Source organism: Asterias rubens, chromosome 14 (assembly GCF_902459465.1).
Source record: "Asterias rubens chromosome 14, eAstRub1.3, whole genome shotgun sequence".
Lineage (NCBI taxonomy): Eukaryota > Metazoa > Echinodermata > Asteroidea > Forcipulatida > Asteriidae > Asterias > Asterias rubens.
In genome coordinates, this window is record NC_047075.1 from 12,160,020 (window position 1) to 12,232,108 (window position 72,089).

Sequence of the window (72,089 nt, forward strand, 5' to 3'; positions counted from 1 at the left end):
TGTCAGCAAATCTAAGATCTGTTTGTACTTCCCATTGATTCGGTGTGCTGGAGCTAGATCTTTGTGTTGATGTTGCAGTACAGTTAGTAGATGTTGCCGGAGTCTCTGAGTATGACAAATTCACCAAGCCTTGTGCTGCTTCACATCTAGCACTCGCTTCTTTTCTCCTCTTTTTGGAGTCTGTCCTCCCCAAGTAAGTTTGATGTTGTCGTTTCTGGGGAGATGTCAAACAGTTGAACACTGATGGTGTGTAGTCTGGTGACAACGGATCACTGCTTTTGGCTCCTAGAATAAGCACACAATAAAAAGAGGTTTATACAGGAAAAAGTATTGAGCGATTTTATAATGTATTCAACAATGAGCATATATTTTCATGGTATCTACACTTTTACCAAACAAATTAAAAATCCAGGTTTTAATACCTTTTTTTCCCAAAATGAAAATTGTCTGTTTTTTGTTGAACTCTCACATGAGATTGATGGGTGCAGAATATTGTATTATTTACCATTAATTATTGCTATTACGATTTTCAAAGTGCAAGTCTTCCCAGTGTTCTTCATCCATTTCCTCTCTCTTTCTTGAGCTTGCAAAAGAGTGCATACTTGTACATTTACATTGCACAGAGAACGAGCACTTTTAAATGAGCAAAGAACTGGACCAAAATCAGGCATAATGATAACCTACTGCTCTACCCTCTAGTCATGCTATAGCTACAGAGTTATTGTTAATGTTAGCTTTGAGTTTTTGTGTGTTTAACATTCAGTAGGCCTAGTACTTCACTAAGTATAATATTACTAATTAGTCATTATAATTGTAGTGTTCGTAAGAATAGGAAGGAACACAGCTTGTTCATAACCACAGGAATGTTATAGGACGTACTGGGTTTGTTATATTTTTTATAAAGAGCTGACTGAAAACTGTATTTTATTTGTTTAATGTTATTGAAATTGACTGATGAGTACCAGCATAGATAGATAGATAGAAGTTAAATTAAAACAGTGACAACAAAATTGTAATTGTTGAATAAAAGACCCGTTCGGTAATCTCTTTTGTCGTGGACTGGGTTTGTTTTCCGTTTTCATATTATATAACATCTTCACTGATAAAGATAGGCCTTTTCATAGTAACTCCTGTTGTCATGATCGCAACCAAAGGATGTCACGGATGAAATGAAAAAGGAGGAAGGATATTTTACGTGAGCTAATTAGCCTTACCTGAGATGAAATGATCACTGCATACACGACTGCCGTTTGTCGGCTGCCGCCAACCCAACGGTTTCTTAGAGCCGCAGTCCACAACCTTCTCCGTTCGGGATCGCTGGGAAAACGATAATATGACTTGGGGTTTCTCCCTTGTCTATTCTGGCAGTCAGAAACAGCACACGAAGTCAGTAGTTAAGATAGACTCTCTGGTACACTTTGACCTTTGCCCTAGAAGACAATGAGAGGTCAAATTGTACCCAAAATAGGGTAGAAATATGGAACACTTTAATTTGACCTACCTTCAGAGAGGTCAAACTGTGCCCGAAATGGGTTAAAAACAGTTAAAATTTCTCGCTGTGGTGCAATGCATAGGTAGTGTGTGTGTGTATTGGTATAGCAGTTGACAGGGTAATCCCCGAACAAAGAGTCGCGTGTGGGAATGACGTTGCAGTTTTACTGAATGGTTGAAGGAAATAAATCCTATTGATCCGCTGAAGATGACGTTGCAGTATTACTGGTCAGTGCTGGTAGGAAATATCCTCTGACAAAGAGGGCGTGTGGGAATGACGTTGCAGTTTTTTGGATTTTCTCTGCTATGTATTACAAGGTGTTGTGCAATCCTTGCCTTATAACACGGGGGTAATAAAATGAGAAATTTAGATATACATGAAAATGCATCCGAATAACTTCCTTGCTATCGAACTTCGTCACCCATGTTAAAAAGATACCGAATCAACAAGCGATGAATGAAGCGAATGAAAACATGGATATCGAAGAACAATCGGCATTTGCCCTAAAACGCCTATACAAATTAACTGTACACTATGACGTACCAAATCAGCGAGGTGGTGGAGACAATGACGAAGATGATGACGACTCAAATGACGATCCGTGGGAAACCACGGAACCTGGAACAAGAGCCGGGACAAGGCTCATCCTTCTTGGACACCTTTCGAGGATCAACCACGAAGGAAGAGATTGCGATTGGATCGAGTGGAAGGCGATGAGGAGATTATGGATACACCAGAAAGATATTACGAGATTTTAGATGTTAAAGATAAATTTGTAAAAAAATATCAGGCCACAATGTATGATTATAGAATTAAGTTTAAGAGTTTGGAAGATTTGTCATTGCGGGAGTTTTTACCTCGCTTGGGTTCCATATTTGAAAGTATTTTGAAACGACTCACGGATGGTCTTCCCGACGATGACAGAGTGAGGTTGTTTCATTCCTCGTACTTGAATTTTCCCATCGCCCTACCATTTCTACGAGTTAACGAATTGACCGTGGAGAGATTTTTGGCTCGGATTGAGCAAGTGTTGCAATCCTATCAGTCCATTCGATTAGATAACATGGTTGAAATTCATTTTTTTCACATGTGAATGCAAAAGGGTGGAAAGAGCAACAAGAAAAATCACGGCGTTGTAAAAATTCAAGACATGTTGAATGATAAAACCTCCGTCATTCGTATCAAGGATACAAAGACAGAATTATGTTGTGCAAGGGCAATAGTAACTGGAATAGCCATTAAAGAAAATCACCCAAAGTTAAAACAGATAAAAATAGGTCGAAAAGAGCAAGAATACCTTGCTAGGGATTTACGCGCAAAAGCGGGTGTAAAAGAAGGGCCTTGCGGTCTGGAAGAAATACAGAAATTTCAAGACGTCCTGACCGAGTATCGATTGGTGGTTTTATCCAGCGGTCATTTTAACGCTTCTATTTTCAGGGGGCCAGTGTAACGGCAAACGATCTATCTGTATTTTTACAATAACCATTACGATTTGATCACGTCAATGAAGGGCTTTTTAAACAGGGGATATTTTTGTGACACAGGTCAAAGGGGTTTTGATTCTCAAGACAGACACAAGCGATGCGTAGATGATTGTAGAATGTGTTTTTCTCCCGGCTGTAAATCGGGTGAGATAATCACTTGGGTACACTGTACGGAATGTAATCGTAATTTTAAGGACCAGAAGTGTTTTAATAATCATAAGACTAAGAAGATCAAAGGTAAAACAATATGTAAGTTATATTACAGATGTAAACGCTGCGATTGGTACGTAAACAATGAACTCGAGGGTAAACATGGCACGCACGACTGCACCAAAAGATACTGTACCGTATGTAAAGAGATTGGGTTTATCGATCACGAATGCTTTGTCAAGCCTATCATTGGTACGGGAAGTAAACAGATCGATACCGATGGTCGAGTTGGTAATGGGGACGGTACAGGGCCAAAGAAGGAGGACGTAGCAAAATATGTATTCTTTGACTTTGAGTGCACCCAAGATAACGGCGTTCACGAACCAAAGTTATGCGTAGCGCATGTTGTGTGTGAATTGTGTGCGGATAAATCAGAAGATGACCCGCTGTATAAATCATGTAAACATTGTTCAGAGTCTCGTCAGAAGATATTTAAAGGTGACAAATGTAAGGAAGAGTTCTGCGATTGGTTATTCAGTTCTAAAGAGACGGATAATTCTATCGCTCTGGTGCATAATTTAAAAGCGTACGATGGGTATTTTTTGCTCAGTTTCCTGTACGACAATGCTATCATACTCGATGTTATTTACACGGGGTGTAAGATACAGTCTATCACGCTACCAAAGTACAAGTGCAAAATTGTTGATTCTATCAACTTTTTACCCATGGCTTTGAGTAAACTGCCTCAAACATTCGGTTACAAAGAATTACCCAAAGGGTTTTTCCCTCACTTATGGAATACAAAACAAAACCAAGAGTACGAAGGTCCCTTTCCGGATGCCAAGTACTACCCCCCCGACAGTATGAGCCCAGAAAAGAGACAACAATTTTATGAATGGTACGAGGGAGAAAAGGGCAAACATTTTGTGTTACAAGATGAACTGTTAAAGTATTGTATCAGTGACGTACAAATTCTTCGTCGCTGTTGTTTGCAGTTTCGAACCCTATTTAAGAAAGTATCCTCCCAGGGGGAGAATGACGAAGGTATCGATCCCTTTCAGAATTGTATAACAATAGCCTCTGCGTGTAATCTGGTGTACAGGAGGAATTTCCTGAGTGCCGACACCATTGCGGTCTTGCCTCCTAATGGGTACGAGTGCAAGGAACAACAATCCAAAGTCGCTTTGCAATGGTTACATTACGTTCACTTGACGGAGGGTAAATATATCCAACACGCGAGAAACAAAGGAGAAAAACAGATTGGCAAATATAAGGTGGACGGATATGATGCTGAAAGTCAAACAATATATTCTTTCAATGGATGCTACTTTCACGGGTGCGTCAAGTGTTATCCAAATAAGATGACAATCAATAATACAATGATGACGCCCATGTCAGAGTTGTACACGCGCACCCTAGAAAGGAAAACTTTCTTGGAATCAACATGTACAAAGTTTGTCGAGATGTGGGAATGTGAGTGGAAAGCCATTGTCAAAAACTTACCCGAAGACATAAAAGTTACCCTCCAGCACAAATCAATTACTGGACCCCGCGAAACGTTAAATCCCAGGCACGGATTCTACGGCGAGCGTACGAATGCTTCTTGTTTGTTTCATAAAACAAAGGGGGATGACGTAATCAGGTATTTAGACTTTTGTTCGTTATGTCCATTCATAAATAAGTATTGTTCTTATCCACTGTACCATCCCGAAATCATAACTAAAATTTCAAAAATGTCTCGGACTACTACGATCTCATCAAATGCCAAGAAGTCACACCCCCCAAATTATTCCATCCCTTGTTACCCTATCGATCGGGGGGCAAATTGACATTTCCTTTGTGCCGAAGCTGCGTAGATACTCTGCAGCAGAGCTTGTGTACACATACCGATGATGAAAGGGCTTTGCACGTTACGTGGGTATCTATAGAACTCGAAAAGGCTATAGAATTGGGGTATAGAGTGATTGATATTGAAGTTGTGTGGCATTTTGAGCATAGTGAACAGTACGATAGACGGGTGGTTTATTCACGGAGTATATTAACACTTTTCTTAAGCTTAAAGTTGAAGCTTCTGGGTGGTCATCATGGGTCGTCAGCGAACAAGACAAGACACAATATCTAAATGACTATTTACTGATTAAACTGATGCTAAATAGTTTCTGGGGAAAATTTGGTCAGAGAATTAACATGCCAAAAGTCGAAGTGATAAGTGATCCAGCCAAACTGTATGACATACTATTGGCAGATGATAAGATTGTACATGACATAAATTTCATTAATCACGAAATTGCTGAAGTTCGATACGAAGCCAAAGAAGAGTTTGTTATTGCAGCTTTTACTACTGCCCATGCTAGACTCAAGCTCTACGAACTACTCTAACAGTACAATCCTCCAGAGGGTGATTATCTGGGCGATTTGACGAATGAGATAAACCCAAAAGATGGAAATTGTATAGAGACATTTGTGTCGGGGGGGCCCAAGAACTACTTGTATCGATTAGACACTGGAAAAACCTGCTGTAAAGTGCGGGGCTTTACCCTAAACTTTAGAAATTCACAACAGATTAATATTGATTCAGTGGTCGAGATGATAAAAGGTGTAGGCCCTCAGAAAATTATGATATCAGACCCTCATAAAATAATAAGGAACAGTAAAATTAAAGAATACTGACCAAGTCAAGCACAAAAGATTACCGCGTCGTCTATAGCAAGAGGGTTAGAGTAGATCAGTCCAACACCGTACCCTACGGTTATAAAGCTGGCACACCTACGTCAACCACTCATTGAGCTTCTAAACATCATGGATGAAACGTCAAATACAAGAACACGGGATAAAACACGTATGCTTAAACTGATTTTAATTATTGATTTGCTGATTACGAGTATTGCATCCGTTTTATTTGGAAAGACTATGGTTCGAGAAGAACATGTACACGGTTTATTGACTCTTTCTTGTGAACAGTACATTGCTCGAATAACCAATCGCAAAGCTTTTTTTTCAGTGCTATTTTTATACTCCAACGCTACCTACAGTTTGATCGAGCCAGAAAACAAGAACCCATATCAGTGAATATGAGTAATCCGAAAGGATATTATGACATGACCGAAGATGTCACCAAAACAAATACGGTAACCCCTGTAAATCAACCTTACACTGCCGCAAAAATCACCGAGGGTGTGCCCAAGACGTACAAGCGTAAAGCCCAACTATTATTAGAAAAAATTTAAAAGAATGACGCCATGAATTGGAACGATAAGGGCGAACTAAAAATTGGTGAAGATGTGGTTAAGGGATCTAACATTACGGATTTAATCAATGATGTTTTACACGCTAGAAAAAGATTTGACCCTCTTGGATGGCAACAATCAAACACGATTTATGTCTGAAGCTTATTTTGACGCCACCGAAGAGCCCTATGGCTACTTATTTGTAGACCTGAAGCCAAACACGCCGGAGAAGTACAGGCTGAGGACCAACATATTCAAGGGAGAGACGCCCTACGCCTATATACCCAAAGTATAATAGACCCGTACAAACGCCTTTGTCTTCATTTTGTCAAGATGACGCATCGACTCAGGAACAATGCCCATACTCTAAAACAACTATTGGGCAAGTCTTCACCCAAAATAAGGAAAGATATTATAAAAGGAGCCGACAAAGAACTGATATCATGTCTGTGCGAATGTCACAAGACACACCTGAGACAATTGGCTAATAAACGACTGTCACACAAGAAACGAAAACATCTACTCGTGCAAAAAGGTGGCTTTTTGGGTTCGCTCATTGCACCCATCTTAAGTACATTAGGTGGTCTGTTCCTAGGAAACTGATGCGTTACGCCAAGAAGATTGAGATGAACGCTCCCGCGGATCAAGTCATTCAAAATGTACTTTTGAAAAGAGACATTGGAGAAACAAAAGTACAATTGCTGGAACGGGACATGAAGGATACTCTGGACAGAACCGACCTGGATGACAACACCAAGGTGCTTTTGTATCAACAAGCGCTCCAAGGCTACCTACAGTTTGATCGAGCCAGAAAACAAGAACCCATATCAGTGAATATGAGTAGGATGTCATTTTGAACACACAGGAGCGTAGTCTCGGTGCTGTGGTGTTTACGATATGCTGACTGTGTCAGCTCAAGCAGGTTGTTAGATGTTAGGTAGTCATTGAGTTGACCAGCTACCACTTTCTCCACAACTTTTGAGATGAACGGCAGATTCGACACAGGTCTGTAGTTACTCAGCTTGTTCTTATCTAGCTTTGAGTTCTTTAAGATGGGGGCGACGTGCACCTTTTTGAGCTGCTGAGGCACGATTCCTGTTTCTATGGATGAGTTGACAATGTTTGTAGTTGCAGGTAGGACGAATGACAGACATGTTTTCAACAAGGAGGTGGGTACTGGATCGAGGTCACATGATTTCGAGGGTGAGCGGCGGATAAGCTTTCCAACAGTTTCTTCCGATTCCGTCTCGAAAAGTTGGAGTACCGATGTAGAATGAGTATCATATACAGAGACTGCAACTGATGATATCTGACCATCAAGCTCCGACCTGATGTGCGTAACTTTGGTTTCAAAGTGAACATTAAACCTTTCCCCGAGGTCTAATGCAGATGAACTGTCAGGAAGACACAGTGATGGTTTACTGTGTAGCGAACCATCAACAACAGCGAAAAGTTGTCTTGGATTTGTTGCATTGTCTGATATCTTTTGTTTGAAATGTGCACGTCGGGCATCTCTAATTAAACGAAGAACCAGGTTTCTTTGCTCTGTAAACATTTGGCGGTGAACAGTAAGACTAGATTTCCTCCACTGCTTTTCGTACATCCGCTTTTGCTTTTTGGCCTCCATGATGTCATGCGTATACCAAGGGCTATGGGGACGTACGGGTAGTAGTCGCCTCTGTATTGGGGCGTGTCTGTCAATTAGTTGTTTGAGAGTAGTTTCATAACACTCTTCCTGAGCAGACAGCTCAGAATCTGGTGCAACTTGTGGTAGATGGGTCATGTCCTTGGTAAACTCAGTAAGATCTATTTGGTTCAATTTACGGTAAGTATAGCTACTTTCCAAGAGCGCTTTGGTTTACCTAGTTTCAGTTCACAAACCACGCTACAGTGATCAGATATAAAGGTAGATACCTTGACCGAAGATGAAATAAGTAAATCATCACTGGCTCTCCCTATGACGTAGTCAAGAATATGGCCACTGGTATGTGTAGGTGATTCAACGCACTGAAGTAAGCCCATGCTGTCTAAAAGTTCGTCTAACTTTTTGGTGCTGCTGTCTTTCTGTGCCCAGTTGAAATTAAAGTCACCGACCACAACCAAGTTGTTTTCAAGTACCATGGACTCAAGCAACGTCGAGAACTCAGTCATGAAGTTGTTGTGAGAGGACGATGGTGGTCGGTAAAGTACAATTAAAGTTATCGCAGAGTTGTTGTTGCCCGAGGAAATGTTAATAATCATGAACTCAAATGAAGCAAAACACTGAGTTTTCAAAAGTTTCACATTGAAGCTTTTACGCAAGATGACAGCAACACCCCCACCACGCCGGCTGGTTCTAGGGATGTGTGTGAAAGTGAAGCCACTGGGACAAATTTCACCGATGTATTTTGGATCATCTTCAGTTCCAGTAAACCAGGTTTGTGTCAGTGCCAGAATATCCGATTTGGTATCTACAATGAAATCATTTATCAGTTCAGTTTTATTCCTTGCATATCGGCAGTTAAGAAGGGCTAAGTTCACATTTTCAGTATCTGGAGTTGTGGTTTGGCTTTGTATAGGGCCGATGGTGGTGGTACGCAGTGGAATTGGTGCCTATGGTTACCTCTTTTTGTCCAGTAACAATAGGTGAAGTGAGTATCATTTGTTTACGTGCACCTCCACGGCAACCCCGTCGTGAGCGAAGCGCTATCCGTGCATCGCAGGCCAATCTCCATGCTGCATGGTCAAGTAAACGACAAGAGTCAGGCCGTAGTTCAAGCAGTTTCCCAGGGGTGTAGGACAGGCCCATAGCAGTCATGGTTGGCTGATCCCCAAAGTCACCCGGAGTCAAAATCGCGATGGATGTTCCCAGAAAAATCCACCACATAGTAATCAGATTTATCACCAATATTCAGTATAACAGCCTCTGACTCATAATATGACCATCATTTAAAAAAATCAGCCACATCAGGAACAGCTACGATGAAAAATTCAAATTTTTCCCAAGAACAGAACAGCCTCACAGCGCTCTATATCACATGTCAAATATATAATTTGTTGGAATGCTAAAAAATATGCTTACATTAGATGATGAACGAAGAAAGGTCTGTATTGAAAATTATGGAAGACGTAAAGCTTGCGAGTTATGCATCTGCAATAGCTGTGGTTTTTGTTACCAGTGTCATACGAATTATGGGATCGGGGACCAGTTTACCGTAGAGTGCACTTGCACAATGTGTACATTACACTAGGAGGAAGATTACACAGCGTTGGCCGGATGTGAACAGCTTAAATTGCAAGACTCTGATCTTGATCTGCGTTCACACTTGCTTTTGGATCGCCTTTGCGGTATCTGTTTTCCTTCTGATCTCCTTTTAACCGCCCTTTCGAGATCAGATCCTCCTTTGACCCTCCTAGCAGGATCAAGTTCCTATGTTTTGCATGTCTTATAGGAGCTACAACATCCTGGATCAGAGTCGGAAATGACCAAGCTATAATCCATAATCTCTTAACAATGGCATTGAAAGCAACACTCACTGGCTTGTGCTCGGTTTTCCCTATTGAAACACTATTTCTCCGGCTGCAGCAGCCATTTTTAATGAGCAGTTGGGCCTATTTTTGACCTCTTCGTTATCAACTTGTCATGACTCTCGCTGCACCCATTAATAAGTTGTTAAGACCATAGGTTATGGTTCGAGGTCTTTCTTCCCTTACGTCCAAGTATCTAATATTTCCCTTAGAATCGTGTGTTTGAAGGCAGTGTCGATGACGATGTCCTCTGTAGTAGAGGTATTGGTCATCTTCTAGATCAGCATTTCGTGAGACCATCATCTATGGAACCAGCTGCCATCGAAAATCTGGCCTACACGTTCTGCATTGAGTTCCACTCAGCTTCGTTTGCCATCGAATTTCTCCTGTCAGGTAGTCCACAAGCACACCGGTTACTTTATTCTTTGGGCGGTCGACTCACTTACATTAAAAAGAACTGATACTTCCTTAGTAGCTGATTGTTCGTATCCAGGGGTCTGGTTCTCTTCCGCCCTTCATCATTCTTCACTTCTTCCTCTTGCTATGCTTGCCGGACAAACGCCAAAAGGTTCTAAAACGACTCCAGTGATTACCCAGTTTCCATCCAAAATGACTTTGGTTGACAAATCGGGGTGGTGTAGACATCCTAGTGTCCAAGGCTCTTTACGCAAGCATCGGCCCGCTCTGACTTCACGAAACGCATAGATACTATACCGCACGGCACACAACAGTACTTGATACCGCGGGGTCAAAGCATGGCTTTCGAGGTATCAACGAGGTTACAAAACGAGGCCGGATCGCGTATTTTTTTTTCCTGTAGGATGAACGTCGGCAATTTACATAAATTGGCGTAGTTTACTATACATTTTCCCATGCACATGCGTACTTCGACGTAATAATAGTTGTGGAAATACACTCACGCAGTGGAAATACACTCACGTATATTAAACATGTACACAAACACGCATACACGTACACATGTTACATGTACAATGTACATGTATATTTAGTACCATGTACCACGTAAAACTGCGTATTTGTACAACTCCACCCTTTGTCCATAAAATGCGTCGCGCTTGCTTTCATTGCCAAGTCTTGATTGCCCGATAAAATGTTTGGATATGGTTGGGAGGGGGAGGGAGGGCAATTATGAAAATAGACCATGGATGGTATATCTCCATGGTTGGACCATGGAGGAAGAAAAAGGAGCCAGACTGGTTCCACAACCTGTACACCATTGTGTGAAGCGATAGTAGAAGAAAGGCAGGTTGTGTGGTCCCCATTTATTTACCACAACTATTTTCTTTCCAAATACCACCACCAGTGGCCAAAGGTCCCTAGCGGTCATCACTAAAGCTCGTGCATGCGCGAGAGTGTTTTTTGGGCAAAAACACGCCCATTTTATGTTAATTGCCCACGTTCGTCCTAGGGAAAAAAAAGTATTGGTTTTAAATCTAAGGTTGTATTTTTGTTTTACTGAAGCCTTCAACTAAACAAAACAAAACGAGTGTCATTTAAGCCTTTCTCTGTAGTTTAAAAAAATATCGACATTTAAATTGAAGGCTTTCTCTGTAGTTTTCAAAACACAACATTTAAATTGAAGGCTTTATGCGAAAGTATTCTTGGCAAGCGATTGATATTACATTTTTATATACATTGTTTTGAAACATCCCTCTTAAAAAAACATTTTTGTTAGTACATAAATTTGTTCTGAATTCCTCATCACCAACTAACATCAGAGTAATGGGCCACAGTCTTTGAATGCTTGCCTGGAAATTGAAACCCGGTTAAAGTTAATGATTGCATCATGTACATTGTGCAGTTTTACTGTTATCATGCATGAAGTAAAATGTATTAGTTTCTTCCTGTTTGTAGGAGACCAAACACAATAATTTACATTAAATGGTTCGCAGATAATGCTGGTAGAAAGCAGTTCCCTTAAAACACTAATTACTACGATACAAGTAGATCCGACAGAATTCGAATAGTCATACAACTGCCCTTGGTTTGTTTCAGAAGGCCATAACACTGTTTTGTTTTGTTTTTAGAAGGTAAATCTTAAACAAAAATAAATACATTCAGACACAAACAAACTTATCAAGTGACCACTTACCTTTCGACGTCTCTACCGTACAGCTGATGATGCAGTAAAACAAAAACAATGCAGGACATTTGTGCATTATGGATATGCGGTCGTCACACGGTGCGTATCAATGTTCTGACCACTCAGAAGACGCAACGAAACGCACCCCGCCAAAATACGCGTTTGCATCAAATTGTACGGGATATACGCATTTAGAATGCGTTGTGCGCGCACACAATGGAGTAATTTGAAGTTACAAGGTGCACGTGCCGTGAGCGCGTTTTGTTACGTTGTACGTACGTTAGTTCACACCCTCGGGCCAGTGTACCTGCTGCTGCTGTGGTGTAAGTTTGTACTGTTAGAATTCTTTTCGGAATCGCCAACATGCAGCCAAATTGCTGAGACAACTTGGCTGGACGACAACATTGGAGACAGCAACTGTGACAACTGGGTTGGGGCAGAGATGATTTGCAGCTGGCTAAGCCGCAGATCGAAAACGAACTCAAGAACGACGGGAAGCATGCGTGTGCAGGGATGTGCAGCTCACCTTTTGTGCTTTAGTGTTGAGCTGAGCTGAATAGGACTAGCCCGTTGGGTTGGACTCCCAAACGGAGGAGACTAACCTTGGCTAGATCTATAATTTATAGGCATAAATTTAATTTGTCAGTCCATGTACGAGTGGTGGGGAGTTCATGAGACAAGAAAACAAATTGGCAGTAGGCCTAGCCGCAATTGATAGTGAATTTCGTTTACAATTAACTAAGTCAGTATTAACAACAAGATTTAACTTATTATCATATATGCATAGGTCTATACTTATTTGCATCGCAGAATTAAAACAAAACAATGAAACAAAAACAGCAAACCCACCATTTCATACTTCATGTGATGCCAAGCAAATTTTGATGACGCAACATGGGTTCACACTGCGTTTCAAACCGTGCTCCACAAAAATTCTCAACAAAATAAATGGCAAGTTACTATTCTGTCTGAGATGATGATCGTTATTTTAAAAGCCAAATGTTTGTTGAAAAGTGCTGGAAAAAACTTTACACCTCTCTTAAATTTTATGGCTAGGTATTTGTTTAACTTCTTCATGGTCTTGTTGATAACGTGAAAGAGATTGCAATAAAACATAGTGAATTCATAAAGTGAGCCGGAACTGGTCAAACCGAGTATTCTTTAAATATGGACATCCTTAGCCCTAGTCAGTCGCCAGAGTCTCCGTTGGTCATCCAAACTAATCAACTCCAGAGTGCTTATACAAAGTCTTACCCAAACTAAAGTCTACCACAATTTCTTAACTAATGCTCCCATGACCGTCAATTCTTGTCGACTTAAAGTTGTGTTAAAAATTTTGTTTGAATTGTGTCAGGCAACAAGACGCTCTTAGCTAAGAAACAGGATGCTTTCATTGTGACTGGCAGACTCCCCACCGTCAACAAATCCCCACTGGGCAAAGGAAGCCGCACCAAATTGCCAAACAGAAAGTACATTTCTGAGACGGCCTCAGAAGACTCGGAGGTAGGTTTACAACTATGTATATTTGCAAACAACAAGTTTGTTTTCTTTGGATGGTGGTGTTAGGGTGGTGTTTTGTGTTTTGTTTCTTGCTTTTATTTGTTTACAGTTGTGGGAAGACGTCGTTCACAGAAAATAAAGTAGACGAAACTGAATTTCCATGATGGTAATTAAAAGAAATAGAATGCTCGGATATTAAAATTTACGGTTAACTTTTCTTGCAGGACAGCTACGAGCCGGTGCCAAAAACACAAACGTCCGACTATTAGAACCACAAAGAGAAGGTACGTCGGTAGTTTACTAGGGCTGATTTGTTTTGTTTGTCAAGACAAACCTCATTGATTTATAAAACCGTGGTAGTAGATGCCGATTGTCTTTTTTAGTTGAAACATGTTTTAAACAGTATATATGCCCTTTGTATGGGCAATTTTGTCATTCTTTCAAAAGAAAAGGTCAGAGCTAGAAATGTGTCAGTGTGTTATTTTCTTGTTGTTAATATCAAAGTAAATTGATGATTTATTCACTTTTAAACTGGACAAGACACAAAAATAAAGGAATAACGAGAAAGGTGGAGAGACTCACCGACGCTTTGTCTTGTTTGGAAAGTATGTTGTATTTGGTTTGTTAGTTTAGCTTGTTGGTTTTTTTGTTTGTTTGTTTGTTTGTGTGTGTGTTTGTTTGTTTGTTTAATTGTTTGTTTTGTTTGTTTGTTTGTTTGCTTGTTTGTTAGCTGTTTGATTTGTTCAACGGCCCTTTTCCAGTAAAATATACAATAGCTAGGCCTCTTAGATCAATAATACAATACCAAGTACTTCCGATGACAAGAGTTGATTTAATCTGAATGAATGTCATGACATCTACAGATTTGCCATCGCTACTTAAAACGATGAGAGAGGTCACAACACCAAAGAAGAAGGAAGCAGTCGCGGTAGAGCCGCACAGGCCACCAGTAAAAGGAACCGTATACATGTAATTTCAAACATAAAGACTCGGCCGCGGCCAGTGCATCAGATGAGGTATGATGTTTCGGTTAATCCCTTCCTTAATGGATTTGCATGTCTAATACTTAACAATAAAGATGTTGACAAAAACATGTTCTTGTGCGTAATTGTTGTACCCCTTTGTCTCTATATGATGTTTATTTTCAGATCTCATTTACAATGTTTGGTGAACTAAAGGTACGCAAGAGTGTGAAAACCTCCCCAGACGCAGTGAACTCCCCGTTCTTGCTCGTACGATGTAGGATTTTAGCGGGGCCAGTCTAGTAATGCAAACACTTTGTACACGAAAGAATGTCTGGTACCCGTATTACTAATAGTGCATGTGATTCTGTAGTCGTGTGTCTCTTTTTGCCTCGGGCCTTTGCAGCAAAAAGACTAGATTATTTAATACTAACTAGCGAGTGGAGTTGAAAATGGACGTGTCATGACCTCCAACACCAAAACTACAGCTAGAGAATTCATGCTCTCAATTAAACATCTGCTCAGACATGTCAGAGGCGTTTACTGTGTTTACCGTAAGTATGCAATGGGAGACTTTCCATTCTCCCTAAGTCACCGAGAGAGGGCGCTCATTACCGGGTAAACTCTAGACAAAAATGGCGTCTTCATTCTTTGTTTACACTTACGTATCGACGAAGGTTTTCGACTTTGTATAACTTGCTTCTTTAATCAAATTATGCCCAATACTGGGTGTGCAGTGCCGCAGTGTGCGGGAAGAGGTGGATATGAATTTCCAAAGGAAAGAAAGAGGTGCAATGCTTGGCGAGTGGCCATAAGACGAGTGAACGATGACACAGGACGATCATGGTGGCCATTGCTTAGTGATGTCGTCTGCGCAGAACACTTCACAACATCAGACTATCAGCAGTTTGGAAAGTCCGGTAAGTTACTTAATTTTTCGAGATTTAGGCCTTGACTGGCCTCCCATACTCTGACTCAAACATTTATGCGAACGTAAGCCTTTCAAAGCTTTCTAACCTTCATAACATTTCAATTTTCATAGCATCCAAAATTGACTAGAGACTAAGTAAAGAAGAGTACTAACAAAAGTGACAATAAGTAGGCAGGCCTGTTAGTGTTACTGTTAATGTTACTTGTATAATGTACTATTTATCCCGATGCAAAATTAACATCTATTGTATAATGTAGTTGTAATTTGTCCTGGGCAGGGGTAAACATTGTACTGTAGGCCTATAGGCTATAGCTATGTAACGTTAGGCCTATGGTGGCTATAATAATGTAAAAAAAGAACCATTATTTCTACCCATTTTCTCAAAGTTTGGTCTAGTTTGGCCTTTGGGTTTGTTCCTAATCCTCGCGGCTCAGATTTGTCTGTTTTTTTCTTCAAATCTGAGTTTACTGCTAAATTTTTGAGAGCCACATTTTAAATTTGTTGATGCATGAGTATGACTTTGGTTTACATACATGTTTGAATCCTTTTTGTTACCTAGAATTTGAAATCTGCATGCAGGGGTTTTTACCCCTGTGCCTCTCGTCCACAGTGTACACATTAGCAGCCCTAAATAATGTGAGTGCACCATTCACCTCCCATCAGCACTTTTGAATGGCTATGCCAGATATTGCTGTCGTTATTATAATTATTGATTACCCTAACTGCAATATTTGTATAATTTTATGAAAATATGCAAACAGTAGAGTGAACGATGGCTGTATGATTCTCAAACTGGTAGGGGCAGTTGTGACTTGTCATTGTGATACCATTTTAATGGGTGGGGGGGGGGCATGCTTCCCTGGCTCCGCCGCTGTTGATTAGAGTTGGGTCTCGGAAGCTACATGTAAGAACCACCCATCGTGAGACTACATTTTGCACAATACTCCTCAAAAGCTTACCAAACAAATGTAAATAAACTGTCCATTTACAACTTCTTTACACTTTATTTTTTTTTTGGTCAGGTCTAAAATTGCAACGAAGGAGGCTCAAACCAGATGCTGTTCCTAGCCAGTTCTCATGGACAAAGCAACCAACTTCAGCAGATGTCTCAAGGACAAAACGCTATACAGAACGCTGTGTAAAGAGAGAGGGTACCTGTGAGGGTTCTGATGAGTTGTCTATGGATGTTGATGTTAACTGTGATCTGGACATTGCAATGGAGGTAAATGTGAACAGTGAAAATGAAAAAGTACATAACCAGGCCATCCAGACAGACCTGCAAGAGACCCTGTCAACATCAGTCTCCACACATACACAGACGGAATCTGAGACGAAGGTACAGGGATTTACTATTCATGACTTCAAGAATGACCCCAAAGGAGTACACTACTACACAGGGCTTCAAGACTATCTCAACTTTATGGATGTACTTGCTTCACTTGGACCATGTGCTTTTGAGTTAACTTATGTAAATGGTAAAAGGCCCTCCTTATCTGTGCCAGATCAACTATTTTTGACTATAATTAAATGTAGGAGATATACAGCCAATTTTGAATTAAGTCGAATGTTTAAGGTCAGTGAATCAGAGGTATACATTGTATTTGCAACATGGATTAGATTTATGCATCTGCAGTGGAGAGAGATTGATATCTGGGCAGATAGAGACATGGTCTTCTTTTATGCTCCATCTGATTTCAAGACCAAGTTTCCCAGCACTCGGAGTATCCTTGATGGCTTTGAGTTTCCAGTTAAGAAGCCCAAGGGACCTGCTGCCCAGCAGGTAACATTTTCAACATACAAAAACCGTAACACTGCTAAGGCACTGGTTGGTATAACACCAGGAGGTTTAATGTCCTATATGTCTGGTGCATATGGAGGTTCAACCAGTGACAGACAGATCATTGAGAGGAGTGGATTAATAAATAAAGTCAACAAAGGTGATTCAATAATGGCTGATAAAGGTTTTGATGTACAGGACTTGTTTGCGCCAGTGGATGTAACAGTTAACATTCCTACTTTTTTCAAGAACAAAAACAGAATGACAGGTCAATCTGTTGTAAGCGATAGAAAAATATCTAGCAAAAGAGTTCATGTTGAAAGGATAATTGGACTTGGGAAAACATATAAAATATTGACGCTGCCACTGAATCACACAGAGACAATTCTCTCCTCAGACATTGCATTTATTTGTTTTATGCTTGTTAACTTCAGGAAATGTATTGTTTCAAGATAGTCATACTATAACTAATAGGGCGAGGACAAACAAGTTACATTTTCATTACATTTTATGCAATTACCATTGCAAACTTGTCAACAGAGAGGAGTATGAAATCCAATTGGAGAACACTTAAAAGTATTGGTATATTTATCATGCAAGTTTGAACCAGAAAGTACTTCTTTGAATATGAATACATGTACATGTATATTCAATTTGTGAAACTTGGTGTCTGTTTATAAATAGGCTTCACCCGTACAGACCCTTACTGCCCTCATTCCCACAAGTTTTGATATTGCCATGTGATTTTCCCCATTAAGACTTGTCAATCACAGCCTCAGGAATGATGACTCAAAATTGTACAACAAATAAACATTTCATAAAGTCCCATGAAGGATCCTTTATGCATACCAATGACACAACTAATATTTGAACAGTGTGAACACTTGCACTACAAACATTAATATTATGACGCTGTGTTTTATAGTCATTAGGCACTGTGCATTTTTCAAACTGCACTATACAACACAGCCAGTTAGTGTGGTTCACTTGTACCCATGGCGATTTGTGATGAGGCTGCCCTAATAATAAACCATTTTATTAAATAAATAAATAAATATTTATGTCATTTTAAATTAAATTAAAAAAATAACTGTTGTAAATATTTGAATAATAATATTTTTCTTTATTATAATAAAACTTACATCATTGGTGGTTCTAAAAATAAAACAATTAAATGAAATGAAAAAGAACGGATCTCGTTCATGAATATGTATGAGGTATAATGATCTATTAATCCATTGTTTGTGTACTAGTCCATCTAACATACATTTTAGAATCAATGTGGGACTTAATATTTATACTGAAGGTTTAAAGAGGCCCTCTAAAGGTAAAAATAAGTTTTGTGATTCACTCATTTTCCAATAGATAGAGCCCTTAATAAAAATGTGAAAACATTAACAAGCCTCTAACCTTGCGTTAAGGTGGTTTCAAATGTCATTATAATTGACACCAATTTAGTGCGAAATCTTTTAACAAAGTGGCATCACACTGTAAAAAAAACATGATAAGTGAGTCTGTAGAAACAAAATATGAAGCAATAGCCCATTAAAAATACATACATGCATCAGTTGATATTAAGTCTACAGGAGAACCACAGACAACCAACCAAGTAGATCTCAGAAATGAAAGTTTATTTTCAGCATTGTTGTCATTCCTCCATTGGTTTAGAACAAAATGCATACTTGTAAGTTTCCCTGTAAAAATACTTGTCCAACACTGCTTTCCTAAAGTGATGATTGAAGAAGTACTGTAATTTTGTGGTGGCTTCTTCAATAAATGTGTTATTTCGTTGGATCCTCATTATGCTCACATCTTTAAATGTCCACACTATAAAATCACACCATTGTCTGCCGGTGCAGATCAGGTTTCCCTGAACCTGATAGTAGTAGTTATGATTCTCCTTCAGAGCCATTTCACCACGGTCATTGTACTTTAAGTATGGTACATTTGCTGGAGATATTTCAAGATCTTTACAACTGTACGGGCATTTCACCTCAATAATTCCATCTTTGCCTACCAGACCGTCGGGGGAACAACCCAAGAATGGGTGTTGTGCACATACGTATATACCACAACTTTCAACTTTGTTACCTGTTTCAGTAGAATAATCCTTCACTGCAACAAACTCGTATTTTTTTCCATGTTCAGTGTATTTACTTGTGAAAGTCTCAGTATTTGTGAGTGATTGCGCCATTTTATTTAAATCTGTTCTTGGACCTGCTTTACAAATTTTACCATAGCTGGAAGCATGAAGGCGCTTTTCTCTTTCCCTTATCCAAACTTTATTTGAACTCTGCCCTCGCGTTGCCTCTTCAGTCTGTGCTCGTTTTTGCTCACTAATGGTAATCACATCTAACTCGTCAAGAAAGTATTCTTCTGGAGTTTTCTGTAGATAATCGTGGTCATTGTTGATGGCCATGATGTTTGCTGGTGCATACATTTGCCGTATCGGTAGATCATCTGCAGAAGAGTTGAGCCAAACACTCCTGAATAAATCTGGATATCCAGGCCTGTTTCGGAACTCCACTGGCCTTGGATCAAAGTTCTTAAGTTCATGGAGGTTGTCTTTTTTGCGGAGTTTCAAGTCGCTCATCAAAACCGGTGAGCCAGTAAATTTTTTCTGATGATGAAATGTTTGCAGAACTTCAGTGCATGTATCCCTTGTTATGATGCCCTCGCTTCTTTTCGTAAGAGAAAAGAGTACTAAAGATACATGCTTGCAGTGAGCTTCCGGTCCCAGACCAACAGCGCATTCACACTGGGACTCTTCGACCACTCCATGTTTGTTTATCCTTATATCAACCTTATATGTCACCTTTGTTTTCATTTCTGCAGAAACTCTGCCAACAATGTATGTAGTTCCATCTTGGTTGCAGTAGCGTACTGACTGCAGAAATTTTCCTTGGTACAGTGCCTCTGTCTTCTCTTGCAAATCTTGCCCATGAAGTTCATGAAAGGTTTTGATGATATCTTTTGTTACTGCAGGAATCTGAAAATTAAAAAGATGACAGTTGTGTAAAACAAAAATAAAATCAGCAGACCTTAAAAAATTAAAATAAAGAGACTAGCAATTGATTTGCTATCCATACAAGAAAAACCAGTGTGAGAAATGTACCTAAATTATAAATCCGTACTAGTACTTCCAGGCATGTGGCATTGAACAATGCCAGATTCCCACGCTACAAGCTAACAGCATTGGAATGCTGTTTATAAAAATTGTAGTCTCTACCAAATACAAGTTTATACATATGCCGTAGTTGGTCTCATTGACATAAAATGACAATAATGTGCTAAAGTAAAATGCAAAAAAACACTTCGGGATTTGCATTAAAAATGGAAAAGTGAAAGCAAGATATATATGTATTGTTAGTAGAATTAAAAAATCTTTTACAGGTGTGCCTTATAATAAATAATACATACCTTACTGTCTGTGTTTATGTCCTTGTAATCTGTTGGCTTAGGTGTTGTTATCTGAAATCCGACTTCCTCTTCACGTTGTTGGATATGTCCGAAGTTAAAGTTTCTGTCATAACTTTCAAGTCTGAAATCAAAGTTAAATAAACAAGATTTGTAAAAGGCCAATTTTAGTAAGACTAGAGTAAGAGTAGGCCCTATCATGCATATAGTAGTTAGTACGTAGGTCCTACTCTAGTGTAGTATTAATAACATACTAGGCCTATGGCTAGGCCTCAGTTGAACTTTGAAGCACTTGCATGGTTTAGAAACGAAACCATTACATGACCATTCAGTTGGAATAATTATAACAATGGCATAGGCCTATGCTGCATCACTCAAGACAACACAAACAATGTAATTGTAAATGCAATGTAGATTTTGTTTTGCTTTTTAAAAAGCATTGCCATTGCTTTATTTCCTTCTTAGTTCTGCTTTGGCTGCTGCTGGCATACAACCAGGATCATGACGAGACATAGGATATGAACATTTGTAGGTGTGTCATTTATTGGAAAAAAAAACATCATCTCAGCCAACATACATAGGCCTACTACGACTGTATTTCAATAAAGCCACCAATGTAATTTGGACTCGCTTCCCTAATCTATTCTCATCTGTAACGTTATCACTTGAATTGTCGCATTCAAGTTCCATCCATACTTTTTATCCTTTATAAATTATAGTTTTACTTCTTATCTTAGTCAAGTTTTCATGGAGGGGGGGGGGGGGTCCTCTATGGTATGATGATGTATACTTTTACTATAATATACCAGTGAATGGAGCATTAACGATATCTGTCGGCAGCCCCATAAATAGTGTAATGTACGAAGCATACGCTGGACCCCCTCCGCCAAAAGCGTATGGGCACTGGGGCTAATCTGTCGGCAGCCATGCCCCATTATTACATTACATACATGCATTACATCATGGTTGGCGCACGGACGATTTGGATTATAATTTTTTTTATAAATGGATGATGTTGGAAAACCTACCTGGTGACTAGTTCATGTTTACGTCCCGACTGTTTGGCATTTCTTCTCTTTAGCTCTGCCCTCAGATATTTTAAGGTCTTTGAGCCGTAGTCGACACGAATACCGGAAGTAGTAGCCATATCCACAAAGAAAGAACCACCAGTGAAGATCATAGGAATAGTATGTTGTAGTTCACGGACGTTTTGTTTACATTTTGTATACGGTCGTCGTATTTATTATTGAACATTTCCGCGCGGAAAATTTTACCCGGTAGGTCTGCTGCCCTCTATCGACAGAGATCTCAGAAAGTCTCCCATTGCGAGTCACATATACCCCACAGTTCGATTTTAGATACAAAATTACAGGGACTTTACTTCTCTGTCCTTTCTCTATGCTGTTTGCATGTACATGTAGCATGTGTAGAGTCACAGGGCAACAGGACAGTGGTTTATATTACTAATACTATTGCATTGCCATAGGATAGATGTCACTTGTCTTATTTGCCAACATGATCCTTTCGGGGTTATACATTCATTATTTTATAAAATAATGTTTATGTCTATCATGGGGATGTAATTCCTTGACCTTGGTCTTGGACGGTACTATTTGAGGTAGCTCCTGTTTACATTGCTCAGAATCATTTGACAGCAAAATTTACTGTGTGATGCATCTGAACAGGGAGCACATACTTATACTGCAAATGGTAGTTGGCAAGGAAAGCTAAAATAAAGTAATACTCTTGTCCACAAAAATGAAGCTTCCATAGGCCCTTTTCGAAACCACGGCTTCGGCTTTGGATTCGGCTTCAGACTCCGTTCTCTTGTCTGAATCCCTACGCAAAGCACGCTCAGTATTGTCCAAACATCTGCGGGGCCAAGCTAGCCCGAGCTGAATCCAAAGCCGTGGTTTCGAAAAGGGCCATAGTCTGGAAGAACTCTTTTCAAAAATTACAAAACAAAATCAGAAACGGAAGAATTTCATTATTTTGTAACATTTTTGTATCGCTTGATTCCCAGGTCACAGTGAAAGTTGAGTGATGATGTGATTATTGAAGCCGGTATGGACAAGAAAGAGTACACTTACATCAAAGAAGTTTTCCAAGCACGGTTTGTGACAACCAGCTTCTTCGCAGGACAGGAAAACTCTGCTAATTAGGCCTGGGCGACCAGTGAAAATTACTAATCGACTAGTCGCACCTCCATCCAATAGTTGCGACTACGACACTAGTCGTGACAAATTTTTAATTATCAAGATGCACTGTGGCAATGTGTGCCGCAAGCACAATATAGTCTAATTCAAGCGGAAAAGATTGAAGATTCGTGTCACTGATGTCTGACTGTGTTTTGTAAGTAAATTATGTTGTCATGAATAGTCATGAGCGACTAAATTGGTTCACCAAACAGGTAGACGCAACTGTTTTTGACATATATAATTTTTGAAGTAGTTGTGACTATTTTTGTAGCACGTTTAACCGAATAATTGAAAACAATAGTCGCGACTCGACTAATGATTCAATAGTTGGAGTCCGACACTAGTCGCCCAGGCTTACCGCTAATGGTGCAAGGATGGCTTCTACCCGCAGCCGCCACCCCCCCCCCCCCCATACCACCACCACTACTACCAACAGAAGAACTTGTAGCAAAACACAAATCCAGATTTTCCACTTCTTAAATTTAAATGTCCTTGTAACTTTCCATATTTTGGCTACAAAATTGTCTGTACAGGTGTGCATAAGACATAAGGTCAGTGCATTATTAGCATTATTGGCAAGTTCTAGAGTTTGTATGTAATCAAAGAGAATCTTTGGCACAAATTTATAGGAGCTTTATAAACAATATGGACAATTTATTGAGACATGTTTTTACAATTCACAGCAGTACACAATGTATTTGCAAACATTAATTAAATTTGTCTTTTGTCAAAGCACACTATAGTCCCATGCAGTATCCTTAGTAATAGTTGGTGTATCTCCTCAATATTTATACATAAAATAACAAACCTGTGACAATTTGGGCTAAATTTGGCAATAAAAGCTGCAAGAAACAGTGAAATAAAACACCATTGCTGCAGTATAGAAACAAGTCCTTTGACATGCCTCTCATCATGTAGACTTGATCAAGTGAGTTTTATGATCACAAATTAGTAATTACCAATATCTAAGGTATAAAGTCCCTTTCGCCAAAAAAAAAATGCCTTAGATCGAGTGATTTGGTTGTAAAATGCATATGGCTAGAACGGATGTTTTAAAAGTAGAATAGAATGATCAACACAAGAATGACTTGAAATTGGGTGGTGTTCCTTTAAAACTGTTACTTATTTGAACTAACATGGTCTGCTAGTCAACAATATGACTAGTTCTAAAACATCATTCTGACCATGCATTTCATAACACGCATGTGGTTTGAAATCAAAATATACTTGCAAGGGTTAAGGTTAAAAAATTGAAATGGCACCGTGTTTATCAAGCTTGTTGCATCTATGATCTATGTCTCTTTATGAATACTTAGATATTTCAGATAAATTTATTTGAATACAGATTGTTTATGTTTTTGCATTTTGTTGTTCCAGTGTGTTTTTTGTTACAAAATTTTGAAATCTCAAATAAATAATACAATAAATATGATGTTTGTATAAACAATTGGCCATGTACTTCAAATTAAACTTAATCATATGTCGTTGTGATGAAAACAAACTCTGCTCACATCACATTCAATGATTTGTTGACATAAGTAATGTGCAACAAAAATAATAATAATAAGTTTAAATATTGACATTATGTGTTAATTTAGGAATAAGAATCTACTTTTTGACAACAGGAAATATTGCCATTTGTTAAACCTGTTTTGCATAAATCATGTGTACATGAAAGTTGAAACAATCTGGAAATATATCCCTGATTTTACAAACACAGTAACCAGGTAGTGTTACTCTATTTCCAGTACCATTCTGACACAACACATGTTGTCTGTGAAGGCTGGCTGGGTGGCAAAGTCATTTGTTGTGTACATCATGCTCCCCTGGTGTACATGTCATTCCGGTGATGTTGTGCCAACTCAATGGTGGTCCACAACAAGGTGCCTCAAGATCTTTTCAAGTATAAACACAAACATTTTTGAAACAATTAACAAAATACAAATTGGTTATTTGTACATGTATGTGGAATATAAAACCCATGCACTTGATGTTGATTCATTAAAGTGACATTTTTGCAAATATTACCTCCCTGCAGCCGATTTCACGAAACTTTACGCAACTGCGTGAGTCCACTTGCGCAATGTTAATGGCACAAGTTGGTCCATAAACGTTGCACAAGTGGACTTACGCAGTTGCGTAAAGTTTTGTGAAATCGGCTGCTGGTCAAAAAATGATGTTATTAAAATTTGGGATGTGGTTGTTCAGTGTGAAGTTTTTTGGTAATGCAACGTTGGCGAAGGAGGCTGTTTACAAGAAACTACAATGAATGAAAGCTTAAATTTGTGTGACCAGGCACTTTAAGTGACTTCCCCATCTTAAGTTAACTAATTGTTGACTTAGCAGCAGCCCACCTGCTGAGGGTCTTGTTTCCCAGGGCCTGGTCAGTGTGGTCAGCCCCAGGTATAGTGTAGCTATTGTGCAACTAAGTCATTCCATTGCAAGTTATCATCGTGTGTGCAAGTCATTTTTCCAAGAGTCTCAGAGCTATTCCAGTTTCACAGTTATTCCCATCCATGTTATGTAAGTACCAAATCTTCCTTTGTTTCTTATTACTGCTAGACTACAATCCATATTTGTGTTTATTATTATTGCCGTTTCTGAGGAGATTCCTTGTATTTTAAGTGGGTTTGAATAAGTTTCCTTTGTCTATACAATTGTAGTTCTTTGCATTTGTTGTTACTTTTGTTTTAGTTTGGAAGCACTAATTAAGCCAGTGTTTTGCCCAAACTTGTCCTTTTTGGATTGGCTTTACTCTGTTATATTTGAAACAGTTGAGGATAATGTTTCCTTGGATTAATTTACCTTGCTATATGGAGGAAGAAAAGAGTTCATTTACAAGTTTCCTTAAGAAATAGTTTGGTTTATTATAATTTACTTTACATGTCATTGAAGATGGAGTGTATAGTTATTTGTTGTTTTAGACTCTTCCATGTCCATACTTTAAGTGTGCATGTCACAGAGAAGTTTAAATGAGTTGTATGGATTTCATTTCGTTATTGGTTTTTCTTGTTATTTGATTTACCTAGTTCATTGCAAAGTTCTTGCTAGGATAACTTTGATTGAGTCACTTTCGATAATTGTTATTATTCCTTATTTTGCTCTTTTTGCCATTCAGGTCTTTCAGTTATGTTTAAGTTATTGTTTCTTTTGTACATTCGATTTCTGTGTTTCTATTCCATGAAATTTCAGAGATTTACAGGTTCTTGTGTAAGGTTCTAGCATAGACCCCACATGAGATTCCTAGTGCTGTATGCTATGGGTTGTTTATTACAGAGATGTAGAGATAAGTAATTAAGTACACCAGCTGTGGAATGTCTTAGGAACTTTCAAGGTTCATGGCTGTGTGTTTGGTTTATTGACATAGGGTTAGCTACATCACACAACTCTGTGTTGACCAGTATCAATACTGTACTGTGTGTGTGAGGGCATAGTATAGTTAATGGCTATGTGATCACTGCACAGGTAGCTTACATCCAGAACCGATCTAGATTGTTTATGTTACAGCCATGTTGCTAGCTCATTAGTATGTATTTGTCTTTCTGGACAGCAGTGTCTATTGTGTATAGCAGTGTTAAAACTTAGTCTTCTTTACTGGACTCTTGAGTTTTCGTGAATATAAGGTGGACCTTACTCTATGGGTGGACTGAGGAACTATTTTGTCTTTGGCTAAAGGGTATAATAATAAATGTGTTTCTCTATTGTAAAAGTTATCTTCTTAGGCTTGAGACATTTTGCTCTTTGCCATAGAATTTAATGTTTCAGGTTTACTTTGGTTATTTTGATTTAATGTTTGTATTTTCTACATTTCTATTGTATAATCTTATGTTTGCTTATAATCTTTTTCTTTTCTGTTCTTTTATAGACTTACGCATTAACCCTTTTTTTTTAAATCTTTTGTGCTTGTGAATAAAATACTTGTATAAAGAACCAATCTTGTCGGGTCACATTTGTGTTTCTTTATTAAATGTTTGTTTACACATTTACTTTGTTTCCTTTTTTCGGGGGGGGGGGGGGGGGGCAGATCAAAATATCAACAAAACTGGACTGCTTTGACAGTACATGTGTATATTGTTATACATGCACATGTAGGTACTGAACAAGTATGCCATTGACCGTATGAAATAATCAGTCTCTTACTGCCAAGTTTGAGAAGCATTCATCCGGCCTTTGTTTGCAGCATGTCCTGTTGTGTTGGCATCTCCCTACAGTTGGTACAAACACACCAGCTTGGCAAGAGCTTTGCGGAGGTGGATGATGTGGAATTGGAGGTGCCGGGTTTGATGAGGTCTCCAAGATGTTTACGCCAAGTCCTGGCATCTGCTCACATAGCACCTTCAACAAGAAGTTGCCTTGGGTACGAGTTGACTTGGGTACAATATTTTGGGTAAACTGTTAAAAACATACAAAAAACATTTAATAAATCTGTACTATTTTTAAAATGTACTTCTACAATTTTTACAAAAGCCCTCCCCTTCCCAGCCAGATAAACGACTCTTTTAATTGTAGCATCAAAGTAAATTAGGGTAAATTATACGAAGTCATTAGGACGCTGGACACTCGATTCAAATCCCCACCCCATCTATGCACCGAGTGAATAGATCTACAAAATTACATGTAAACTAGTCATACCAGTACATGTACGTACTCTCACAACACAGTGCTGCGGCTTTAGTGGCTGTTGTAATATATTTGGGAGACACAAATAAGTCATACACAAACATGGTTACCTGGAACCAACGACGCTCACACGAGGTCTTTTATTATAGAACACAATACGAACAGTAGAGGGCGCTATACAATGTTTATGGACTCACAGTATAGAATACTACACTCCTTCCCCCTTAAATGAATTTTACACCCTTTTACAATGAGACAGTCATATTTAACTAAAGCCACTTGGTTGAAACCTATTGAGAAAAAAAAAAAAACCCTGTTTAATGAAATCAGCAATAATAATAGTTTTTTTCTTTTTTTTTTTTTTTTTTACACCCAATGGAATGCATGTAATGTTTACATCAGTTACATGGAATGTAAAGTAGTACATGTACTTTGCTATTAAACCATTTGAAAACTAAACAACATGAATATGGTGTTCTTTCTATTATGTATTGTTTACAAATCTAATCGTTTTGGTGGATTTCTAACTCTTTGGGGATAGCGTCTCACTTGAGTAGAACTTCCAGGACTACCCGGACTGCTCTCATTAGCCTGGTTACTGTGCTTTTGGTCAAGTGATTGTGGGATTTCTCCACTTGACTCAGAATTTTGTTTTTGGTTTGTGACCTTTTCCTGTTCATACTGCTGTGGAATTTGGTTGGTTACCGGAACATGAACTGGATTACTTGTTTCGGGCATGATTGCAACCACCATTTGACTTTCTTCTTGTGACGGTAAAACATGATCAATATGCACAAATCTGTTCCTTCCATTTTTGTACACCTGCACTATGCAAGTACGAGGCCCACACACTTTTACAACTTTGCCTGACACCCATTTCTCTAAGTTATTCTGATGACTTTTCACTCTAACCTTCTGGTTTACCTTTAAGGTTCTTTCCTTTACCCGGCCCTTATCATGAAACATTCTCTGTTTCCCTTGTTTGTCTCCCACTGTTGGGGGCTAAATTTGGCTTCAACAAAGAAAAACGAGTTCTGGGTTGTCTTTTTAGGAACAACTCTGCCGGAGTTCGACCGGTAGTTGCCTGAGGAGTATTGCGGTATGTTATAAGGAAATTAGCTAACTTGTGATGTATTGACAATTTTTGCTTTCTTTGGTTCGGATCAAGAAGTTGTTTAGTTAACGCTCTTTTCACTGTTTGCACCGTTCTCTCCGCTGCCCCATTGGACGCTGGGTGATACGGCGGAACTTTGGTATGTTTTATACCATTTTTGGTCATGCAGTCTTGAAATTCACTTGATGTAAATTGTGGCCCATTGTCTGAAACAATTTCCTCTGCGATTCCATAAGAAGAGAAAAATCTTCTAAGAATGTCCAATGTTTTAGTGGTAGTGGTAGTTTTCATTGGATACACTTCAACCCACTTAGAGTGACTATCTACCAAAATTAACATATGTTGGCCTTTAAGTTCAGCATAGTCAATGTGTAATCTCTGCCATACCCTTGTTGGCCACTCCCATGTTTTTAAGGGTGCCTTGGGGGGTGCGTTTCGGACAGAGAGACAAGTGGTGCATGCATTTACCAAACATTCAATATCCTTGTCTAAACCTGGCCACCACAGGTAGCTTCGTGCTAAACCCTTCATACGACATATGCCTAAATGTTGCTCATGAAGATCATCTAGCAATCTAGATCTGAACTTGGGTGGGATGATCACCCGCAAACCCCATAGAATACAACCTTGTTCTACTGTTAACTCATCTCTACGAGTGAAAAAGGGTCTCACATCTTTATCCTGTACATAATTTGGCCAACCATTTGCTACAAACTCATGTACTCTAGCTACACTGGATCTTTCAGTGTAGCTCTACTAATATCCTTAGCAGTGACTGGTAATTCGTCTAAGTATGAGAAATACTTTACTTCCTCATGAGTGGTAAGATCCACTTTTCTAGGTAACCTAGATAACGCATCCGCGTTTCCGTGAGCACACTGAGCTGATTGTGTAGACCACATAATCTCCATCATCTGATGAATCGTCACCATGTTGTATCTGCTTCACAGAATTTCGGTTACTCCCCTTGGCTTGTTTAGCTTGTTTTTTCCTGCAAGCTTTCGCGATGTGCCCTACTTTTTTACAGTAGTAGCATGTAGCCTTGATGTATGGGCATTCCCGTGGAGTATGTTGCTTGAGACAGCGGTAACAGCCACTGTCCTTGTTTGTCGTCCTGCCTGCGGCAGCTGTAGACTTTGCACCTTCGTTGTGTTTACGTGGAGTAGTGCCTTGTTTCCGGTAGGGTTTCTTGGTCGTTTCAACTCTTTTAACTGAAGCTCCAGTCGAATCCACGATGGAGCGTGGCTGAAATTCCTGTGCTTGCTTATTTGCCATTTCATAAGCCACTGCTAGTTGCACTGCTCTAACTAAGGTAAGTTCCTTTTCCGCCAACAGCTTCTTCTGGCTTTGTGTGTTGAGCATCCCGCATACTAAACGGTCCCGCAAAGCATCATTTAAAAATGTGCCAAACTGACATGTACTTGCCAGTCTTTTTAGTTCAACCACATATTCGTTGACGGATTCCCCAGCTTTTTGTTCTCTTTTATGAAACTTGTACCTTTCAGCAATGATGAGAGGTTGAGGAGAGTAATGATTACGAAGAATTTTCTTTAACTCTTCCAGAGATTTCTCGCTAACCTTGTCTGGGGACACCATGGACTTCAGTAAAGTGTAGGATTTGGGTCCTATCACTGTGAGAAACACACTCACCGCCCGGTCCTGCTTGATCGCGTTGGCGATGAAAAACTGTTCCAGTCTTTCCAGATAGCAAGTGAAGGTTTCTTTCCCTTCCGAAAATTCTCCAATCTCTCCAATGATTCCTGCCATTGTGTTTTATCAACTCGTAGATGTCTCTAGAATCCCATCCTCGTCGCCATTGTAATATATTTGGGAGACACAAATAAGTCATACACAAACATGGTTACCTGGAACCAACGACGCTCACACGAGGTCTTTTATTATAGAACACAATTCGAACAGTAGAGGGCGCTATACAATGTTTATGGACTCACAGTATAGAATACTACAGCTGTGAATTTACGTGTCATGTCCACAATTAATAATAACTAACATTGCATTGGGTATAAACAATCACGGTCCGTTCTCTCTCTCTCGTCGGCTAGATCATGTCCCACTACATTATTCTTACCCTGATTGGCGAGGTGTCCCTTCCTTCTTTTTGGACGTGTCTCCAATCATCTCTTTGCGTAGAGCAATGAGCTGAATCTGTGTATTTCGGCGATCCATTTTGACAGCAAAATGGTGTGTTTACATTTCACACAACGTCGCGAGGTAGAGAACGGTATGTTACCTCGTGTTCTTCTGGTACGTTTACCAGGCCATTGGCTACGGCGCCAGCCTAACTGCTATTCATCGCGCATAAACGGACGATCGTTTTGACGGCTTGAAAAACGTATACATTTCGCAGGACATGTTTCGGGGTCAGAGGTCAGTGTTTTTTTTTTTTAATTACCATTCACTAATTATAACACATTAAATGTGTTTTATTGCAAGAACAACTCTTAATAAGTATAAGGAACACCCTCAAACGTGAAATTTTGTGAAATCTCAAGGCAACGTGTTCCTTTAACTTTAACTTATAAAGGCATCCCTCTCCAAGCTCTGCTTTCAGGGATTTGCCCCATATCACTTCCTCTTTAAGTTCCTGTTTATTACATGGCCATTTTTTAGTCATCTTTTGTTAGTTTACTTAATTAATTGTATATTTTCTGCATGCATTTCAGTATTTTCGTCTTTCTGTCCAAAGAAAATAAGTGTTGTTTAAATTGACCGAATTGGGCTACAAAAAAGACTAAGACATGACTTCAACGGTCTTCCAAGAATGAAGAGGAACAGTCCTTAAAAAAAAATCATCAAATTTAGCCGTTTTTGAGCATTTTAAGACAAAGCCGCAGACGCGTTATTGTTCCAAAGAGTGGTACAAACAATCGCGTGACCTTCCAAGCTAGTTTTACTTCCAGCCGTCTAAAAGTAATTTACCAAACCAAATTTAAATCTTTTTTTTCACAAAATTATTAACGAATAATTGACGAAAAAGATCATGTATTCAAATTATCGCTACAAAATGTAAATAATGGTGATAAATCTAACGTAAGATTCGCATTCAAAGAGTCCGTGTAGCGGAAGCTTGTAATATGGCCCCACGGCGTGGAGCAATCAGAACGTAAGCCTCGGGGACATTTGTACACGTTTTTTTGGACCAATTTTCAAATCAATCACATCTGGACAAAGTCATCATTTAGTAACCCCTGTTATGTGTTATAGTAATTCGACAGATGTAAGGAATAAAATGAGGTATGTTGGAGTAGTATTTGACTTTTTTAAGTGGGAGAAATTTGCAATCAAACTACCTCGCATTGTGCGTCTTTGAAAACTTAGCGTTTAAGACATGTATCGAAGGTGGGCTGTAATGGTGACAGTGATGAGACCGATGTTAAAAGCGGAGCCATTAACAGCTCAACAAGGTGGGCTAGCTGGAGGTGTAATCCCGGGCGCTATGAACTCCAAGCGTGCGGGTCTCGCCGTTAGCTTGGGAGGGGCTGGGAGCCAGACATCAAAGTACATGTTTATGATCGCATAATTCTGTTTTGTTTCATGGCTCCTAGTTTCTTTTTGTTAGGAGTTTTCAGGTAATTAAAAAAGATTGATTATGTCAAAACGTAGGAATACCGCATTTTGTTATATTGACAGTGTTATTATGCGAGTAGCTTAAAAACGTTTTCCAAAGAAAAAAGGATAACAAAAAACGGAGCCCCGATCGTAAAAAAGGACAGGTAAATAAGAATTTTGTAAAAGGTTAAAACAAAAATGATAAAACAAAATTTCATCAAAGCATTATTTAGTAAAAAAAAAAAGAATTTTTAAATTCTGTGAATAAAGTGTTATTTTTGAGATTGTTGAGGTATTACTTGGTTCTGTTCCAAGCTACGCTCCTACGCTTCCAACCTTACGTTCCTTCAAGTTACGCTATGATATCAACAGGTACGTTTTCAAGCCTGAGTCAAGCTACGCTTAAGTTCTAAAATATGCTTATGTTCCAAAAGATAAGGTTACGTTCTAAGATACACAGCTACTCAGTACGCTTATACATTCCAAGTTTTGCTTACGTTCCTTCAAGTTTCGCTATAATAACAAAATGTACGCTTTCAATCCTAAGTCAAGTGACGCTTACGTTCCATACGCATCTAGGTTTACGTTCCAAAATACCCAGCTACGCTTATGTTCCAAGATATGCTTACGTTAAAAAAATATGGTTACGTTCCAAGCTACCAAGCTACTCAGCTGCGCTTATACAATCCAAGATATGTTTAGGTTCCAGTTACGCTAAAATCAAAAGGTACGCTTTCAATCCCGAGTCAAGCTAGGTCTTGCGTTTCAAGATTTGCAGCTACGCTTACGTTTCAAAATACATTCTCACAAGGACGCTTTTGAATCCCTAAAGATGCACTCCCCCCCCCCCCCCCCGCCCCCCGAGATTAAAAATCTTTCACAGTGAACAGGGCCCATTGATCAGTTTCATCTGTTTAGCAGAAAATACTGCTTACAAATTTTCTTTGCTGTTTAAAAATTCAGTCAAGTTGTCAAATTCAATTGAAATTTGGCTGGTAATCAGTTTCAGCTTTGCAATACTATTTTGTGCTAAAGCAAATGTTGTGGCACTATGAATGTAATGTGCAGAGTGATTGCTGCATGTGCTGTGCTGCACAACATTGCAAAACAACGAGGCCTTCCAGACATTGAAGAAGATCACATGAACAACCCTCCACATCCACAGCCAGAACAACCAGTGCACCACGAGGATGGCAACCTAGTCAGGAACCACGTAGTTTACACATATTTCCAGTGAGTTTAAGTTATAATCCACCATTCTGAATTTTACGTTTCCACTCTCAAAAAAGAGAGAGCACCACCCGGGTCTGCATTACACTGTGACCTATAGTGAGGTAGTCTTGGCCCAAGATGATGGCGCTTGATTCTGGATAGTGTACTACGCGCGGTTGAATCGCCAAAGCGCGCCCGCCACGGTATGATTTAGTTACGTGGACGGCTCGAAATCTAGACTACACTCTGCAAGCTACCATCGTCTTGGCAATCCTGCAGCGCTGTGTTAACTGTTTCATTGTTTTCTGCTTCAGCTTTGTAACGGACCAATCACCGTGCGATCGTTGTAATAAATTAACAAAATGTATTAGTTGACCCTGCGGGGTCATTCATGTTATGATTACATGGCATTGGCAGCTGGGCGGGCGGGCATTACGCCGAGAAAGGTTATTTCGTGACCGAAGATGCCCACTTGATACATTAACGGACGATGAAATTTACAGGCGCTATCGCTTTACACGAAATGGAATTGTTGGTTTATTGGAAAGAGTTGAATTAGAACACGACACAAAGGTAAATTATTAAATTAATAAGCATCGATGAAATGTTTAATTTTGTTATTTATTACATGAACACAATATAATTTATTTCTGTAAACTTTACACAAGTACTCGACAAAATGCCAGTGATTAAAATCCCTTCAGCAGTAAAAGCAAACTGTCTAGCGCCACCATTCGTTTGCTCAAAAAACATGAAAAATATAAACAAACATGGCGGCATCCACGCGCAGTGTCTTTCTATGCACACAACTGGTTACGTTTTTGTTTTAAAGGAACACGTTGCCTTGGATCGGTCGAGTTGGTATTTGAAAAGCGTTTGTAACCGTTTTTTTTATAAAATGCATATGGTTGGAAAGATGTTTTAAAAGTAGAATACAATGATCCACACAAACATGCCTCGAAATTGCGTGGTTTTCCTTTTACCTCGTCGACAAACACGTCGGCCATTTATGGGGGTCAAAATTTTGACTCCCATAAATGGCCGACCATGTTAGTTCGCACAGTAGAAGGAAAACCACGCAATTTCGAGGCAAACTTGTGTGGATCATTGTATTCTACTTTTAAAACATCTTTCCAACCAACGGTTACAAACGCTTTTGTTTTAACCAACTCGTCCGATCCAAGGCAACGTGTTCCTTTAAGTTATACTCTAGCCGAATCATGTTGAAGCTGTTAATATGCATATGGACCAAGTTGGATACTAAAGACTAAAGCTAAGTTTTACCTGGACAGTTCGACGATTTCTTTATAAAGCTAGGCCTAGTCAAATTTAATTGAACCCTTTTTAAAAAAAATTTTTACAACACCATTTTCAGTTTCACTGTTTTTCTTAATATAATGATACAATTAAAATTAAATGGAATTTTGTTATAACATGATGTTTTAGTTTTAAATAAGTAGTGAGGTGAGTTAGAGTTTAATAGATTGAACATCATATGCAAGAGTAGCCCAGGTTTGACTCCTCTGTAACGTAGAACAAATTATGTTGGACCATGGAGAAAGGAATAGACTAGATCAAGAACAGTAAACATGAACAAATTCCAATGAATTGTGTGGGTGTTGTTACTTGAAATGAATGTGTAATTATAACGTCTAAGTCTTGAATTTAAAAAATAAAATGGGTTGGGTTTGGAAAGTTTTGTAGGATACACCAGAAGACTATTTTCCCTTCCACTTAGTCATGATGGTTGATAAATATAATAGTGGGTGGGTGATACAACAATTTTTGGACGGTTTATATGACCCTTATTATTATTTATTTTATTTCATTAAAGGCAGTGAACACTATTGGTAATTACTCAACATAATTATAAGCGTAAAACCTTTCTTGGTGGCGAGTAATGGGAAGAGGTTGATGGTATAAAACATTGTGAGAAACGGCTCCCTCTGAAGTGCCATAGTTTTCGAGAAAGAAGTAATTTTCCACGAATTTGATTTTGAGACCTCAAGTTTAGAACTTGAGGTCTCGAAATCAACTATCTAAGCGCACACAACTTCGTGTGACAAGGGTATTTTTTCTTTCATTATTATCTCACAAGTTCGATGACCGATTGAGCTCAAATTTTCACAGGTTAGTTATTTTATGCATATGTTGAGATACACCAACTGTCAAGGCTAGTCTTTGACATATATGCCAATAGTATCCACCGTCTTTAAGACATTTCACACATTTCTTTGAATTAATAACAAAATAATTAAATTAATACAAAAAGTTATTTGGTGTACTACTGGTAAGAATTACTACCATACTAAACTATTCAATACAGTTTTTAAATTCAAGAAGTGGTCAACAACATTACATAAAAAGTAGACGGAGGAAGTGGTTAAATAACAACTGAATTAACTGACAAGTTATTTGACTAAACTTACACTACAGGCACACTGTGTGCACATAGAGATTGAATGACACCACAGTCTCATTATTATGATGTACATTGTTAACCCTAAAAAAATAAAAGGTGCCCCCAATTAAAAACAAATTATGACAATTTTGTAATTTTTTCAAAATGACCATTGAATAACAGATTATGGGGATATGTTGCCCTCAAGTTGGATCAGGAATGCAACATGTTTTTTGTACGATTACATCCAATAAATATTATATTTACTTTCACAGCGCAGCAATGCAATCTCAAGACAAATGCAACTCTTGGTAGCGCTACGATTTTTTGCTACTGGGTCGTTTTACTCAATACATGGAGATCTTCATGATGTCAGTATACCATCTGTGAGCAGAATTGTTCGTCGAGTTTGTGGTGCTATCAACATATTAGCCAACAGAGTCATCAAATTTCCTGTTCAACAACAAGATGTGATGAGAACCCAGCGAGAGTTATTCGCCATCGCAGGGTTTCCTAAAATTGTCGGAGCTGTTGATGGGAGTCATATCCGATTGTATGGTGCTCCTCTACTGGATGATGAACATCTGTATGTGAAAAGAAAGGGCTGGCAAAGCATCAATGTTCAAGTCATCTGTAATGCTCAGTATCATATCACCAATGTTGTAGCCAGGTGGCCAGGTAGCACTCACGACAGTGCCATCCTCAACGGGAGTGTCAGTGGCGACATGTTCACTGATGGCAGGTTTGTCTATTTTTAATTATCATCTGATCACAAGAAAAACAATTATAAAATAAAACAAAGGAAATGAGCAACACTAACATTTAGGGAATTACAGTGCGAGTACCCGGTCTTCACTGCGTGGTAATGACCGGGTTGGTGGCTGGCGCTGTTAACGGACCGAGCCAGTGTGATAACTTAAATAAGCTCAATCTTCTGATATCAAATAAAGAGAGTTTATAAAATCTGCCTTAAAACAGCCAATCTCATTTAAGCCATTAGTGCTGGTCAGTAGAAGATCAAACTTGACCCCTCACATATCCATAATATACATAACACACATGTAACAATGATTTCGCTTTATGCTTGAAGAATCAAAACCTTAAATATAACATAACATACCATACACTTTGTTTTTAGGTTGCAAGGGTCGTTGATTGGAGACTCTGGATACCCTCTCAGGCCTTGGCTGATGACTCCCATTGACAACCTGACAACAAATGCTGAAAGGAATTATAACAGGTACAGTATATAAGTGCCAACACCTTATGTTTCAATACTCCTACAATATGTTTGTTCCTAATCCTAGTCTTTATGGTAGTGCACAATAGTGCGTTAATCACAAGGTAATAAACAAGTTGTACCTGTAGCTAATTTTGATAATTGGGCCTTTTCTTAAGACACCAGTCTGTGGTAAACGCAATCTTGTATGCAGTTTGTCAGGTAATGGGGGCTTCTTAACAAAAGAGTAGTCGAGACCCCTTTAATCTTTCATTGTTGAATAATATATTTTGATAAATTAACATTTTATGCAAATTTTCCCCCAATTACAGATCTCATCGGATGACACGAGTCAAAGTGGAACAGACACTTGGCCAACTTAAGCGGAAGTTTCCTTGCCTTGCACTCGGTCTAAGGGTGTCCCCCACAAGAGCCTGCGAGATAATAAAATCCTGCTGTGTTTTGTTTAACTTTGCCAAGATCTTGGGGGAGCCAGATATTGAGGAGGATGTTGAGGTTGACTAGGTAGAGGAATTGCCCTATGTAGGTGTACTTCACGATGGACGAGCACACAGGGGGCGTATAGTTAATGAATATTTCAACTGAGTAAAGATTTTGTTGAGACCAATTTTTTGCATAAATTCGTCAGCGACGCCACGAAGTAGCACGCACCTTTCCACAGTCCAAAAATGTGTTCTGAAGATAACGCGTGTTTAAGTTTGAAATGCATTTATCTTGCAAATAACAAGCGGGCACGGTATAACAAAATGTACGTCGTCATAGAACTATATCTGAATAATGTAAATGTATTGTTTTCTTCTTGATGGATTAATTAATAATTAAGCTATTAAACTATGAAGGTGCGTAGTACTTCGTGAAAACAAAATCTACACGAAATACGTGTTGTGCGCGCCGCACAACTGCAGTGCTACTTCGTGAAAACAAAATCCACACAAAATACGTGTGTGCGCGCACACCCAACTGCAGTTCTACTTCGTGAAAACAAAATCCACACAAAGTACGTGTTTGCACGCACACACAACTGCAGTGCTGCTTCGTGAAAACAAAATCCACACAAAGTACGTATGTGCGCGCATGCACACACACGCAATCTAACCCAAAACTATATGTACGGTTGCGCAAAACTACCACAAAATCATTAACTATTAGGGCCTATATTCCCCCAGTACAAGTCATGGCACCACATGTGTTATTAATCTTTGAGAACTCTTTCCTAAACAAAAGTGTTTTTATAAACGTTGTGAAATGGGTTTAGGAGAATTTGCTTTTCCCGATAACAACGCCGCCCCACCCCTCAAAAACCCCACATAAAAATATGAACTTTTATCAAATTAAAAATCCGTTGGACAAAATGATGAACGCTGAGATGTTTTTATTAACAATTAATTTGATCGATATAAATACAAATTTGTAATTCATTCGTAAATTTAAACATATTAACAATTTGATCGATATAAATACAAATTCGTAATTCATTCGTAAATTTAAACAATTGATATTTAATATTTAAAAATTTCATTAAATAATTCATTGAATATGGTAAAATAAACATGATGACACTGAGGAACGATTGTCGAGTTTCATGTATAGACCTTTCTTTTGCAGCGTCACAGCCCGAGTTTTTGCCAAACGTGATTGAAAAACTATGGAAAGCCATAAATGCAAAACAAAAAAAGATAGCCACAGTTTTTAAAAATGTTACACAAATATTCAAAAATAGTGTTGAATTTGTTAGACACAAAGCAACCAATCATGAGAGGTACTTTACTGAATTGAAAGTTGTTGAAACAACTGTTAACACGATTGAGTGTTTTGCTAACATTTGGCCTTCCATGCCAACCAGCGCGGTTTGTTTATCAACAAAAGAAAGGTCTATAGACAACAACATTCATAGAAATGAACCAGAGTATTATACTTCCCGTGTCAGTTTGGGTACAGTAGTTTGAAAGGAAGAAACAAGATGGCAGCACCATGATAAGTGTGTATAGAAACATTGTTTTGTATTTTTTAAATCATTCTCAGTTCATAAAAGAAATGTTGAAGAAATTATTTTCCCTTCAGACTCACTGAAAAATGCACATACAAATTCATAACTGGGCAAAATTTCATGGCTCTGCTTACCGCGGAGTTCTGCTCTTACGGAGCCCTTTTAGCACATTTCTATATGTAAGCGCAGAAATCCGCAGTAAGCAGAGCCATGAAATTGGGCCCAGATGATTCACTAAATTGCACTTCGAAAACTAGTCATGTCTCATCATAAGAGTTGCACACAACCTTGTCAACATAATATACATGTTTTAATAGATGTTAAATTTGCATCGGGGATAAAGAATATTAATTTTTGGTTTTTACCCATATACACCAATGTGTGTAGCACTGTATACTCAGTACTTTCCCGAGTCCTGTGAAAACATATCACAGGCATTTTACTCGGGTGGGATTCGAACCCACGACCTTTGCAATTCTAGAGCAGTGTCATACCAACTAGACCACCGAGATTGCCCGGTAGCTAGAGGCAGTTCGAATCCTATGTTTTAGCAGCGGGTACTGCAAACGATTTAATAGATGTTAAATTTGCATCGGGGATAAAGAATATTAATTTTTGGTTTTTACCCATATACACCGATGTGTGTAGCACTGTATACTCAGTACTTTCCCCGAGTCCTGTGAAAAAATATCACAGGCATTTTACTCGGGTGGGATTCGAACCCACATGTACCCTGCAAACGAAATGTCCAATTACAGAAGGCTTAGCATAGCTATTCAATTATGCACACTAAGGTAAGTATCTGTGTCTTACAAATAGTACATTTAGTTAACCCTCACCAAACAAGTATGAGACATTCCTCACGCTATTTAGGAATTTAAAGGCTAAGGAGTCACCTAAAACAGCAACAGAGTTTCTGTAATATTTTGTCATTTAGAAAGTTTACAGATCATTCATGTAGTCTCTGGAGTTCTGCAATAATTAATAAGTCTGTCTTGATTTTAACTGTAAATATGCAAACAATGTGCATCAATTTGATCAACTAAATCAATTCATTCTTACTATTATTAGTATTAATTAACAAACCAAAACTTTTCAGCTTTAAATAAGTAAATTATTCAACAAATATCTGTTTACTCTTGAAATTACAACATCCAAAAGAAGTAAACAGCCTCGTTCTCATGTAATCATCATTACTAAATACTTCAGTACTAAAGAAGCTCAATAAGTCTACTATCAAAGTTATCAGTAGAAATCCTGAAAACCTAGATTGGTCATGTTCAAAAGAAGTATACAGCCTCGTTCTCATGTAATCATCATTACTAAATACTTCAGTACTTAAGCTCAATAAGTCTACCATCAAAGTTCAGTAGAAATCCTGAAAACCTAGATTGGTCATGTTCAAAAGAAGACAGCCTCGTTCTCATGTAATCATAAATTATTCAACAAATATCTGTTTACTCTTGAAATTACAACATGTTCTCTTGTAATCATCATTACTAAATACTTCAGTACTAAAGAAGCTCAATAAGTCTACTATCAAAGTTATCAGTAGAAACCCTGACAATCTAGATTGGTTGAGCAAGGGTTATACACTCCCAGTTAAAGACAACCTTACACAACATGAAGTCGAATGCTTACCAGCCTAAATTATTCTGAGAATTTGGTTTATGTTATGTTTTACTTTGTGGCAATTTGTCCTATTTCATCTAGACAACCACTTCAACAAGGCATGCTGAAAAGCCTGATAGTCGGGGTGGGAAATTACAGGAGTCTGTCCGGTGCACAGGCTAATCAAGTCATCATACTTTGCCTTTGGAATACTATGAGCACCTAAAGGGTAACATTGTAGTGGTTCTGCAAGCTGGGCTTGATCAGTAGTGTCGACGCCTGCCATCGATTCTGAGTATTTCAAAGTCATCGTCATCATGTGAATACTTGAACTGTATCGTGTTGGAATCTTTTTTGTTCACTCTGATCTGCATGAACTTCTTCCAGTCAACCTTAGTGTCTTCCAGTCCCATATATATGATGACTCTACTGAAGTTACACGATATGGTCTTGGATTCTTACGGGCCATCTTGATGAGTGATACTAGTTGTGAGGGCACAAACATTTCACCAATCTGCCTCATTTGCCTCTCAATGGTACTGTGCATTGCATCACCTTCTGACTGACCGTGGTTTGTTTCAAAGAAATTCAATGTTACTTGTTGAACAGATATTGAACGCTCAACAAAATACAAAATCATTGCCGGGATAATTGAGTTTTTGTTTTGCCCAATGCAGCCGTCAGAATACAACTCCACTGTCTCACAACCTTGTTCATCAACTGTAGAAAGGTACTGATGAAGAAAGGATGCTATTTCACAAGACCCACGTCCTGTGCGACCTTCATGTGATACAAAGCAAAAACCGTCTTTACTTGCTAACTCAATTATTGTGAAGTTGAAGCATGAAAGTCGACGCTTATAGAAAAGCTCCGAACGATCAGACTTTGGCAGGTATATCACCTGTTGAAGGTCAAAGACAGCAGCATGGTATTTGTTATTAATGGTGGCTTTTTCTTTGGCAACATTTTCAATTCACGAGATTTCTCTTTCTCCAGCACATGTCTGTCGTATTGCTGTTGCAGTTCCTTCTTATGTTCAGCACTTGCATGGTGAAACGTTTCACATAAGGCTCACTTCACCAGGTTGGGATACAAGGTGTGACATGAAAGTGAAATTTTCAAACGTGTTTTATTTTATCTTTCTAATAGTTTTTATTTAGGAAATATATTGTACTTTAATATTTTAAAAACAGTTTACATGTAGATTTCCAGAAAAAAATGATACAGCGGTGTCAACAACTTGATACCAAATCGCATGCGGATGTAACATGGACACCAAAAACATACTTCAATGTTGCAGTAGTTAATCAAAGCTTTCAAATCTTTAAATAATTTTCACTTCAAAGTTGTCGAATTTCATACATTTACTGATTGAAAGTATGCTTTTTAATGTTCATCTTACCTCGAAGCAATAAAATTACTTAACAAAATGATCAATTGTATAGTTTTTTGCACAAAACTCATTTATTTTACAACACTTTCAGTAAATATCTTTTAAAAAAATTGTTTCAACAATAACTTTGTTAAACTGACTGGGGAAGGTGCATAGTCGTGTATTTCATGTGGCAAAAGGGTTTTCTGTGGACCATTTGACATTTAATTGATTTGTTTCTTTCCTTAAACTGGCATTGCGGATGTAACGTTGACACAGATGGACACCGTGTCCACATTACATCCAAAATATGAGTGAGAATACTTGAGTGGGAAACACATTCATGTTCATATTGAGCAACATTAACAGTTCTTGGGATATTATATCGACCCATTGGCCCTAAAAGTATGCAAAAAATCAACCTGTATTTCAATGATTCTCAAACTTCCTAAACAAAAATCTACATTGTGTACATGTATGTAACTTTTTCTTTCCTGTAAATACTACCATAAGGGGACATTGTTTTTCTTTCAGCATGGTGGTGTGGATTAACATTTACTGTCATGTTACACCTTAATTATTATCCATTTTAACAAGTCAGCATTGGTGTATTTTTATTCATCCCATAAGGTTTTATGCTAATAATTATTTTGAGTAATTACCAGTAGTGTACTCTGCCTTTAACGTTATAAATAAAACAAAACACTATAACAAACTTCCATGCTACCAAACATCGACACGTGTGTCACTCAAATGTTGTTCACAGATTTCAACTATGTACATTACGAGTTCAAACAGATTACTGGTGGAATAGGGACACTGAGATATTGTTCTTTCAGTTGGGTTTGCATTTAACTAACAAATTCAGTTATATTTGATTTTTGTTGACAAAAGTCATCCCACGTAAAAAGTATTGTCTTATGCACTGAGTTAAACTCTCCACTTTTAACTTGCTAACATATAGAGTAATAAGTCAAATTTTAATTCATTGTTTACTTTTGGTTTTACTTCATGAGTTTCTGTTGCAAAATTTAAATTGTTTTTTTTAATTTTCGTTTGGTTTTTTTTTTTTGAAAAATTGTGTTTCCATTGTTTTCCTTTGCTAGCAGCCATACTCGTCACTAAAAGATTTGTATGCAAAATACTTGAATCTTACAATTCAAGCTTACCATTAAAACATTCATTAACATGCTGCTTCACCATCAAAGTTTAGCAAAATCATTAACAAACTTGAATGCCAGAATTTAGAAATTCAGTTCAAACAATGTACCTCAACATCGAAAAGCAACTGCCAACATGTCATTGTACTTGTTTTCAACCAATCTATACAATCATAACACTCATTATTCATTGTTTTGAAATTTGGATTGTGTTGAAGTAGTACTGCTGAATCCCCAGCTGATGATGTGCAGTCGAGCAGTAACCTCACAATAATACAAAACAGGACTAAACAGTGCAGGCATCACTGCATAATACATGTATCTTCAAAACAAGCCACAACTGTTAAAAAATGTGCATAAAATTTAGAGCACTTAATATTTTTGGAACAAGGAAGGAAATACAGAGATGCCAAAGCTCTTCTGGGGTATTGTATTTTTAACTTGGGTAAAAAACACCTTCAGTTCTACTGTTCTTTCAGGTAGTCTTTGATCCTGGATGCAACACATTGGTAATATGCAGCATCAAAGCCTAGGTAGCGTGTCGTCACTGGTGCAGGTGGGGATGTGAAGCGTGTAAATATACCACTCGATGGGATCCAATCCTTCTCCTCTCTGTCTGGCCATACATATTTATTCTCTCCTTTAGTCACCAAAAAGTTGATGCTGCAGCGGTTCTCGTCAATTTCTGTGATCTGACCAACCCACCAGACGTAATCATAAATTACCGCAACGTAGTCACCGACTGTAATTAGAAAATGCAATACAATTAATTTTAAACTTGTGATCATTAAAATCACTTTAGTACAGAGAGCTGTGCACACGCTTATTTTTCAATTACTAATTAAATCGATAAGATATTACTTAAATGACTTCAAAGTTTCACCAAAAGCATGGTAGTAAAGAAGTTAAACCAACCTCTATAAGCAGGTTTTGCTCTCCAGGTCAATTCTTAGTAGATGAAGGGTAGACCAAGGTGTCCATGTTCCCATTAATTTATTTCGCTGAACCATCTCTATCTGTTGAAAAAGAAATTGACATATCTTAACTAAACACTATTTACTGTCATTAGTATTCACTGGATTCTGTGTTATCATCTGTAACACCAACATTTACCTCCTTCCAAGGTTGAACATAATCCCTTGAGATCTAAGGCTACGGTACGTAGCCCTACTCGAGGAGTTACCGGCACAGAGGAAAATGTGATCTTTCTTTTGCATGCTGTGATAAAATGAAATAATAATAATAATAATATTAATAATAATAATAATATATTCTTCCCCAACATACTTTAAACCTTTTGTACAACACTCTGATTCTCACTCACTTTGATTATTGTGATGATGTTTGGGGCAACTCGGCCAAATTTGTTCTTTCAAAACTTGATACAATCCTAAACAGCACTGGTAAAGCTATACTTTTCCTCCACGGAGGATTTCCACACACACTATTTTATCTACTCTTGGCTGGGAGTCTTTAAGTGCCAGGAGAAATTCACTTAAACATTTTAGTATATAAAAGTCTTACTTCTACACTGCCTCCTCAACTTTGTAATGTTTTTAATTATGCCGCCACTGCCAACTCATACAGCACCAGATCTGGCTCACAAGGTACTTTAGTTCCCCAACTACTTAAAACCGACTCAGGTAAACGTAAATTGTCTACTCGTGGCGTCAACTCATTCAACCAACTCCCCCTTACACTGAAAAATCCCTTGCCATGCACTGTAGCACTGTAATCATTTTCTATATTGTATTTTGCTTGTATTGTATTTTTTGTGCTGTTGGCTATTTTACTACTATTAATATTAGTTAAAATTTTTAGAAACATATTTTTATATTAAAACAGTATTAAATTTTAATGAGTATGTAGTTGCTGGGCACCTCCGAAAAACAGTGTTTCACTGAGAGGTTTTTCCAGGGTAGAGCAGAAACAAACAAATAAATAGAATGCTATTCCCTCACATACTCTAACAATACAAGGATTATTCACTATTTACAGATCGTAACTGTGGAAGACACAACCGACAGCAGTATCTCTTCCATGTGCCAGTAAACAAACTGTCCACACTGCACATGACCAAGTCACTGGCCAATGACTTGTGGAAAACGACCGAAACAACGGACATACTGACTGCTCTGTTGTGAAGGCAGCAAGATTCATCGCCTTGGCGCTCACAACAACCCTGAACCAACCACTACTGAGAAAGCTGGACCCTCCACTGCCCCATCCAAACTTACTAAGAGATTGTCCAAATCATAGATTGTATAGGTCACCGTTTCATTGTTATTTACAGTTCATTTTGTTATTTTTCCTAAACGAAATACAAAGTTAAACCTGTTTTGTTGCTAATTAACCAACTTAAATGTTAAACGATGTGATTAAATGAAGTTAAAACAAAAGCTCTGTTAAAATACTTGCAAAATTATCTTAGAAAATTTGAAGTCCTCTAGAATTGAATGCCCTTTACCAAGGTTTTAAAACAAATGACAGCAAATGCAACCCATACCCAAAAGCCATCAGAGCTCTTACTGTAAAAAAAAATCGAACGATAAAGCTCACGAGCTAAGTCTGACAGATCACGGGGTGCCACCAAATGTGATGCCTATGAAAACGTCTTTGGGCAAGTCCAAGAAGGGCAGGTTGTCTTGATCCGTAATTTTACTAGAGGAGTAAGCTGCACCATCATGGCCAGCAAAAATGCTCAAATTCGGCCCCGTCCTGCTCCAGAAGAACAAGTAGTAGAATCGACTTAATCACAGATGTGAAAAACCCGCCCAAAACACCTTTTTATTAAGCCAAAATCCCACATTGTTCTGTTTGTAGAAACCAAAAGTACTCACATGCAAATATCTTGCCAAAACAAAAATATATTTATATAAAAATAACCTGGATGCAGGTGTTTCTTGTAATGACATAAAATCATAACACAACAAATACCCCTCGTACTTTTGAAGCTCCATTGGCTTCTGGTGAAAGATGTATCAAAAGTGTATGTTGGGTAAACAAAAATGTTTAAAATGAAATAGCCCCAGACTATTTCACTGAAGTACTGCAGAGTACTTGTTCAAATTCATTAAGAACATACAGATGGATGTGATATACAGAAAAAAAGGCAATGTAAAACCAGATTATGCACATTTTCCATAACGCTTGTGTGGTGCCCCATATCATTAACAAAGAGACACCGCGATGTGATCGATGCATAGAAATTTCAACAACCAATATAAGGACCTTGATTTTTCCAGTAACAGTGATGAACCAAAAAAAGAATCTGTTTGTAATCAGGGAGTACGATTTAACAAATCAGTCAAAACCCATGTACCTCCAATTGTCACTGTTCAGTTAATACGCTTTCGAAGAGAAATTAGGGGAGCTTCAACGAAGATGCAATTGATCTTAATCCACTCTGCGCAGATCAGACATATAAATCATTTGATCATTTAACATTAGTCGTGCTAAACCAGGAAAACGGTGCTCAAAGTGGTCCCTATGACTCAATTAAGAATAATTTTCGCATTAACCAAAGATGACTGATGAGTTTCCACAATCTGTTGATGAAGGTGCATACATTCTCATCATGTATGAAGACATGGTTTAGCCGTGTATACAGATGGGCATGTAAACCAATTGCGATTCTGCAACGCCTTCCAGTTCAAGTACAAACAGTCAAGAAATTTGAAAATCATCACGAGGCAACTATTCAGCCAGTGACAGTGATGGACTAAATAAAATAATGTTTGTAATGGGGAGTTTGATTTTACGAGTCAGTCATGTGCATGCACCTGATTTGGAGCTTCAAAAATATTGGCCAGTGTTTATGTTGAAAATGCAATTGATCTTTTTAATACTCCACAATGCGCAGATCAGACATCTAAATCACTTTATCATTTAAATCAATCTTTCTTATTATCTGTCAAACAGAAGCAGTTAGGAAAAACCCACCTATCATGTCCTCTACTGGCGAGCAACGGTCAAGTTGGTCTTTGAAAAGCGTCCGTTAACCGTTTGTTATAAAATTGATATGGTTAGAAAGATGTTTTAAAAGTAGAATACAATGATCTACACAAATATGCCTCGAAATTGCGTGGTTTTTGTTTAACTTTGTCAAGAAACACAAAACTTTGACTCCCGAAAATGGCCGACCGCGTTAGTTCGCGACGTAAAAGGAAAACCATGCTATTTTGAGTGATACTTGTCTGGATCGTTATATTCTACTTATAAAACATCTTTCTAACCATATGCATTTCATAACAAACGGTTTAAAACGCTTTTCATAGACCAACTCGTCCGATCAGAGGCAACGTGTTCCTCTAAGGGGTTCAACTGTCAGGGAAGGAGGGTCGCAAGGTGAGGTTTGGAGTGGGCTTTTGAGGCTTGCAATGCTGAGCCCGACAAAACTAATATTTGAAACTATTTATGAACTTGTTGGCCTGTTGGATCATGGTGGCTCAAAAGTCTGAGGACTGCTCTAGATCACTTGTCGAGGCCCTCCTGTGGTCGGCGTAGATCTTTTAGAAGGGAAGGTCAAATAACAGGAAGTGTTGTGACAGATTTGCGGCTGCCTGCCATTGTCGGACCCGTGTGGGCTGACTTTGCGGGATCCTGGGCTCAGATGACTTCTGACCGATGGGTTGTCAGTCAAGTCATTTGCAGTTATGCAATTGACTTCACTGGCACCCCTCAGTCCGAAAAAAATTGTTCATATTCTTCCAACGGGTGAAATAGGGCTGGGATTTATGTCGACCTTCTGTGTCATATACGAGGAATAACTGTTGAGGAATGAAGCAACGGCTGGTGTCGGCTTGGAATGGACAGCAAGATTTCAACCTCCACATTTTCAACACCTAGCATGTCCAACAGATACAGAGAGCCACATTTCCCATCAGTGAAGAGCAGTGGCTACAGATGCTCATGCACCCCAAACCCGTCAACCACGCTAACTACTACCCCAGCGTCGTGACATCTGTTTTCAAGAACATGGTCGAGACTGCAGAGACAGAGCCAATGCAGGTCCTGCGAGAGATGAAGAGGAAGTACAACATCAGCGCATGGCCCGAGATTACTCCAGTGTTTAAGCGCAACAGAGGGAACAGGTTTTGTGCAGTCACTGACAACCTGCTTGTACAGAGAATCGCAGCAGCCAAAGCAGCCATAGTGACATGCCGCACCACAGTCATGCACTGCCCGTCGATAACGACCCTCGGCGTCACAGACAACGGAACCGTCACCTTTTTCCACTGCAATGACCACTTGGTTGAGTTCCACCCACACCTCCAAAGGGAGCACCTTGACGTTTTTGCAGGTCCGACAGTCCGAAGGTTCGATAGTCCGAATGGCCTGTTAGTCCGAAAATAGGATAAGGTTAAATATTCCGAAGGTTCGGTAGTCCGAATTGACAATAAGGTTCGATAGTCCAATCGACAATAAGGTTCGACAGTCCGAATTGACATTAAGGTTCGACAGTCCGAGTTGACAATAGACACGCGCCATTGCCTGTGTAGAAAATTTGTTGGTTCGCCATGGACGCGGTAACGATTTCACGTTCGAAAGCCGACCCGCAGAAAATGCACACGGGAGACAGGCTTTGGATGCGCTAAATGTCACGTGGCGATGGCAACAAGTTGCGTGACAACGGCAACGCACAGAAAACGAACTGGGGAGATGGCGGACCCATGGCAGAACCCATGTATGTACGCGCGGCCGATCTAGTTATTTCAGTTATTTTAATTTTATATCTATGAACAAAACCTTTCTTTAAAAACCAGCACATTTGTATTTGAATGACGATTACAAACCGCGGGGAGGATTATAAACCCGGTTTGGTGCTCCATGGCAACACTGTTGCTAAGAAGCACTAGAAACTTTGGAAATGCACACGATCTTTCCCCAGTTGGATTAAATTACCACCAACAGAATGTCTCGCAATCAAAGGCCACAACAATACAACCAGCGGCATCACAGATGAACCGTTGAACAATGGAGCTGTCAATCACCCCCAGTATTTTGTAGCCAGGATTTAAAAAATATAATTGCAGATAATGCTTTCCTCGAAACGTAACGTACTTGAAAAAAACTTCTAAGCCAAATTGATTTGAAATTAATTTTGTTTAGTCCTGTGTTAATGAAGAGGGAACAAGTTGAGATGTAAACATCATTCTGAATGTTGCTATTTTCATATTCTTAATTACAATCTTGTTAAGGAAAGTAGGTGCAGGCGTTAAAGTTGCAGTGCTGCAAAGTTCCAATACAAATTTGTATTTTCCCCAAAAGGAACTGCACAAGACCTGAGGAAAATTGATCAGTTACAATACAAATGTTTGAAACAACAGAATCGCATGCGTCACAGCAAACTGAATCGGTGAATACAATATAATCGTTAGCTGCCAATTTTTTTTTAACAAAATAGTAATGCATTGAAAAAAAAACCAGTCGGTCAGAGATTCTTGCAGAACGGCCGTGCTCTTGTAGCCTTCCTCTGACCATGGCAACACTGTTGCTATAGGAGGCAATAACCTTTACAAAGCTTATTCAATTATTTCATAGAGAAAGCGGTGTAGGCCCCAAAATGATAGCAGTCCAATCCACAGCATCAACACAGCATCAACAAATTACGTCTTTATTTTGACGGAATCGGCAGATTTATTACAAGGCTTTACAATAAAGAAACTCCAAACTAGAGCGGCATAACAAATGAATCGTGTTTCTTTGTAGTTGCGATAATCGTAACCCTCCATCCTCCCGACGGTCGGAGACCGGAGGGTTACGACACAAGACTGGTATTATCGGTGTAACTAGCAGTTTTGACCAGTTTTTGCCAGACTCGTGATCAGATTCGTCCTTTTTTTCCACTTTCCAAAATCATGACAGACATTCTAAACACATGGAGTTGATCTTTATTGTATGACAACGTCATCTGGAACCCTTAAAACAACATCATGAAAATATTTGGCAGAAAAACGACAAAAACTTACCAAAAGACTGACCGAATATATCCATAATCCATAGCGGGGCCAACTAGTGATTTTGAACGTCGCACTTGCTTGGCAACAACCAATCAGCGTGACCCAACCAAACACGCATCTGGACGAGCCATGGCTGTCGTATGCGTATCGGCCGTTCCAGCTTGCAAACTCACCGCCTGTGTGTGTAAGCACCGATCCCCCGCACCGAGTGCGCAGCATGCAGGCATGTACATGTACAATGTACATGTACTGTATGAACATCGTGCGTGCACAAACTATACAGCTCGTAAGTACCGTGTGCTGCTCCATACCCCCACATGGCCAAACACACCCTGACGTTGTGTGTGTGTGTGCAAGTGTACACAATACATTATAATGTACATGTACATGTAGTCTACGGGTCGTGCACACTAACACGCATACATTGTACATGTAATGTACATGTACATGTAGGTACATGGTATGTACGTGTGGCTTGTGATACTGAATCTGACCATGGAGGAAGGATGGGGCGGGTGGGGGGCTTGGTACAATACACTTACGTGTTTGATAATCATCTGTTGTCATTGTGTTCGTGTTTACTGCAATCTATTTTCGACTTTTTTAGTTGATTTATTTATTCAATAATTATCTCTCTAGCTATCTAACTTGCGATTTATATATTTACGTATTTATTTATTTTGGATTTATTTAGTTATTTAGTTATTTATCGATTTATCAATTAATTTATTTATTTATGTATTTATTTTTAATTAATAATAAAATTTAATTATTTATATATCTATCTATCTATTTAATTATTTATTTATAATTTATAAAAATTTATTTTATGTAATGATTGGATTTACATACATTTCCGTCACGTGCGACTAAAACAATATGTATGTACTTAAACAAAACAGAAAAAAATACAATGTATCAAAGGGCTTGTGCATGCTTCACTTCACTTGCGATACTAATATTAGGTGCCCGATTGTATACACATACGCAGAAGACTGGCAATCAACAACTGACACATGTGTGTGCACGTGGGCATATACTGCTACACAACTAGACCCCAAGGTTTACCAGCAGAGCAGTAAATAACTCTTTGAAAGCTTTGATAAACACCAGCTGGCCAACCATTGTACCAAACAAATCTTGCTTGGTCTCCACCATGTCCAATAGCGTAATTAGTGTGAACTACATGATTTGTTTACAATAGCTCCATTCACAAAGTCAATCACCTTTTCCAACCCCCTCCCCCAGCCCCCATTTACTAGATCAGTAAATAACTCTTTGCAAGCTTTGTCTATAAGTTAATACATTCATTGATAAAAGCCATAGTTTTTTGTAATGTAATGTAATACATTCATTGATAAAAGCCAGAGTTTTTTTGTAATGTAATGTAATACATTCATTGATAAAAGCCAGAGTGATAGAAACAATCACCCACCCCTGCCCCTATGCTAAGGCAATAGTGTACCCGGCAATGGGAAATCACCTGAGAGTCACTGACTTGCTTGGATGTTACAGCTCCGGCCGGGTGAGCCAATAAATCAAGGCCACTCAAAACTGTACAAGATGTTTCTCAAGCGTGCAATGAAGGAAGTCAAGAAAAGTTATTTTTTTACGAAATTAATCGGTGATGTAATTAACAAAAATGTATATTAATTACGCAGTTGGTGACTGTCCTTTTTCACTTCTATTAGGGTTAAGTCCTTTAAAACACCCCATGTATAATTGATCAGACAAAAAAAAAACGTTCATTACTCAAATATACATCATTAAGGCGCCTTGTCAAAACCTCCCGGGCGTTCCTCCGCTGACAGTCTGCGGACTGGACAGCAAATACCGCCGTTGCTAAGGACCTCGGACAGTCTGCGGAAGAACGGCCATGTGCGTTGAAGCGCGGCGAAGTTAATGAGCTATCCTTGCCGGGCGCTATTGTTAGTATAACAATAAGTCTCATGAATAAACAAGTTGTATTTTCAGGTCATAAATATCAGCGGCTTGGACGCGGACCGGCCGTGCTCTTCCAGAACAATACATTTTTTACTCATGAATAACATCCTCCTGGAAGCGGACAGGCCGCACCGACAAGACAATTACACCATCCAGCGCTTGTGATAATCAGGGAACGATTTCGCCTGTATACATCGCAATTTGTGATGCAATTTTGATGATTTTGCTATGCAATTGTAAAAAGTGCATCGCAAATGTTGCGATCCAATTTGCGAAGCATAATTTGCAACATTTATGCTTGATACAAAAATATAGATTTTTAACTTGAAACCATTCACATTTAATCGATTTTCCCGCAAGAAAAACGATGCTAAATTAATAAGAAATCACCGCCGCCGCGACTACTTAACGTTTTCTTCCATGATGTTGAATACAATATGCTGCTTTGGCAGTAGGGCAAAATCGGCCAATGAAAACATTCGTTACGCGCTATATGTAAATTCAACAGCCAATAGAAACATCGGTCTCTAAAACTGTGGCTCCCCCCCCCCCCCAGACATTGGACAAACCAGACTATCTGGTTGTTTTGACATTGAGACACACTCGCACAGGTGTGTAGATTTGTTTATTAGTGACGGTGACTTGGGATTTTATAAATAAGAAACTAATGTTTTCCGCTTGGAAAGTTAGAACGAACAGTTAAAATTGTCCCCTGGATACTCTGACAACCCTCTAGTCACTGCACCGCCCGAGTTTCTGAAAACCAATTTTTTCAAGATTCTTGCAGTAAGTAACTGGAATCGTAGTTCAATTTTTAAAAGATAGCTTAGTATTCATGCACAATTTTTTACCCTTTCGGTAATGTTTGTATAAAAGTACAAGCTCCCATTGGGAACAATAATCGGCTCTCGAATATTTTTTTGTAAGGATAAAATGGACACAATAGCTTGTCAAGGCTTTTATCTGACTCAATGCTCATACTAATTAAATGCGAAGGCGTTAGTTTTCGACAATATCAATATTAATGATGTGTTTACTAATTGGTATGAGCTAAATTATTTCATCGTCATTAGCTTCGATGAATTATTTCATCGTCATTAGCCTCGATGAAATAATTTAGCTCATACCAATTAGTAAACACAACGGAAACTGTATTTATTCATCATTAATGATGATATTGTCGAAAACTAACGCCTTCGCATTTAATTCGTTTGAGCATTGAGCCAGATAAAAGCCTTGAAAAGCTATTGTGTCCATTTTATCCTTACACAAAAATATTCGAGAGCCGATTATTGATCCCAATGGGAGCTTGTACTTTTATACAAACATTACCAAAAGGGTAAAAAAATGTGCATAAATATTAAGCTATCTTTTAAAAATTGAACTACGATTCCAGTTGTTTATGCAAGAATCTTGAAAAATTGGTTTTCAGAAACTCGGGCGGTGCAGTGACTAGAGGGTTAGCTTACAACGGAGTTTGCACGTAGCCTGGAACTTTTGTCGAATCCGGGAATAAAGACAACCATTTTCAAAATTCATGTTTTGGTAATGTAGGCCCAACCAAGTCTTAAAAATCACACATTGGAGGAAATGGATTTTAGTTACACATCCACCCTCGCTTTGCTTTTTAATCTGCAAATTAAGGTAAAACCATTGTTAACCACCTACGTTCCTCCGCGGTTCCGCCGGTCAGCTCATAAGCCGGACCTTACAATGGCCGACCGGTCGCTCCGCGGAGCCCCCGGAATATTCATGTTTATTGACATGTAAATGAGCCGTCGTGGCCGTGGACATGCCCGGTTGCTACGGGTTCTTTTGTTACAAAAATCCGCGGACTCCCGCAAAATGCACGCGGAATGGAACAGCTTGGAGGTTTTGACAAGGCGCCTAAAGCTTAAGCGGACAACATATTCGTTCGAGTTCGGGTTTAGCAACTAAAAAAATGTGAGGATCGACAGAACAGTTTCAGTATGTGCAGCAATTAATAAGCACTAGGCTACTGATTGTCCACCACAGTGGTCCAATAAACAGATTTCGACGAATCATTGACTGTGCGTTGTATGTAAGCAGGATTTGTTCCCCACTAGGACAACATAATTGGTGCCTTGATGCCCTGACCAAAAGATAACAGAATAAACTGTAAGGAAGCGCAGACCGACTCAGTGATACCATAGAGTTACAAATGCAGTCCGATCCTCACGCAAAACCATCAATTCGGCTAGAATGGAGGGAGTGGAGGCCAAATACGATGACCTCCGCAACCACTATCCTTTACCCGTTAAATTGAAAAAAGAGCAGCTTAAAAAACGTTCTTGGAGTTCTGCCGACTGGCTTTGGTAAAACTTTAACGTTTGCGGTGCCGCCCCTCCTAAAAGATGGAGGTGTTGAACTTGTCATCTCCCCCTTGAGGGCCCTAATGGCGGACCAAGTGCTGGCGCTTAGAAAGATGGGTATTTCGGCAGTCGCGCTCATGGAGGAGAATACACGGGAGGATGTACAAAGTTAGTTGATTTAAGTTTTTTGTTTTCCATTACAGTTGTAAATGATCTTGAATAATTAGTCATATTCATTTGTACTAGAGTTCAGCAAACTTAATGAGGTTGGCCTATACCTAATTTCAGCTAAAACGTTTTACTTGCTTTGCACACAAGTTTTCTTGTTGTACAGTAAATTAAATCTGTGTTGAACATTAGGGTGAGTGGATTATTGTAAAATTTCAGCAGGCCTAATTGCAAGTGTAAAATGGCGCATTCATCTCATTGTCGTGGCAGACCTCAATGGTAAAGAGTCACACATTTTTAGAAACAAGAAATATCCAGTACAGTTTCAAGGGCCGAAATCTGTATTGAAACGTTAGAGGAGGAGGATTCGGAAATGCTGATATGAGTTGCCAGTGTGCACAAATGAATGGATACACATTGTAAATGTTGTTTCTGTTGGCAGACCAGGGGTAGGGTACAGAGTGCACATTATTTTGAGACAAGATATTCCCATTATTGGGTGCTTACTTTTTATGCACAAGTCAGCTAAGAACAAGTAGAAAAATATACCATTTGATAGTCTGGGTTTCTACAAAAAGAGGAGGATGGGTTGGTTTTTATTTTTTATTTCTAATTACCCCCCCCCCCCCCAAAAAAAAAAAAAATTAATAATAATAATAATCAAAACAAAACCCACAACTGCCAAGTTTCTAAAATTACAAATAGCTGCCAACTTTTAGGTCGAAAAATACTTTGACCTTTGTATTACATATCCCGCTAGAGTACAGTAAAAATGCAATGTTTATCAATGCTCTATGCATTTAATAAAAAGATATTCAGATTCTATGCTTGATGAGAAAAAAAATCAGTTGAGAAGAAATATTTACAAAATAAAAAGGATGCAACTTCAAAAAATGATTCAGGAAGGAACGATTTTACTATGGGAAAAACCGGGGCCGCCGATCCTTATAATTATATGAGCCCTAGAGGACAATTTCGTGTTGAAAGTGTGTGTAGGGGTGATTTTGAATGTTTTTTGTACGAATTGACTGTGTAATAAAAAAGAAAAAAATCGAGTACATGTACATACTATAATTTCCTCGGGGCAGATCTGGACAAGATATTCTCATTATTACTTGTGTATGATTTAGTCAAAAATCAACACATTTTCAACCTTTTGGCAATTAACCCCCCCCCCCCCACCCACCCCCACCCCAACACCCATAATATTTCCGCCAGAACCGTGTACTCTATTAGCGCGGATCACTTACTCTGCCGTAGATAATAATAGTTTGCTGAAAAGCATTTGAAGGGATTAAAAAAACATTAACCATCTCTTGCTCTGTCTGTCTTTGCCAAATGGAGTATATTGTTCACACATTGTGTATATTTATAAATCACGAAGGTGTTTCTTTACTTGATTCATCTTGAAGCGTAAAAATGTGTTGCAATACTATATACATGTTTTGTGGTTCAGGTGTAAAATCCGGAAAGGCACAGGTGGTACTGATGACACCGGAAGGACTCCAGTCGTGGTCGCATGTCATCAACACCGACAACTACAGGACTAAATTGGTCGTCATAGCCTTTGATGAAGTCCACATGCTGCCAGAATGGTAAGATATATATTGCAATAGTTCCCCTTACCCTTTCACTTGGAAGTCATAAAAAAATATTTCCCCAGATACTTCTTAGATACCGGACAATAAGTTATTTGTAGACAACTTGATTCGCTATTTAAACAGGATGTACGTGTATTTCTAAATCCTTTTGCTACATCTGAAAACAACATAGAACAAACGCATGCACAATTTTAAGTTTGAAAGTGACAACATTTTTGAGCTGAAATTTATTGAAATCCGGTATTATTTAAATTATTGACATTACTATTATTATTACTATTATTATTATTTCCAACAGGGGAGAAACATTCCGATCAGCATATCTCAACGTTGGGCGACTGAGGAGTTTTTTCGAAGATGTGCCGGTCCTGATGCTAACGGCAACGCTGCCCGAAAGCACGCTCCATCGGGCTTTGCATATATTGCATTTTAACAAAGAAGACATCACAGAAGTTTTCCGGACGCCAGCCAGGTAATTGGAAGACTATAAAGTATAAGTCCCAAAGACTCATACAATTTGTTAATAGCTGTTACTATTATTTGTTTTTAACTTTGAATCATTCAATAATATCCGTTTGTGAATGAAGGGTTTTGTGTTTCAAAAAAAAGCAAAACAAAGCAGTGATCTCTTGCTTTAAATTAAAACGGACTTTGACAATTTCAGAGGACGTATATAAAGTCATTACTGTGATACGGTACAACTTCAAAACAAAAACAAAAGTATAAATTTTTGTTAATACCTTTTAACACTTATTATGCACATTTTCACAAACAATCATGTTTTTCTTTCAGACCCAACATTCAATTAATGTACAAGTCTACAAGAGGTATGGAAGTTCAAAGTGAGCTACATTGGTACTTGGAGATGTTAGCCACCAAGACGGAACATACACCAAAGTGCATCGTGTATAGGTATAGCTTTGAAATATTTTCTTTGAAGATGTACACACGAAAACAGTTCCCAAATTAAAAATGAAAACAAAGGGATGCCAACCAGTGTTATAATCTCTCAAAGCAGAATGCTAATTTAACAACATATTGGTATCTGTCCACAGCTCTCTTTCTGCACTTGGCAGAGAGTATTCAACTGTCCGTGCCCACCTGGGGGAACGCGCCTACATTGACAACTGCGTCATGAGAAGTAAACTTCTCATCGAATTATACACCGCCAGCCTCCCCACAAAGGATCGCCAACGAGTGCTTGACGAGATTAAGAAGGAGAACTCCTGCATTCGTTGCCTGTTCTGCACCATGGCGTTTGGGATGGGCGTTGACATCCCCGACATAAGGTATGTCGTAATTTGGGGTGCTCCAACGACTGTCCCTGACGCATGGCAGCAAATAGGCAGAGCCGGAAGAGATGGGTCTCCTTCACAGGCGTTCATGTTTTTGACACGCACCAGTTTGGCTTCACAGCGAGTTCAGGCGGACATCAAAAGTTTGGTGAAGAGTATTAATGAGACGAATTGTTTAAGACGGTCCATTTTGATGCGTGTCTCTTATCGAGAGATACATCTACCGCCGTCATCTGCAAGCTCATGTTGTGTTAACCTAAACAATGACGGAAATGATTTCCATACCAGCTAGATCTATTGAATTAACACTCAACCTGTGTCACTACATTACTACATTATGAGGTCACGTTCTGTATCCAGCTTTCTGGAGTAACCAATCAATTTCTGTCTGAGCTTTTCTGGGTTGTTCAATTCGATGCGGTTTTTGAGTTTTTTGAAAGACCCATGACATCTTCCTGGAAAACTGTTGAATATCTTATCATTTTTAAGGTCCTCAACGAGCTTGATGATGTCATTTGTATATGCTGCTTTTGTAGCTTTACCCCTAGCAATATACTTATCGAGAAGGTTTGACTCAATGATTCCTCTGATTGATGCTTACTCTTTTCACATGTTCCTCTGATAACTGGCCATGTGAGCGCTTCAGGGTGTCTGTGTGAAGAAATGTTTTAAATTTGAGAATTACATGTATATTGTGGTAAAAACGCGCAAGTAAATGTTGATTTTCGTCATTTTTAATTTGAATCTATATTCAGGTATTTCACTGTAAGGGGCAATTTCTATTCTGATGTACAGTGTATAGGCAATGTGACGTAACCATGTTACTGAGATCAGCTACACACGAGTGACGTTACATGTCAAACAAAATCAATACACTGTAAATGATTTGGATGCAATAACAAATGTCGTCTGGGCGTCTTCCTTCGAAAGTTTCATATGATTTGTAGAATGTTCTCAAATTCTTACATGTATGCACATTTTAGGAATCACAACAACACTTTTATTTTGTGACTTCAAAATTACATACTTTTAAACAATCTCGTATATTCTTTTGATGAATGGAAAAAATGATAGCATTATCGTATGCTTCTGTGCGCCTCAATGAGCGCAGTATCACTTTGATAGTCTCAAGGTGGATCTTGTGGTAGAGGGCCAGCAATGACGTTATTATAGGACTAGTAAATTTTGGCATGTACATTGTGGAAATAAAAGTTTATTACGGTTTTGAGTTGAATAAATGAACTACCGTATTTTGGGGGCAGAAGTACAACTACATGTATCATGTGTTCGAATTTAATTCCTCATATATTTTCACAGCGAACCGTGGTCAATCAAGAGATATGAACCGGTTACGCGGAACTCCTGCAGGTTTAGGCCTTTACATTTTCAGCAGGTGGCAGCCCTACCGACAACGACCGAGGGTCGAATTTCTGCCACAATAGAATACAAGCAAAAATAAAACTTCATAAAGTAATAAGATTACTTACTTTCTGGAGAGTTCCAATTTTGCAATTAAATTTGTGGATTTTGTTATGAACACAGTTGTAATTCAAGGATTACGCTTTAGAATTCGGGGATATTTATGTAACAATGAATTGAGCGCTTACTCTTAAATTCGTTGTTCTCAAACTCATTCAAGAGGTCCAGTGCAATGTTCTTTCCAGGAGCTCCCCGTAAGTTTGCAGTTCGATTCCATGTCAAGTCGTGCGCTAATCGGGGAGAAAGCCAACCATTTACACCTTTAACAAAATACAAACAACGAATCAGTTTCAAAGAAATATTTCGTGAACATAGTGGCTGTTGACAGAAAGATACAAGGGTCTACATGTCAGATATAAGGGTCGACAACACCAGGTTTTGATGTGTTACCTGCTAGAAGCCTGTGTGCCAGAATGAGGTACTTATGATGTCTCCCAGACCAAAAGTACGGCACCGAAATACGCCACAAACGGAGAAGCTGGGGTCCATCGTTTTCCCTTTCTGCATCGATGTGACAGAGCTGTAAGAGCCCTTCCCACGCAAGAGCTCTACTGTACTCCTGCAAATAGTCATCTGCACTCTTGGATTGCGGCTTGTTCTGACTTCCAATCTGACATTGTGCAGAACAAAACCATTCGCCTTCTATATATGAAAAGGATGGAGAAGAAATACGGTAAGAAATATTTCCTCCAAATAAAATTCAACCATTTCCAACAATAGGCGCATTATGTGACGGAGCCATTAAGAAAAGGAATTATAGCAGACAAGGAGAGAGAGACAGTAAAAAGAGAAAGAAAAGTGGACATACAGAAAATTATGGTAATTTGCTGGAAATGTTAAAGTGGTCAGATATTGCCTGAGATCGAACCACACAGAATAATACAAAACAATTTTGTTATTTAATTGTATTACTGTTGTTAATTGAAAGCAGAACAATTCCAGTTATTACAAAAGAAGGCAAGTTACATACCAGGCACTTCGTTAAGACCGACACAGTCCAGATGATACCACTTTTCACCGATGCACATTTCTCGACTGGAACATTCCACATAAACGGCACCATCGATAACACGTTTACATATGCAGAAAACACTATGTGCCTTACAATCATCGCTGCACCACCAGTCATCATCGAAGTCTATCTCATCGGTATCTATGTTTAAGCAGACGAGATGATACCATCTTTTCCTACTACATTTCGCTCTAGCACTGCATTCGATGCACGTGTCTTCTATTTCTGTGTAAAAAAAATTGGGGGAAATGGTTAACTGCCTCACGTTTCCACACCACTTGAGTTTTTCACAATGAGATTAAAATTGGAAACGTACTGTAACCTTGAAAGATGGCGAAGAGCGTACCAACAAAGTGGATTAAACAGGACCTTTGTTGTGCATTTCAATCCTATTTTTAACGCTTACTACAAAGACATTTTAACCACACTAGTACAAGTGTACTATACACTGTTTCCAAGTAAAATTTTTAATTGCCGGTACACTAACCGTCTTCGGGGTTACAGATGCAGAAGTCACTTTCGTCATCTCCGTCTTCCTCGATCATTGGCCCTGAGGGACTTGCATCTGCTGCGCATCTATTGATGTTGGCTTGATCTATACCCGGCCAGATCTCATCGAGAATCTTCTCAGCAATTTTGGAGATAAATTCGGCTCTCTCCTGTGTGGGGGATTCCTTTGTGGGGCATCCCTCTGGTATTGCCTCTCTGTCACTCAAACCAGTAACCTTCATTGCAGCCAGGCAGACCATCCCCCAAGTTACCATCCGCAGCATGTCTACGACGTGGTTGACACAGTCATTGACCTTCTTTTTGACGTTCCTGTGGCCGTACTTCTCTCGAATATTCGCTAAGGTGCCTCGTTGTGAGATGCTAGTTGCTACAAAAAACTTATCCATGTAATCCTGTCAATAAAACATCCACAAAAAGAGAATTTTTAGAAGTTAAACAATCAATTAACAGTCATAAAACCCAATTAAGCGAAATCTATTTTTGTCTTGAAAACATTCAGGAGAATAGCTTAAACAAATAATTGTTCATTCAAAAATTGTTCTATGCTGGGATTTTTTTTATTGCATCGATAAGCCACATAGTACATCAAAGGAGCTTTACATGTACTCGGATTGTACCTGGAGGAGGATACATCGTTTATGGAACTCTTGAGGCGCTGGTTCCAGACCGCAAAACCTGTCTGTTGGGTCGGACGCTGTCGACTGGATGAGTCGAGCATCAACCATCCGTTCAACTGAAAGTTGGTCCCCGTTATTGCCAAAAAAGAAGAGGCGAATACGGGAGAAGGATCGTGAAAAGAAACAACAACAACGACACAAACATCAGCAGCGAAAAGCACAAGTAACTCAGAGTAAACAGGCAAAGGAGTGTAAGAACATATGTACTGGAAAACACAATGAAGACAACCCAAAGGAAATAGTAAAAGAAATATTCCAAACACTGAACGGAAAAACAGCTCAAGAGAGATTGACCAGAAAAACAGTTACAGTGAAAATGGCACAAAATATCTTGCGCAAGTATGGCACAACTGCGAACGTTAGCAAAGAGTTTGGTATACGCCGAGCGTACTTCTCTAAATGTGCCGCTTATAAAGGTCGTGCAAAGGCTGTAGCTAAAAGAAAGGGTCGTTCTGATGCCACAAATGCAAATGTTAGCTCATCAGTTCGAGAGATTTACCTGAGAGATGATGTGTCTACACAGCTTCCAAATAAGCGAGATGTGGGTACGAAGACCATGATTGCCAAACGCGTACTAAATAGATCGATTGAGTCTGCATATAAACTTTGGAGAGAGGAAAATTCGCAGTGCAAGCTGTCATTTTCAAAATTTGCAGCTCTTCGACCTAAGCATGTTGTAACACGCAACAAAAGACGACGAGAACAGTGCTTGTGCGAGTACTGCGAAAATATCAACCTGAAAATAACTGAACTAAATAATCTTGCTGTCAAGATGGAATGCCCCGAGGTAAAACTTAATGATCTGTATCATGCAAGTAATGCTTCTTTGTGCAACAAGGCTGAAGGCAAGCAGTACCATACCCTGAAATGCCTAGATCGGAAGTGCAAGGACTGTGGAGTGAGTCAAATCAAATTGAGATTGGAACCACTTGTTGAGAAATGTCCCGGTTCTTTGATTGTTGAGTGGCCAAGATGGGAAATGGTAAAAGAGGCAGAAACCTCATTTTCCAGGAAAACGCGACTTCTAAAGAAAGGGTCTCTGCATGATTTGATTGTTGAGTTCTGTTTGGAATTGCAAACATTCAGTTATCATCTGTTCATTGCCGACTGGCAAAAGAAGCAATTCGGTTTCCAAATCAGTGCCAAGGGACACAGTTGTTATTATCATGGATTTCTCCCAAAACTTTGCTTGCTCATTTCAACGAGAAGTCCAATCAGCTCACTGGAGTCAAGTACAAGTTACCTTGCACCCTGTTGTGGCTTTCTATTCATGTCCAACTTGTGATGAAGTGGTGAGAGAAGCTATTCACGTTGTCAGCAGTGACAGATGTCACGACAGCAATGCTGTTGCCCATTTCACCAAAGTAATCAATCAACACCTTGTAGATGATAGAAAACTTGCCATCAAACGGCAAATTCAGTTCACTGATGGATGTGCAGGACAGTACAAGTCGAGTAGAACATTTGCCGACATATCTCATGCCATGGATGATTTGAAGTGCAACGTGGAACGCAATTTCTTTGGTTCACGCCATGGAAAATCAGAGTCTGATGGGGAGGGTGGTGTAGTAAAGTCGACTGTGAGTAGAGCAGTTACTGCTGAAGAGGTAATCGTTACTGATGCTGAAAGTTTCTATAACTTTTGTAACAGCCGCCTTGTAAAAGGTGCTGATGAGACCTCAGATAGTTGTTGTCACTTCAAGCGCGAGTTCATTCTTGTGAGAAAAGGGGACATTGACAGAAGCAAAAAATCACGAGAAGTGAAAACAGTAAAAGGCACTAGAACACTCCACTGTGTTACATCTGTGAAAGGTGGGACTGTAAAAACACGACAGTTGTCACGCTACTGTACAGGTTGTATGAATTCCGGTGATTGTTTGCATACAGACTATGTAGATCCCTGGAAGTTGACAAAGCTACAGCCGGTTACACATAATCCTAAGCAAGACATTGCCAGTCATGCAATTACTGAGCATCCTACCGCTGAGCATCGACCTACCGCTAAGCGACCTACCGCTGAGCATCCTACCACTGAGCATCCTACCGCTGAGCATCGACCTACTGCTGAGCATCCTGTATCAACAGGAGACTTTCTAGCTGTGGCTGTGGCAGGGAAGAGAAGACGTGTCATGTATATTGCAAGGGTAAGACATTTTATGTGAAAAGGCAGCCTTGTTGCAATGGGGCCGTATGCTCCTCTCTGATGTCACACTAAGACCTGGAATGGTCGTGTCGAATATATACACAGTATTTTTAAAAGCGCAAATGAGCGTATAAAACGTAAGCATCACTGTTTGAAATGCATGCATTATTTTAAGGTAATGCGCATGATGTACAACATGCTACAAATACTGACGCTCAATTCAGACAAAAATTCCTCTCATTTTAGGGAAGAAGTAATGTCAAAATTTCACGGGTTATGATTCTTAAAGACCATAAAAGTAATTTCATTATTTCTTTGTTTTGAAGGTTCTGGAAGTCGACTTTGAAAACCGAGAGGTAAAGGTGACATACTTGAATTCAACCAGTGACAACACCTACTGTCTCTCCAATGAAGACTCCTGGCTGGCATCGTCAGAGATACTGGGACGTGTGGGAGAGCCTGTGGTATCAGGCACTGGCTCCAGACTTAAGTTTATATTTAATCATTCCCAATTGCTTGCACTGCAAGCAAAATGTTCAGAGTGATAGAATGAACAATTTGCTTGCAGAACAACCAAAATGCCCAGAGTTGTGCAGTGATTTTTTTTTCAATTGTTACCTTTAATGTTGGGGAAAGTGATGTTACCTTTAATGTTGGGGAAAGTGATGTTACCTTTAATGTTGGGGAAAGTGATGTTACCTTTAATGTTGGGGAAAGTCATGTTACCTTTAATGTTGGGGAAAGTGATGTTACCTTTAATGTTGGGGAAATTCATGTTACCTTTAATGTTGGGGAAAGTCAGGGTGCTGATCTGCTTTTCCGTCAAATTTCAATTTACTGTAGCCATCCAAAACCATCATTGCCAGAACATGTCAAGAAAACCTATTTCTACATCCAGTAAGATACAATTTTCCATTGTTTATTTAATTCTGATCCTCAAATGTCTGTTTACTGTACCCGTCCCAAAACTTCAGTACGGCAGGACAATCAAAATTAATTTTTTAAGTTTGAAGCGTTTGTGACCAACCTTAGAAAATGAGTCTGATCATCCGTGCCACCGTGCTACTTGTATGAAACAGGCCTTCAAACATGATTGATTCAATAAAAAACAATATAAATAGTCAATGAATTTCACCTTAAAAATATATTTAAACACAATATAGTTACATGTGTTAATTTATAGCAAAGTACTTGTTGAACTGAGCTAAAAAAAAATCAAAGCTTAGAACATGCACATGTTTTTACTTGTATTAGAAGTTGACAATTGTTATTTAATGCATTATTGAATTTATTCAATTTAAAGGGGCTGTCTCGTCAGCTTGCGGATGGACACTGAATCCCGATCTGAAATTAACTCAGATGAATCATGGAGTATTCCCTATTAATAGCTCCATGGATGAACCCTGTGACAAAAAGTAAATTCTCACAGCAATCATAACAAACGGGTGAAGGTTAATAATACACGTAGCATGCAACCAAGGGGCACAATATTTTCGGGACGAGATAGCCTCTTTAAAGCTATGATCTTTCATGTTGTCATTTTGAAATTTGAATAAAGTAACTCTTAAATAAGCCATTACTGATGTGTTTTCATTCCTATTTTTGAACCGTTTTCCTTAAGTTTGTTATCCTTACTTTGTGGCCGTCAATGTTACGTGGGTAATTATACCTTTAAGAATTCAGAGTAACCAGATGATGGTCAGTTGTACTTAATTAATGACAGAAATTTCTTAATATTATTTCATTATGTAACTAGCATATTTCATACCATTTTAGGGCTTGAGTATTTATTTCTACAGATGTCACTAGATCCTAGAGATGAAAATGGGTCTTTCATTGCGATAATTGAGAGGGGAAATACAGTCATGTTTTCATATTTTATTTCTTCCATAACATATAGCCTGGTTTTCTTAAGTAAATTTTGGTTTGGTCTTGATTTATGCCTTATAAAATTAAGGTCATTTAGATACCAAGTCTTCTGCAAAGTACCTTTTATTCGCCATGGTGTCTGTCCCCGTTACGTGGGTAATACCACAAGCAATACATTTTGTATCTAGTTATATGTCCATAATGCACCAACAAGTTATCTTTTAATTATTTTTTATATAAAGGTGAATGTCCACTCATGTCATATTTGACCTAAAATAATGCCTCCATTCGATTTTAATTTTGGGATGTATGTCACATTGGATGTACACCTTACTGTGGAAACAGCCCCAACCATTCGTCTTTGTTTTCACTTTGATATTGTAGGATATGGTTCATCGCAATGACCGAATCCTCCTTACTCATGATTTGTGTACTGCTTGTTTCATCATACCTTGCATGGGTACCGTACCTGTTTTCGTACGTTTCAATATATTCATTGAGTGTCTTGGCATATTCAACCCCTTTATAATGCTTTGCAGTGTTGTCCCAAATACTTCTTGCCATTTTTGGGTTGATTTTTGCTCGGTGCAGTAAGATCTGGTCAGGGTCTTCTAACTTACACATATGTTTCTTGAGCTCTGGCACGTTATCTAGTGAGGTTTCACCATACCGACACATTACCCGATAAAATAAGTTACACCTATGTTCGGATACAGTTTTTTTTCTACTTTACACCGTCTTGAGTTAAGTTTACACTCATTCTAGCCCCTTTGTCCCTCTCTTCTTGTTTGTTCACCATTATCTCCATAAATGATACTATCGATGTTGCTCTTACCCATGCTTCTAAGACACCGTCTAGATCATTAACCATGTACTTGATATCCCCCTTTACTCTACTTGTGTCCCGTTTATACACGTCATCCATGTTTACAACTATCCATCGTGGAGTGCATAGCACATACTGCAATGCCTGGCTGCCACTTGTCATGGATTTTGATTCTACATTCACGTTAATATTCTTTCTAAATGTTCTGTACCTGTACGTGTTAATGATCTCAGACATTGCCCTCCGTACCCACATAACTACATGAAGATGAATTTCTTCTTTGTTCTCCCGTTTAGTACACTGTGCTTATCCCATATTACATATCTTGGAATACCCGGATTCATCTTTCTTACGTTTACTCGTTGTGTGTAACTGTTACTGGCCCTTTACCAAACAAATTGTCTATACGACCACAGTCAAATTCTGGGTCACCAAACGAGTCAATAACGAGTTCTGAGTCAATTGTTGGATCATGAATAGTACACACATAACCTACATTGTCATCTAACCCTTCTAGATATTCTATAGTACTCTTAATGACATCTCCTATTGTCGACTCTTCACTAGCTTTACTTATGATAAGTCCTGTGAAATTGTGCTGTGCACACAAGTCTTTCTTGGTCTGGTATTCTAGCCCAAATTTCTCAGCACTATAAATATCACGCATCTTTAGGCTCCTTTGTTCATATTCTGGCAAATATGCAGCCATTTGCTCACTGAAATTACTAGTACCCGAGTACACTGGCCAGTCACTTGTACATGAAGTCTTAGTTACTGTAAATACAGTATCTCTACGTACATTCTCGATGCCTCTAAATGCACCTCTACTAATTGTTGGCGTAAGGCCTTCTACAATCTTTCTTGCAATTGGTGTCCCCGATAAATTGGTGGCACTGCCCTTAAACCATTTACCGGCTATATTGGCCGCTAAAATATATTTCTTCAAAACACATAAGTTATCTAAACTATTGTTTCTGAATCCAGTCGCCATTATGTTATCAATCGTCTACCTTGTCTTGTACTCCTTCAAAGTGCCGTCTCTATCAAACACTCAAGTTTGTTGTGACGTAGCTTTAGTCCGCCGAAGGCGTCTCTTGAGATCTGTCCTGTGTAAACAAAAATAAAGTTTCATAAGTTGTATGTTCTTTAAATTACAACAATTATTGTTTTCCGTTTACACATTTTATATATTATTCACAAATGTTGGTGTACATACCGTCTATTTGGTCCTGAAGATTTCCGACTATTGCGTTTACGTGTCGTCTTCCAAACACTACTATTGCAATGAAAATTAGTAGTGATACTCCTCCTGTAATTGTTTGCGATAAAGCAGAGCCAGATATTGGAGCAATGGCTTCGATGATGCTGTTCGTCTCATTGATCATATTTGAGTGCGACTGTTTTTTCTGTGCTCTTTCTTTTATAGCATCGCGTATGTTATTATTTGGAAATAATATGCACATTTGGTCATGCAGAGGTCAATCAACATAATGACAAAAACCACATACTGACAAAATCAACAAACTGACAAATTAGAAATGCTCAAACTACAGAGTGACAAAAATACCGTAATTAATTGTCAGTTTGTGGTTGTTACAGTATATATTGCTCAACCACATACTGACACAATGTGCACAATTGTATAGACCTGGTATTCGCTCCTCCTCCTCCCTCTCCCCCTCCAGCTCACTAATCCTCTCCACCATCTTCAACAACCACCGCCTGTCTTGCATCTTCGGCAGATAATATTACTGTGGAAGTTTGAAAGTGAAGAATTAGACAAATTACGAGCAAGTTCAATACCAAGGCAGCAAATTTTATCGTTGAAAAAAATATTATGCTCATGAATAGTTAGTTAAAAAGAAAATGTAGTTACCATATGCCACATTGTTTATCATAACTCTGTCCTCATCAAGGTCCGTCTCGCCATCTTCCTGGTTAACAATGCCATCCTTGGCAATGGGGTCCAACACATCCAGTACGATATCATATGTCTTGTTTGGTTTGGGCTTCGGACCCCCTCCTGAAGGCAAAAACATGTAAATTATTTCAGAGCAGTTCATCCCTTACCTTTATGACACTTGCAATACGCACTGTACAATAAAAGCACTGGAAGTAGTAACGGTTTTTATACCCCCCCCCCCCCAGTTCGAGCATCTGATTGGTGGATAACGTTGGTTATTACACGAGCACGAGTGGAATTCGAAAAAATATTGTGCTTGTGCGTCTCATATTAAATGAGGCGATGAAAAAACATTGTGCTTGTGCGTCTCATATTAAATGAGGCGAAGACAAAGTTATACATTTAAGGCCGGTTTATAGTCGGTCGCGCGACCATCGCGCGATGGAAATCTTGACGCGCGATCACTTTTTAGGGGGTTTATAGTTAACGCTCAGCCCTCAACGATCCATCAACGACCGTCGTGGAGGGTCGCTGGCGTCGTCGTTGTAGAGTTCAATTATTTGAACTCTGACAGCATCGCTGACCTCGTTTGTTTCAGCTGACCAATAGAATTGCCCGATCGGCAAATAATGATGAATATGCAAATTCCACATCCTAGCGACATTAAACAAAATGGAGGACCTTACTTTTGTTGAGCGGTTGCTTTCTGAGGTGCAGAATTTTCCGTGTATTTTCGCAATCAGACAGGCTGATTACAAAGACGTCGGCAAAAAAGAAAACGCATGGAAAACAATTTCATCGAGGTTGCAGTCAAACCGTAAGTAACATTACAATGTTGTCTTGTTTGTTGTTTGCTGTTTGTTGTCTGTTAAAAAAATAATTTATGGACGTCCAGGCGTCCAACATCCATACAATGTAACAATTGAATTATACAATACATATAATTTAATTATTATAACATAACATAGACCTACATCCACGAACAAACGTATTCAACAAAATGTCAGCAAGCGCACGTTAAACCATGATGGAACTTTTGTAATGGTTAAACAGCCTATTTGTGCAAACGTTTTATACGGCCTCATCAATGGTCATCCATGTATGTAGCTAAAAAATAAAATACTTGAGTCTATTACTCTAACGTAGGCCTACATGTATTTTGTATATGAATCATATGAAGGACAGCACAGTGTACTGTGGCAGTGTAGGTAGGCCTATCGATCGACATATATATTAATATTAATGCAAATGGGTCTATTCCGTATTCGCATGACTATGAGTGTTCATCCGACGTTGCAAACGAAGCACATACATCGTATTTTAATTATTTAAAAAAAAAGGTTGCTCTTGCTGTTGTCAACTAGGGCGATATCCAAATCAAAATAAAATAGGCCTAGCCGGAAGGCCTGGTTAGTGTAGTGGCCTGTTGTGGAAGTGTCGTGGCCGAGCGGTTAAGAGCACCGAATTCAAACTCTGGTGTTTCTGATCAGCAGAGTGTGGGTTCGAATCCCCAGCCGTGACACCTGTGTCCTTAAGCAAGACACATAACCATTGCTTCGTCCTTCGGATGGGACGTAAAGCCGTTGGTCCCATGTGTTGTTTAAACGCATGTAAAAGAACCCAGTGCACTTGTCGAAAAGAGAAGGGGTTCGCCCCGGTGTTCCTGGCTGGATTGGCAGCATATTGCGCCACAGCACCTTGTAAACCATTACATTGTGCTTAAGGATTAGGTCTTATATTATCTCAGAAATCGCCCCCACTCCTTGCAGTAATAATACCTGGCGCTTTGTATCCTTTGGCAAAAGGCGCGTTATAAATACGGTTATTATTATTTATTATTATTATTATTAGCCAGTAGTAAAAGGTACCTTACCTACTGGTAAAACTTCTTATAATAAGCAAAATTAATGTTGACGTTTTTATTTATTCACGAGAGTTGCTGTTTCCATGGTTTAACTTCACCGGCGTGAAGTTGGTTACTTTATTGACGTTTGATGTTCAATGTCAAACGAGTTATAGTTACCGGTTTGACATTCGTCTTAAATTTAAGTGCATGTTCTTTTCAAAAATATAAATCGTTCATTTCCTAGTGGTCAGACCCTTTCGTCCGGGCACTGCCCGGGCACAGCTGTGTAGAGGAGGGTCCAAGGAACACATCCATGGTAATTTTTACGCGGCCATTGGGGTCCTTACATATCATATATTTAATCTATTTTACTTATCATTTTTGTCATATGTCTATGTGTAATATGCATTTTACCGACAAATGTAACGGTCAGTTTGTAGTGGTCAGAGTCCAGACCCTTTTGGCCGGGCACTGCTGGGTACAAATGTGTAGAGGAGGGTCCAAGAAAAACCTCCTTCAGTTTTTACCCGACCGTTGGGGTCCTTCTTTTTGTTTTTAGGTGTTCGTGCTGATGCACGAACACCTATTGTTATTGCTCTGTTTTTTAGGTGTTCGGCCAACAGCCGAACAACTATTGTTATTGTTCTGTTTTTTTTTGTTTTTAGGTGTTCGGCCAACAGCCGAACAACTATTGTTATTGTTCTGTTTTTTTTTTGTTTTTTTTTTCCTCGTGTTCTTCTTTCCCTGCGAACCTTCTCCAGCAATTTTAAACAAAAGTAAAGCTTGTACAAACTTAAAACTTACTATGTACATAGGCAATAGTGAGTAGACGAAACCGCCACTTTTTGGGAATGATGACGTCATTGATGACGTCATGGCAAGGTTTTTAAAGTTGAAAAACAACATTTGCTTTTCGCTGTATCTCAACGAATATTAATGCTATGATGTTCATACTTGGGCATCGGATAGATAAAGACTTGGACAACATTTGAAAAGTTAACGCCAAAATCATATGGCCTTAACTTCCGGTCGTTACCCTGGGTCAAAGTTCGCCTTCGCATTTTTTCATCAAACAACAACTTTTGAGCTTTAAAACAAAAGTAAGGGCTTGTACAAACTTAAAACTTACTTGGTACATAGGCACTAGTGCGTAGATGAAACTGCCACTTTTTTGGATTGATGACGTCATTGATGACGTCATGGCAAGGTTTTTAATGTTGAAAAATTACAATTTGCTTGTTGCTGTATCTCAACGAATATTGAAGCTATGATGTTCATATTTCAGCATCGGATAGATAAAGACTTGGACAACATCTGAAAAGTTAACGCCAAAATCGTACGACCTTAACTTCCGGGTCGTTACCCTGGGTCAAAGTTCACCTTTGTGTATTTTACATCAAAAAAACAACTTTTGAGCTTTTAAACAAAAGTAAAGCTTGTACAAACTTAAAACTTACTGTGTTCATAGGCAATAGTGATTAGATAAAACCGCCACTTTTTTGGATTGATGACGTAATTGATGACGTCATGACAGGGTTTTTAATGTTCAAAAATGATCATTTGCTTGTTGATGTATCTCAACATATATAAAAGCTATGATGTTCATACTTGGGCATCAGATAGATATAGACTTGGGAAACATTTGAAAAGTTAACGCCAAAATCTTACGACCTTAACTTCCGGGTCGTTACCCTGGGTCAAAGTTCGCCTTCGTGTTTTTTGATTCGTGTTTTTTCATCAAAAAACAACTTTTGAGCTTTTAAAGCCATTGGACCCTTCCGGTACAGAAACAAAAATAAAAGTTCACAGATTTACAAATAATTTACAGGGTTTACAGAAGGTAATGGTGAAAGACTTCTCTTGAAATATTAGTCCATGAAATGCTTTACTTTTTGAGAAAAAGGTAAAATAATATAAATTTTCGTTAGCGAGAATTACGGATTTATTTTAAACACATGTCATGACACGGCGAAACGCGCGGAAACAAGATTGGGTTTTCCCGTTATTTTCTCCCGACTCCGATGACCGATTGAGCCTAAATTTTCACAGGTTTGTTGTTTTATATATAAGTTGTGATACACGAAGTGTGGGACTTGGACAATACTGTTTACCGAAAGTGTATAATGGCTTTAAGCAAAAGTTAAGCTTGTATAAACTTAAAACTTACTATGTACATAGGCACCAGTGAGTTGATGAAACCGCCACTTTTTTAGAATGATGACGTCATTGATGACGTCATGACAGGGTTTTTAATGTTAAAAATTGACCATTTGCTTGTTGCTGTATCTCAACGAATATAAAAGCTATGATGTTCATACTTGGGCATCGGATAAATAAAGACTTGGACAACATTTGAAAAATTAACGCTAAAATCGTACGACCTTAACTTCCGGGTCGAAGTTCGGGTCAAAGTTCGCCTTCGTGTTTTTTTCATAAAAAAACAACTTTTCAGCTTATCTACGGCATAACTCAAGATTGAGATCGA

General features: G+C 38.8%; 3 protein-coding genes, 1 long non-coding RNA gene and 1 pseudogene across 4 annotated transcripts; 2 read left to right on the forward strand and 3 right to left on the reverse strand.

Moving 5' to 3' along the window:
* Nucleotides 1–8,655: 8,655 nt before the first annotated feature.
* LOC117299153 lies at nucleotides 8,656–17,590 on the forward strand. The gene is made up of 6 exons (XM_033782616.1): nucleotides 8,656–8,769; nucleotides 10,073–10,253; nucleotides 13,319–13,467; nucleotides 14,613–14,703; nucleotides 15,164–15,346; nucleotides 16,380–17,590. The coding sequence occupies exons 1-6, from the start codon at nucleotides 8,656–8,658 to the stop codon at nucleotides 17,588–17,590; spliced, it is 1,929 nt and encodes a 642-aa protein (XP_033638507.1).
* Nucleotides 17,591–18,522: 932 nt separating this feature from the next.
* On the reverse strand, nucleotides 18,523–19,801 carry LOC117299044. Its single transcript, XM_033782444.1, has one exon. The coding sequence runs from the start codon at nucleotides 19,725–19,727 to the stop codon at nucleotides 18,783–18,785; it is 945 nt and encodes a 314-aa protein (XP_033638335.1). The 5' UTR covers nucleotides 19,728–19,801; the 3' UTR covers nucleotides 18,523–18,782.
* Nucleotides 19,802–24,597: 4,796 nt separating this feature from the next.
* Nucleotides 24,598–30,705, reverse strand: LOC117299470. Its single transcript, XR_004520079.1, has 3 exons — nucleotides 30,573–30,705; nucleotides 26,890–27,084; nucleotides 24,598–24,644 (listed from the first exon to the last, which is right to left on the reverse strand). It is a non-coding gene; the product is annotated as an uncharacterized LOC117299470 (long non-coding RNA).
* Nucleotides 30,706–35,965: 5,260 nt separating this feature from the next.
* Nucleotides 35,966–37,491, forward strand: LOC117299154 (annotated as a pseudogene).
* Nucleotides 37,492–58,725: 21,234 nt separating this feature from the next.
* Nucleotides 58,726–61,065, reverse strand: LOC117299155. Its single transcript, XM_033782617.1, has 6 exons — nucleotides 60,958–61,065; nucleotides 60,318–60,732; nucleotides 59,789–60,055; nucleotides 59,209–59,460; nucleotides 58,947–59,078; nucleotides 58,726–58,769 (listed from the first exon to the last, which is right to left on the reverse strand). The coding sequence occupies exons 1-6, from the start codon at nucleotides 61,063–61,065 to the stop codon at nucleotides 58,726–58,728; spliced, it is 1,218 nt and encodes a 405-aa protein (XP_033638508.1).
* Nucleotides 61,066–72,089: the final 11,024 nt, after the last annotated feature.

What these genes read in the sequence shown, in the direction of transcription:
- LOC117299044 (XM_033782444.1), bottom strand. Translation starts at nt 19,727, where the DNA reads ATGAGCGACTTGAAACTCCGCAAAAAAGACAACCTCCATGAACTTAAG.
- LOC117299155 (XM_033782617.1), bottom strand. Translation starts at nt 61,065, where the DNA reads ATGGTTGATGCTCGACTCATCCAGTCGACAGCGTCCGACCCAACAGAC. An exon ending in CATCTGTAACCCCGAAGACG is followed by an intron (nt 60,056 to 60,317) that starts GTTAGTGTACCG and finishes TTTTTTACACAG; the next exon opens with AAATAGAAGACACGTGCATC. An exon ending in CGGTCTTAACGAAGTGCCTG is followed by an intron (nt 59,461 to 59,788) that starts GTATGTAACTTG and finishes TTTCATATATAG; the next exon opens with AAGGCGAATGGTTTTGTTCT.
- LOC117299153 (XM_033782616.1), top strand. Translation starts at nt 8,656, where the DNA reads ATGACAGCAACACCCCCACCACGCCGGCTGGTTCTAGGGATGTGTGTG. An exon ending in CATCGAATTTCTCCTGTCAG is followed by an intron (nt 10,254 to 13,318) that starts GTAGTCCACAAG and finishes GAATTGTGTCAG; the next exon opens with GCAACAAGACGCTCTTAGCT. An exon ending in TCAGCAGTTTGGAAAGTCCG is followed by an intron (nt 15,347 to 16,379) that starts GTAAGTTACTTA and finishes TTTTTTGGTCAG; the next exon opens with GTCTAAAATTGCAACGAAGG.